This window comes from Prunus dulcis, chromosome 8 (genome assembly GCF_902201215.1).
Source record: "Prunus dulcis chromosome 8, ALMONDv2, whole genome shotgun sequence".
NCBI lineage: Eukaryota > Viridiplantae > Streptophyta > Magnoliopsida > Rosales > Rosaceae > Prunus > Prunus dulcis.
In genome coordinates, this window is record NC_047657.1 from 9,289,682 (window position 1) to 9,359,788 (window position 70,107).

Here is a 70,107-nt window from a genome sequence, read left to right on the forward strand (position 1 = left end):
AGCATTGGATCTATTCCTACATCTTTCACATTCTTCTCAAAGTTTACAGCTGCTACCCCAGTCTCTTGGTCCTAGCATGCACGTACCGATCCATGTTAAATGAAGCAAAAAAAGGGTGAGAAGCTGACTCACCCAAATGCCTTAAAGTTCATATAAGCAATTTACTAGCTAAGAATATTGGTAAATAAGTTGTGAGAATGTGCAACTTAAGAAGATTATGAATTTGCATAATTCCATATCCACACAAGCCACATGAACCAGTTGAAATGTATAAAGCTTTTAAAAGTTGCAAAATTCTCCTCAACATGGAAATGCAAATGTTGCAATGCAAAACAGTCACAAATTCTTCCCGACTTTATTAACTTGAAAACTATAAAAGTGTGAATATTAAGAGAGTCAGAGTGATGGATAATGTTTCACATTCTCAGAAAATCATTCTAATTACTATAACAAGCACATTCAAAAAAGATAGTCATCGCTCAAATACGAGATGAACTCTGCAGAAAGCAAGATAGACATAAAATGGCATTCTTTTTGTTTGCTTTTTGGAAAAGTTTGGAAGTTAGGCACACTCTCACCTGACCATTGGCAAGTTGTTTGTCATACTCAAGCTTTTTGGCCATTTTCTTTAGTCCTGCGACAAAAGTATGGACACTAGTAATATCTTCATCGGCAGTCTGTGCTCCTAGCTCATCCACAGCACTCCCAAGGGAAGATTGAGAATCATTTCTTGACAACCTTCTGTTGGAATCATAATGTAATAGAGGAACCTTCCTCCCAAAACTTTCTGGTCTCCCATGAAAGCTTTTCTCAAACCCATTAGGTGGGGTTCTCTCCAATTTATCTGGAGAAGATGAGCCAGTCATGAGATTTGCTCTACAACTCCAGCTCCTAGTTAACTTTAGGCTTCTAGAACTTGACATATTTGCTGAAATATCATGCGGAAATGATTCTTCAGGGTAAGGACTACCAAGAGAATCAATGGTCATTTGTACATCATGTAGTCTCTGCTCCAATGTGCCATATGCAAAACCATTTTGCAACTGAATCCCTTCTCCATCTGCATTCACTGGGGTAGATATCAATTCTTGACCTGTTACCCTTGTATCCCCAGATGTCAAAGCAGATGTTCCTTCATTGCCAATAGTAGATAAGGCAGGGGATCCAGAGTTCTTGTCCCAGCTTGGCTCTTCCATCTCAATACAGCGAACTTCTTTGCAGTAGTCATCAGTATTTTCTGCAGTTCCACCTGCAGTTTCCTCAGGACTGCTCTCCCTGTCTCTTTCATCAAAATGTGGATTGTTGAACTTTCTGACACCATTCGGATAATGAGAATCAACCACACCTGATGATACTGAATATTCATCATCCGAAACATCCCCTGCTTGCCATTTAGGATGATGATTGTCTGAAGCCTGAAAGAGAAAAAAAAATAAGCAAGAGTTAGAAGAAAAAGGGCATATATAACCTGTAATATAACTCCAAAATACATAGGCAAAATTATGTACTTGTCTTGAATCATTATCATTTCCAACCATCCGTAGTAAATCCTCCACCCGTGATTGAGCAAGATCGCGTTGCTTTTTCAGCTCTCTAATTTCCTTATCCATCTGCAAAAATGTGGCATGCCATGTCTTGGTTTAAATGCATTGGATTCGACGCTTTCTTAAATCAACCATGTTTACAGATTCCAAATATGAGCATAGATAAATATAAAGCCTAGAGCACACTTACATCTAGCTGATGACTACGTAGATGCAAGTGTGTTTTAGATACTAGGAACATGCAAATTTCCTTGAAACAGGCAATTTGGTACATTATAACTGATGATTTCCACTGCATCAAGGACTACTTGTGGACTTGGTTTTACCAAGTATGATTGGTAAAATTTGTCAGAATAGGCATGTGCAGTATTTCTCCTTGAAAGAAAACTTGGAGAAACATGTTCGTGTTTGTGAAACTTGGAAGCAAACTCAACACATCTCAAATGCTGTCTTCTTGACCTATCTTCTGACAGAATTTTCTCCCACATTAAAGTCTTAACTCATCTCATGTACTGCATTTTAAATAATGTCCTGTGATCTGTCACAGGTCTTAAGCAATATCTTCGTAGCTATGTACATATATTTAATTCCCGTTTATAGGTGCTATCCCTAATTGTAAACTACTTCAGAAAGTGACTCATTACCTTTTCTATCTGAACATCTTTCTTTCTAAGTAATGTTGTGTAGTCACAAGTTGAGGAAGGAAGGCCAGGTGTTTTCAACTCACTCTCCAATCTAGCCAGCTCTTTTTGTAAATGCTTAACCAGTGCCTTGTCTGACATTACTACATTGACCTGTGCTTTTGTAGTCACTTCTTTTGCACAACAAGCAAACAAAAGAGTGTTTCTAGTTTGCTCAACATGGCTTCGTGCAGGGCTCAAAGTGCAAATGATGGCAGTTCTAGCGTTACCACCCAAGCAAGGCTGCAGTATGCGTGTCAGCTTAGAATCTCTGTAATTGATGTGTCCATGTCTTCCTTTACTGTGTTGACCAATACAAGTAGATTTATAAATCATATAACATGGGTAAGTACGACAAAGGAGGAAACATAAATTGTTCAGAAGAGAGGTCGGTCAGTCAATGTTTGCAAAGTCAGAAATTATATGAGGTAAGTATATATCTTTTTTTTTCCTGGAAGTAAACAAAACACTAATTTTTTTTTCTTTTTCTATTATCAACGGGGGAGTGGGTAACAAAACAAATTAATTAATCATTACACTAACCACCTTCATTTACACTAGGAATACTTGTACTCAAATTTGTATCTTTAATGATAGCCAAGACAAAGGCATTGCTTTTGGAACCTTCAGGTCATTCATCATAACTACCCAAATTCAATAGTTTGTTAATTATCAGAAACATTACAGCCAAATCCAGGAAATTATGATTAGATTACCTAACATATCAGACCATTATTCTATAAACTTTTTTTTGGAGAAAAAAAAAAAAAAAAAAAGGTTAAAAAGACATTTTCAGTTTATTAAAAAATGACAGGAAAAAAAAAAACGCAGATAAAGATAAGGCATGTAATTGTAATTCAAAGGGTTTAGCCAGTTTTTGTGCCTAGTTGTTATTTCCCTCCAAGAAATCATATATTCCAGTGACAAGGTGGTTCTAAACAATGATATAGAAAAAAGCTATCGAACTTGAAACCAAAAAAATTTATTACACATATAGGTAGATAAACATCATAAAACAGCAAATATCCACAACAAGTAATAATTTACTAGACCATTGCCTGCCAAATCAACTTGGTATAGCGAATGACATAAAGAAAGGACGGACTAGGCAACCTTAGCTTGCGAATAACAGTCCCGAGAGTAAGTAAACTGCGATTAATGTGGCTGCCTTCTTTTAATCTCGTCCCAGCTGATAATGCCTGAGCTGCACGCTCACTTCCTGCCAAGTCCACAAAATTCTGCAACAAACCCATGACTTCTGAATGTATTATCAACATGATTTTGGGATTGGAAACCATTAAATTAATTTAACAGATAATTTTTATCTATTGAACCAAATATCCAATCTATAAATAATTAATATATATACCACGCTAGCTGCAAGGGTGGTCGAATTTCCCTTGCCTAAAAACTCACGAGCAGAACTTTCAATTGCCTACAAGTTAAAGTAGCGTTAAGTAGAAAAGTCTAAAGCACTGCATATAAAAATGAAAACCCTTATCAAATGAAATCCAGGAGGAAGGGCACACCAATCTAATAATTTGATGTGATCTAGAGCTTTTCTCGTTCAATGCAGTCTCCCCTATCTGTCTTTGAGCTGCAATAATACACTAAAATACTTAAAATACAACATTTTCTGGTAAAGGCAGTATTTTCTAAAATGATTTACCTTCGCAGATAGAAAGGAGCTCCTTTAAATGGCTCCAGTCCCTCAGAACTTCCTCTGTGATTTTCTCTATTATAGTCCCCCGCTGATGAGATCGGAAAAGTGTCAAAGCAAAACTCATATACACATGAAAGAAATTATTTTATAAAAAATAAAAAAATGCATCCACCTCAGGATCATCTAGCAGCCTAAGTGGAGTATTATCTGAACTTAGGAGGTCTCTAACAGCTTCATTGTATATCTCAATTGCTGAAAACTTTACAACAAAAGCTCGTTCCTCGTGCTGAAAGCAATAGCAATCCTTAGATTAGTGATGTCACCAATAAGATCTTTATATTATTAAGGTCTGCAAATAAAGAGTACAGTCAAGTAAAAAATTGCAAATAAATAACTGCATAAAATCACTACACATTTTTCTTACCCTGTGTATATAGTCAAATATTTCTGCTACTGTAAACTCTGTTATACCATCCATGGTGTACGTTTTCCCACTGCTTGTTTGACCATATGCAAAAATACTTGCTGAAAAGAAAATCTTGGTGTAAACTTTCAACTAGTTGCATAAAGTAAGGTATGAGGAAATAGTTAGGACCCAGATCTTTGTACTTACAGTTGATACCATTGACAACTGAAAGGGCAATTTGTTGGGCTCCTTCTTCGTAAACCTGCCTTGTAGAGCAATCACCCCGAAATACTCTGTCTATCACAAAAATACAAACAGAGATAAAGAGATAAAGTAGTTTAGATGTTACCTTAAATTTATGAACTGTGATAAAACTTGCATTCCCAGAAATTCAGCAGGCAAAGGCCACTGCTGGACATAATCATACTTAACAGGAATTACAGTGAGTAACATTGCATACAGATGTCCCGTTCTCAACAGATGAATATTTTCTTACCAAATGTATAGGCAGTTGGAAATGTAGACCCTTCCCGCAGTGTGTTTCGGTATAAGATGGTGGTGTCATTGATGCATTCCCAATCTGCTACTTCATTTGATGCAACCTCCTTCTCACTCAAGGGCCTTAACCTCACTAAAACTAGAATCTTCTCTTCGCGAGCACCTGCTCCTTGCATCTTCTCCCACTTCATTAGATCTTCCCCACCAATTGCCCCCATTATCTAACTTTTCCACCCAACGCTCTTCTCAACCCAACAACCAATTAATTGAAACTTTTAAAAAAAATTACATAAATCAAAAATCTCAAAGTGGAAACATAAGCTCAGTGTTCAAGTACTCCAACCAACTCTTGGTTTCCTAAAATGCAAGATGACTTAAATGTTAAAAGCAGGGTTGTTGCACTCGCCAAACATAAATTAGGCCTTTCATTACCACATTGTCTGCAACAAGAAGCTAATCATGGGTACTATCCAACCACCTCAGAAAAGCAAAAGAACATAAAAGAATACTAACTACAGGTCACATCAGCAACAAGAAGCTAAACCATGGGTTTAAGCATTTTAACCCAAGCATCTCGTTTAAAAATAAAATATATAAAGATTGTAAAGACAATAAAAACCCCAAATGCCAATCACGCCCCATATCTGCACCCACAAGCCAGTCAGTGGCTAAATCCAACCACCCCAGGAAGAAAACATTCACAAAGAAAGTTAATTATAATTAAAAGGTTTGTTAAAGCTTAATTCTTTGATTCTAAGCTTCAGTTCACTATATTAAAAAATGAAAAATGAAATCTCATTTGTTTTTTTTTTTTTTTTAATGCTTCATCTGACAACGACCAACATGAATGTCAAATCCAAAGTGGCGACCCACTACTATGCTTCAACAGCAAGTAACGGAATCTCACTTAAAAAATCTTCAATATGCAATCAAAACGTGCAAGCCTGCAGAGAATATGGTCCCCCAAAGTTCCAAACCTACCCAGATCATCATCATTTATTCGTTTTCACCTCTCAAAGTAAAGTTTCAAGCTTTTCACTGTACTTTTTTCTGTTTCTTTCACTAGCGCTAATATTTCTAACAAGTAGACAAAACCCAGATGAGATTTTACCTTCAAATTCTTTGTCGTTTTCACAAAACCGTTAGAGGCTCTCCGATTGGATGGGCAATATGTGGCTAGAAGCATACGGCGATCACACTTGCCGATGACTTGTCGTTTCAGTCTGAGCTCTGAAGCTTCTCTGCTACTCTGATTTGTGCTCTGCAACACCAAAAAACAACAAAAAGGAAACAAAAATTAACTAAGAATTAATGCATTAGACGTTGGCAGTAAAACCCAATTCCAACGGTTATTTATTTCAAAAAAAAAAATATATATATATATATATATATATATATATATAAAAACCCAGAACTACTAGTGCCACAAAAATCCGTGTGTTATTTTATTACACTTTCAAAAAATGCCCCTCGAAATCCGATTTATTTACCTTTCTCGAACACAAACAAAGCTCAACGCTTCGGATTTGGAGCTTCTCTGGGATCCAGAGGAGGAGGAGAAGGAGCCATTGAGATAGCTTCGAGAACTTGAAGCAAACTTGAAGCAAGATTTACTGACGAAGGAACTTTACTTCACTCGACGAATAAAGCGCAAAAGCAAAAAACAGAGAAAAAGAATGCGAGGAAGAAGAGAAAAAAGAAAAAGCTCAGAACCCGAAACGGAACGGAACGGCGTTGTAACGGAGGCCCGGGGAGCTCGATGTAATAGTAAAACTGGGGCGATTATATCCCACAGCCCACGATCTGAAGCTCTCTCTCTCTCTCTCTCTCTCACGCTCCCAAAAAGAGAGAGAGACGGTTGCTTTCGTTCTAAAACAGAGCCTCCCTGAACGTGGAGCGGGTGAAATTACGGTTTTGCCCTTGGCTTTTTCAAGCTGTGGGATGGCACGTGAAAAAGGGAAAGACGTTGGGGACTTGGGATGAATCAATGAGGGCTTCGGATGGGCAACACGTGGGGTTTTGTGATTCGGTGCCGTAGTTTCGGGTTCTGCGACTGTTCGATCGGAAGTTGATGACCGTCGGATGGTTCGGTTTTGGGTGGTTGTCGTCAACGATCGGAAATGGACGGTGGATTGCGGTAGAGTACTAAAAAGGTAAAAGGTAGGTCATTAGTGAAACTGAAAAAGAAGGAATCATGTTTCGGTTACCCAAATTGACCTAAAAAAGATAAATAAGTAATGAATGTTTGCCTTTAAATTTAACAATCATGGATCAACATGACTTACCAAAAAGAAATCCAAATCAACATGATTGCTTACCAAAGAAATCATAGGTTAACACCAAATAATTTGATAACTAATAGTTGGTAATAATTATCAAAAAACAAATAAATGCATTACATGTTTGTTTTTCTTTCTTCTTATAACAAAAAAATTGAAGTTAAGATGTCACTAGACCATATCGTTATTGACTATTAGATATTTGCCTTTTAAAAATACCTATGATCATTGTAGAAATCCAAACAACTCTAGCCCCCTTTTTCCTAAAAAACACTTTTAGAGCCTTTTTCACTTTGAAGGGGGAGGAAGCCATTGTTCTTCCTCTCTTCCTCATTTCACCTCTTCCCCCATTTTCAGAGACAAAAGGTTGTCCCTATTTGTCTTAGTTTTGTTATGATTTTCATCCAACCATTACAGGCGGCTGCGCTCAACGTCGGATCTTCACCTGCATTTCGGCGTTGGATCTCCACAACCATCTTTTTTGCAATTTCTTTATGTTTGGAATAAGTTGCAGAGACTCTTTGGGTTCTCTGTGTAGTTTTCACTTCTCCTTTTGTGAGAGTTTTTCATCTCTCCTTTGTGAGAGCTTTTTATTTCTCCTTGGTGAGAGTTTTATTTGTATTGTTATGGCTTGGTCTTTTCAAGCTTTATCTCTTTTTTATTATTCTAAGTTTGCAATATTAGTTGGGATGCCTATGCCAGAGTTTCTTCGATCTTGCCTGATCGTTAGTGGAGACATATCTGATTTTCTTAATTTTGATATTAGACCGCTCCGTTATTGTAATGGCCCTTTTGTGGCTAGTTTGTATTGGCCATTTGTGGCTAGTGGCTTTTTTGGCTGAATTATGAATGCAATCATATAATTTCTCCCAAAAAAAAAAAATTACCTATGATCATAACATACTCATGTATCCATGAGTGTGCTACTAGCAACATTCATTGACAACTCACTCTATATAGTCTAAATTACGAGATGGTTTAAGATTAATCTACAATAAAAATGTCACATACCATTTGTATGTAATGTGTTTAAGACTGAAAGAAAGAAAATGTAAAGTTGTCGGTAGACAAAATATTAGGGTCCCGACACAATCTGATAAACAACTTGAAACTCATACGACATAATATATGCACGTCAACTTATACGATAGAAAATATAAGTCAAATTCAGGTCAACCAGCTAAGACATGATTAATAAATGGGTGGGTTTCGGATCGTCCAGCCAATCCTTCAACCCATTTGTAACCCGTCAAATTTAGCCTATTTAATTTTGTTAGTTTAAATTTTCATAGGATTAAAATTGCCTTGTTTTACACTAAATTTGTCTTTTCGTATAATATACTCAATATCATTATAAATTTCTTAGAATATGTGAGTGACATTATTGATAAATGCTTAATAGATTAAATGAGTTTAAATAGACCAAATTGGTTTAACTATGCTAAATAAGTTACAATGGTTAAACATGACAAATGAGTTGGATGGGTTAATAGCTTAACCTAAATAATCCAACTCATTCATAAACATGTTATGTCGTGTTACCCGTTTAATAAACGAATAGTGTTTAAGTTGGAGCCAGTCCCGGCCCTGCCTAGAGACAGTCAGTGCGACTGCCCTGGGCCTATTATTCAAGGAGGCCCTAAATTTTTTTATTATACAAAGTGTTATATTATATTATTATAAATTGATTTAATATTTTTTCATAATTTTTAGGAATAGGATATTGAGATGAATCTGAAATTTTGGAACAAAGGATCCATGACGAGAGTTTTAAAAGAAATTCTTTGATATTGGCTTGACTTGCATTCTTGAAATTCCTTGACTCACTGGTATGGTATCCATAGTCGGACATTTGTTTTCATTATTTAGGAATATGGAAGACATTGCTCAAAGTCTAAAAATATTTTCGAATAAATATTTTCTCAAAAAACCTAATGCTTAGTTGATAAAACAAGCAATATACTAGTGTGTAGGGCACACTTTAGATTTTCACTCTGGATCTTTGAAAACTCAAGACCAACCCTAGTTTGAGCTTCTTAATACGAATTGTATCTGAATTGGAAATTTCCGACCCATGTAATACCTCGACATGACAATTCATTGTCACCCCTACAAAATATGCAATACAAGTAAAAGATGGCAACATAGTAACGTGGCAAATTGTTGTGTATAATTTCGAGCAAAAATCTCCACCAAGTAATGTACATGTATGCTTTTCTCTTATATTTTCCTTTCTTTATTTTGTTACAAAATAAAATTTGAAACAAAAAACATGTGTACTATGAAACGCTCAAAGTGAAGAACATGAGTAATATTTAACGTTTGAATATCTATATATATAAAGTAAAATGCAGAGAATGATGAAACATTCAAAATACCATAAAATGTCTTGGGTTAACATTAAGAATTGAAATTATTAATTAAATGGGGATAATATGGTAAATTCACTTTTTTTTATATTAAAAAAATGAAAACAAAAAACAAAATAAGATTATAGGTCCTACTTTTATGGAACATAACTACCCATGTTATCTTTTCTTAATTCTAAAAATAAAAGGAGTACTAATTGAAAAGCTATCGCTTCAACTGATGATCTCTTCTAACAAAGTGAAAAAAGATTACCACTTGACCAATTGATTAAGGGAAACGGTCATGCATGTGCCAAGGGGCTAGTATATCTATAAAGCAAAAGGCAGAGAATGGAGAAACATTCAAAATATCAGAAAATGCCATTGGTTAATTCAAACATTAAGAATTGAAATTATTAATTAAATGAGGATAATATGATAAATTCACTTTATATTTCAAAAAAATCAGATAATAGATCCTATTTTTATGGAACACAACTACCTATTATATTTTTTTAATTCTAACATAAATTTTAAATTTTAAATAAATAAATAAATAAAGCCTCTCGCAGATGCGGAGAGGCTAGTATATATAAAGCAAAAGACAGCGAATGGTGAAACATTTAAAATACTTCAAAATGCCCTTGATTAATGCAAATATTAAGAATTAAAGTTATTAATTAAATGAAGATAATATGATAAATTCACACTTTTTCATATTAAATAAAATAAAAAACAAAAACAAAATCAGATAATTTATTCTATTTTTATAGAACATAACTACCCGATTATTTTCATAAATAAAAATATACTTATTATCTTTTTTAATTCTAAAATAAAATAAAATTTTAAATTAAAAAAAAACCAATCGGCACGCTCTAAGTATAATGAATGGATCTGATTAACAACATGGATCACGGATCACCAAATTTTTGGCTGGCAGCGGATCTGACATTGAACAAGATGATGATTTTAAAAATAAAAAAAATAAAAAGGTTTTTGAGTGCTTGAGCCGGTTTGTCGGTTGACTAACTACCAAGTACCAACCTTACTGAAAAGATTGGGTGCGGGGCAACACTCACGTTTGTTCCAAAACATCATCATATATTAAAAATTCCTTCACTTGTTTATGCTACATGTATGCCTAACTCACTTGGCAATTGTTCTCTCAACCAACTTCCTCTATTTTTAACATTTAAGTTAACTAAGGGCATTTCAGGGATTTAAATGTTTCACCGTTTAGCTAATGGAGTCTAGCACAATGAAAAATGACATTGACTTACAGAATAGTGGTATCAAGTTTGAATCCCACAGCACCTTGATAGTGCGTGTGTGAGAAACCTCTCTTCTCTTATAATTTAAACCATCATTTGTATTAAAAAAAAAAAAGATATTTTATTGTTTAGATATTTCTCCTTATATAACTAGTCTCTTGACACGTGCGTGAGCGCATACCAATTAACCTTCTCTGCATATATAACATCTCAAGCGTCATCTTTATTTTTCTTCTTATTTTGCTGATGACTTCAAGCATTTTTCCTTTGGGAAAGCTGGGTCGTTAAAGACGTTCAACATCATCTAACAACAATATACTTATGATGTGAGCAATAAGATTTTTTTATGTCTTTTTCAAAACATTTCTGGTTGTTGAAGTAGGTCTTTTAAATAGATTGCGGATTCTATAATTCAATCCAATCCGATCAGAGGTTAGGATCCAATCTAATTTTAATTCAACTTACGTTGGGTTTGATTGAATTTTGAATAATCGGCTTTGTAACCTAAATTATCTAAATAAATATTGAAACATGAAACAAGTATAGTTAAATTTGTAATATCTGTAAAAGTAAAAATAAATAATTAAAAAACCAGCAAAAAAACATGAAACCAATTAGAGTGGATTAAAATTATCACAAGCAAATTTGTCATCGGATTGAATCATGATTGATAATTAATTATGAGATCCAATCCAATCGTCAAAGTCATAAAAATTGTTAAACACCCCTAAACAAGTAGAACACCCTCCTACTAAACCATTTATAATTATTTATGTTTTTTTATATGTACAAATGATAGTCTAAATTACAGAGAATGAGGGTTTTTCACACACACACACAAAACTAAGATGCCATGAAAGTTCAAGCTTGAAATCTCTAATCTATAAATCAAAGGCCCTTTTTCATTAAATTAGACCCCGTTGTCTAGTCATCTAGGTTTATCATTGTCTAATCTATAAGGTAAAATAGTTTTTGTTTTGTCTTTAACATTTTATCTCGATGGTAAAACCTTTTGTTCATGATCGGTAAAATACCCTAGTCGTCAATTCAGGCTCCCCACCACACTTGGTGGCATGATTTGAGGCATAACAAATGCTGACAAACGGCAAAATAAAATATGCAAAAGAAGTTAGGGTTGTTGATGGAGTCAAAGGCAAGGACAAGGGTTCCATTCGATTACAAGATTTTGCACGCCTATCCATCATTATATGGGACCATGACCACCGAAATTTCCAAGTGGAAATGTGTCTTGTACAATAATTACAAACGTGCGCAAAGATCTTAAGGTAAGTCAATAGCGAAAAGAGAAGGAGTTGTTAAACGAATCGTAAAACTAACTGAGTACATTCTGCTATTAAACTATATATTAATTATTAATTTATTCTAATATAAAATAATCAAAAAGAATATATTGAATTGTGAAATAGATGTGATTTTAATAGGTACACTCTACTCACTATATTCAACCCTAATCAAACATAAGCGAAAAAATCCTACTTTCAAAAACTTTAGTATCAAATATCTTCCTCTATTTGTCAAGGATTGTGCAACTCTCAGAGTCTCCAATCCTTGTAAATATCTCAAAATTTAACTTCAAGATCTTTAATTCCCACACCTTTAGTATTACATGTTTCGTATAGTTTGGATATCACTTCCAATGAATAAAAAAGTTTAATCTCAACTAAACTTCATGATATCTGAACAACTTCCAGTTGTCAAATTGTACACTCGATTATTATATCCCAAATTTGAAGCACATATTCTGGTGCTCACCAATAAGTGGACCGCATTATCTGTCCGCTTTTAGGTTGGGCAGTAAATGTCGAAGAAGAGTAATTACTCATTCTTGAAACCAGTTGCGGGTAACATGTGTTACTCAAACTCCAACTTATATCCTCTCAATGCATTTGAAGAGCAAAAAATCGCAGGGCCATGGGTCTTCAACCGCGAAGGTTTGAGGCAGCTTTATGGGTTGTGAACGTTGCAAATTTTTCTCCACGTTATTTAACCACTCTTGTTCTCCGCGTTATTTTTTTAAATTGATGTTCTTATTCAGCACGTCTTCCCCCTTATCGTGGACTGTTCTTTTATTTTTTATTTTTTTATATGATAGTGTTCGGCAGCCACTTCTCAAATGGGAGTAGGGTTTTTAATTACCAGATTTTTAGAGAATGGAATCATAGATATTTGATTTAGTTTTGTGTTTGTCTGATAGTGTTTGGCAACAAGGGTTTGGTAGTCTGATATTGTTCGATAGTCAAACTCTCGAATGGGTTTGGTGTTGTGTGATAAAATGTATTAAGGTGTATTAATGATATTTTTTGTAGTTAAATAAGGTGTACTTAATTAATTTTACATTTTAATTTAAATATTAGGATGTACTCAATTAATTTTAAGAATCTTTAACAACACCCAAAGAAAACTATGAATATAAAATTTCAACGAAAAAATATAGATATGAAGTTGTTTGTAGGGAAAAAAATTTATAATAATAGCAGTAATTATGGCACTAATAATGTACATGTTGTTTTTAATCAGTGGAGTAATATCAACATACATACATATTTAAAAAAAACTAAAATCGTTCAAGTTAAACAGTTTGACATGCTAATAAATTGTTTGGTAAATAAAATGTCATAAACGAAATATTTTAAATAAATTCTTTATGATAAAAGTGGAACAATACAAAGAACAATACGTTAATTAACGAAGGCGGAAGAGCTCAATCCACCGAGCTATATCCCACTCTCCACTCGGTAGTGTTAAACAGTCAGATTAATATAGTAGGACCTAAGCTGCAGGCACCCACATGTTACTTGGAGCATGACCAACCCACATGCTCTTGGATGCATACAACAGAACTGATGGCACCTTTTAGTTAGCAACCACCTCAAAGTTGCATGCATTAAGTTGTAACATAATGAGACCCTACATTTCTTACCCCTCAAGAAAGCATCTTTACCAAATCTCATGTTCTTTACACCATTCACAACCAGCTAGCAGCTGTGATTTGACTCTTTATGCGGCCTTTTCTCACTAAAAGGTTCAAGACAGAGAGAAAAAGTATGACACATTCTCAAAAAGAACATTGCTTTCAACTATTTGCGGACCATTACATATATATAAATGATAACAATCGTCCGCACTATATATTGTGTATTGATATTCGTAGTTAAGAGTGTTATCCCACATCGAAATAAAAGTCTTGCATTAAGGGTTTTTATTAATTTTGAGTTGAATGTTACATTTTAATATTTGGTACTCAAACACAACATAGTTTTGTGGATCACAAGAAAACACATCATTAGAAATATGGGTACCGGTGTCACTTAGTTAGTCCAAGTCAGTCCAATCCAATGTTTCGAAGTCCATCATAACCAGTTCAAGCTAGCCCACCAAAAGGGGCCATAGGAACTCTAAACATTTCCGAAATAATTGGACTGAAATAGGAAATTTAAAATCAAATGATGAGTGTGAAGAATGAAACAGATACTTTTTCATGTTCTTGGTCAGAATATTTGTCGCTTGGAAACCACGAAATAGGCACTTAAAAAAGGTACTTTTGGCTGAGGGAGGACTTAAACTTTGGATCCTGTCCTATCTATCTATATTCATCATTGTATTGTTTGTTTTTTCTTTTGTGTATGTTAATGATTAAATGAATATCTAATAATTTTAATAACAAGTACTATATGATCAAATCACTATTTTCACCAAATGACAACTATATTAGTCCAATTACGTTTATTTATAATTTTTATTTTTATTATTTAAAGAAGAACAAATGAGAATTGAACTCTTACCGTGAATGTGAGAATAAATACTTTGTGACTAGAGTTATAAGTCACAAAGACATCTTGTTCTTGCTTGGAGTTGAGATTATTCTTTTGCACACAGTACTTGAGAGAAGTGTGCAACAGAGAATAGAAAGTAGTTGTTGCAAATTTTTTTGTAAGGCATTGTCACAATGACAATAAAGCTTTTATTTATTTATTTTAAGAATTATTATATGATAGCTTAGATTAATCCATGAGCTTGTTTAATCAATTACAACGTCAACAACACAATCATCTTCAAACTAACCACTAATTAAAACGTGACAACCACTCTGTAGGACTTTTCTGATTTGGGTCATGCTAGAAACATCGATTTATTACACAAACTGATGTGACATATGGTTTAATTTGTTGACACGATGTAATTAATAAGTTAATGTCTCAAGCATTATTGTTTTGATTTTAAGTATTATAACATAATTGTGCGCCTTTGTCAATAAATATCATGATTGAGTATGTGATTTATAACTCAAACGGTTAAGAACATTTACTTATGTAGCTGAGGTTTTAATTTCAATACTCCTTCTCTCAATATCACTAGTATTTAAAATATTTTTAAAAAAACCAAGTAGAACTACGAAAGGAAATAAAATAGACTCTGAACGTAAAATAAACATGTACAGATTGATTCAAAAATTCCAATACCATAAGTGATGGGGTCATTTTTCAAGCACGAATAGAACGAACTACCAGAATAAAAGAGAAAGTGACCAAAGAGATTCTTCTAACATCTGCAGACCTGAATTTTTCTATCATATATGACGTAAAATTTGCATATAAGTATTCGAATAGAATTTTCACTGATTGCATTTCTCATGCCCATAAGGGAGCTGGTACCCCTCCAGCTATTGTTGGGCTTGGTGGAAAGGCAATTACTTGCTGAACCATCCATATTTCCAATAGAGCCCAAAAGTTCAATTTGTCCAGCTCTCAAATTTGATAGGCACAAAATGAAAGAGAGAAACCAAAAGGGAGCTTTTATTGATGTCCTTCAATTTTATATCCACACCCAAATAAATTCTAATGGCAAGGTTTTTTTTGGGGTGAAGAAACAGGGTTATTGCACAACAAAGAAATTAAATAATGGCTTGAGGTCTATAGATTCTAAGTAAATCTTCATTAATAAAAGACCTAATACTATCAAGAGGATCATAGAAGATTGACAGACCCAACTCAAGACATGAACCCAATTCAGCTTATAGCAACTTAATCCTTTTTCAAATTTAGTTGAGGGGTCCCTCAAATGAACCCTTGTAGGGCCACCTCGAATTGTATTTCAATGATCTGAACTGTCTAGTTTTTAGATATTACCTCAAAGATTATCTCTGCAAAAAATCACTTAAATATGAAACAATTTGACCACTCAATTAGATGGTTGTTATTATAGTCTTTTTTTGAAGCACCATGTTCATTTATTTTGTTCCTCCCAATTATATGCCTTAATGATTTTCAATTTGCATGATTTTTTTTACAAGAATGATCTATGAATGAAGATTTGAACATAGACAATTTGGATCATTGAAAAAATTCGTAAAGGGTGTCCCTCAAATAAAATTATTTGCAAAAAATCACTTGAATCATTTGAACACTCAATTGATGGTTGTAGTTTTATTATTTTCTTGAACTACTGGGATCGTTGATTTTGTTTATTATAATTAAAAGTTCTAATGATTTTCGATTTTACTAATTTTTTACAAAGATAATCTTTAAATGAAGACTTAAAAAAAATGGACGATTCAAATTGTTGAAATAAAATTTATATCGAATGTGTCCCTCAATAAAATTATTTAAAGGACGAGTTAACATGTCTGAGGTTTTGGCCCCGAGTCTGGTGTTGGGAGGTTGGAGTTAGGGTCGAAAATTCCACATAAAAATGTACTGTTTCTCAATATTATTGCATTGGGATTTAGCCCAACCCTAGACACATAACTATAGACCCTAGATGAAGGACTCATAATATGAGACCTGAGCCTCAAGATTTGGTATCAGACCCAAATTCGAGATCCCTGACTAGAAACTCAAGATCTTGGACTCCATGCATGGGACTAAAGAGTCGAATCCCGAACTCCAGAACTCAGATGTAAACGCTAATCATGATAAACTTGGGCAACGTCTTGATTTTGGGGTCCCTAATCATGGACTATGGATTTGGGACGTGAGAAATCTATGCTTAATTTAAAGGGTCTTTGAGTTGAGAGAGCATCTTGTCCACAATCATTGAGCGAGCGTTTTATTTTAATAATTTGAAAACAAAAGAGGAGCTTCTTGTTAACTGGATATGAGCTGGATATGAGCTGGAGAGTGGTCACGTGCTTCTCACATGAGAGTTAGTTAGGCTTGTTAGTTAGGCTACCTAGTAGAAGTTGTCAGCTATATAAACATCAAATTACACTTTGTTTTACTTCAGCTAGAATTGTAACAGAGTTTATAGAAATACAGATCTCTCTCTCTCTCTCTCTCTATCTTTCTCTCTTCAACTTTCTCTCTCAAATACCCAAAACCTAACTTTCTTTCCTTCATGGTTATCAATCCTGTGGTGGATCTGCGTGTATTGGGATCACCAGCCCAATCAGCATCACAAAATCCAGATAGGACCATGGAACCTGGAGAAAACGTGACACCAAACTGCAATGTGCCTTGCAAGTACCTGATAATACGTTTAACTAAGCTAAGGTGAACATCTGTAGGATTATGCATGAACTGACAGACTGTGTTGACAGCAAAAGCAATGTCTGGTCTTGTGAATGTCAAGTATTGCAAAGCACCTACAATGCTTCGAAAGAGTGTGGGATTTGGAAGTGGAGTACCTTCATCCTTTAAGACCTGATGGTGAGGTTTAGAAGGGGTGCTACAAGGCTTACATGTATCCATAGATGCCTTTTTGATGAGATCTCTAGCATATTTGGCTTGATTGACAAATATTTTCCCTCCTGAATGGTATTGCACCTCAAGACCAAGGAAATATTTGAGCTTTCCCAGATCTTTAAGCTCAAATACTTCACTAAGAGCTTGAATAACAGAAGTCACCAGTGAAGGATCAGAACCTGTGATGATTATATCATCAACATAGAGTAAGAGGATAACAACAGCAACTTCAGTTTTCTTCACAAACAGGCTGGGATCAGAGTGTGAAACTGAAAATCCCAAGGTAGGTAAATAGCCTGTGAATTTTGCATTCCATGCCCGAGGAGCTTGCTTCAGGCCGTAGAGAGATTTTTGAAGTTTGCACACATGATTAGGATATTGAGAATCGACAAAGCCTTGAGGTTGCTTCATGAACACTTCTTCTTGAAGCTCACCATGAAGAAAGGCATTTTTCACATCCAGCTGCCGTAATTCCCACTGAAAATTGACAGCTAGACCAAGAATGAGACGCACTGTTGTATGACGAACCACAGGACTGAAGGTTTCCTCATAATCTAAGCCATATTCTTGGCTGAATCCCTGAGCAACTAATCTGGCCTTATAGCGAGAGATAGTGCCATCTGCATTTTTTTTGATCTTAAAGATCCATTTACAGCCCACAATATTTGTATTTGGAGGAGAAGGAACAAGAGTCCAGGTTCCTTGTTGATCAAGAGCTTGAATTTCTTCAGTCATGGCTTGTTTCCATGCTGGATGACCAAGAGCCTGTTTAAAATGGGATGGTGTGTCTGGTTCTGAAATGGAAGTTAACTGTGTATGAAAGCTGGAAAATTCTGGAAATTGCTTGGATTGCACAATACCAGACTTGGACCGAGTTTGCATGGGGTGATTATTTATAGAGCTTGCAGGATGCACCTGCGCAGGAAGTGGTCCTGGATTGTCTATAAGTGATGCAGACTCAAGAGGAAGTAGAACTTCTAATTGTGCATCTGTGAAAGCTGGCAGCATTTGATTATCAAGAACAGGAGATCTGGAAATAGAAGAAGAATTGGGGAATGATGAAGAGGAATGAAGCACAGGTGCGGATGGAGATTTCTGAGGCATGGAAGCCAAAATAACAGCCACTGGTGGAGATTGAGAGGTAGAGGGTGACAGGGAGGACTGATTTTGATTTTGAGTCGAAACCTGGGTTGTCTTATATGGAAACACATCTTCATTGTGTATAACATGTCTAGAAATGAGAACTTTATGAGTTCTCAGATCATAACACAGGACTCCCTTATATCCCATGGAATACCCCAAGAAAATACATTGATAAGATCTGGGTTCAAGCTTGTGAGCAGTATAGGGACGCAGCAAAGGATACACTGCAGACCCAAAGATTTTGAGAGAGAGTAAATCTGGATGGCCACCAAACAACTTATAATATGGAGATAGCATATTAAGAACTCGACTTGGCATGCGATTGATTAGGAATGCTGCATGAGTCACAGCATAAAACCAAAATGGAAGAGATAACCCAGCTGTAGTTAATAGAGCAAGAGTAGTCTCAATAAGATGCCTATTCTTCCTCTCAGCCAATCCATTTTGCTGAGGAGTATAAGGACAAGAGAGCTGATGAAGAATGCCTTAGAAGCTAGAAAACTTTTGAACATGTGACTAATATATTCACCACCACCATCAGATTGCAAAAACTGAACTTGAGCTTGATAATGAGTCACAATATAGGCATGAAACTTTATGAAAACAGATGAAACTTCTGATTTATTGATCAAGGGAAATACCCACATGTAGCGTGTACAATCGTCTATAATGGTGAGAAAGTATCTATAACCACCTAGAGCTGCAACATTGGAAGGGCCCCAAACATCTGTATGCAGCTTAGTAAATGGTCTAAGACTAGTGGTAGAAGAGGAAGAAAATGGCAATTTGTGCATTTTTCCTTGTAAACAAGAGTCACACATCTCAGTTGTGGAATCAACAGACAAAGGAATATTAGAAACCTTTAACATGTGATGAAGAACATCATTGGAGGAATGGCCCAGACGAAGATGCCACAGCTTGGTTTTGACTTGTTGACCCAAGAGTGCATGAGGTCTTGAATTCCCTTGTGCTGCTGGAAGTAGAGACAAGGCTTTATTGTTGGCTGCATCTTTATTTGCTATGACAGAAATTGAAGAATGCAAGGGTGACTTGTGAATTTGTGAAGGTTGAGGATGAACTTGTGGAATGGGATAGAGCCCTTTGTCACTCTGACCTTTGTACAGAATCCTGTGGGTTTGCTTGTCCTGCACGTATATGTGATACTCATCAAAAATAACATTGCAGTTATTATCCTTGCATAGTTGATACACAGATAACAGATTGGCTGCAAGTTTAGGAACATGATACACTTTATTTAAGTGTAAAGTGCCTGGTAAGGCTGATAAAGTAGAATGACCAATATGGTCAATGCTCAGACCTTCCCCATTGCCTATAGTAATCTTGTCTTCAGAAGAGTAAGGGGCAGATGCTTGCAACTGATGCACATTGGGTGTCATGTGATGGGAAGCTCCACTATCTGCTATCCATAAGTCATTTGGAGTGTAGGACAGATTGGCTGTCATAGCTTGAATAGACTGTGGAAGAGGAGCACCTTGGTATGCAAAGTTGGCTCGATGATAACAGTTCAATGCGATGTGTCCTTTCTTGCCACAGATTTGACACTCAGGTACGGCAGCTGGATGTGAAAAATGCCTTTCTTCATGGTGAGCTTCAAGAAGAAGTGTTCATGAAGCAACCTCAAGGCTTTGTCGATTCTCAATATCCTAATCATGTGTGCAAACTTCAAAAATCTCTCTACGGCCTGAAGCAAGCTCCTCGGGCATGGAATGCAAAATTCACAGGCTATTTACCTACCTTGGGATTTTCAGTTTCACACTCTGATCCCAGCCTGTTTGTGAAGAAAACTGAAGTTGCTGTTGTTATCCTCTTACTCTATGTTGATGATATAATCATCACAGGTTCTGATCCTTCACTGGTGACTTCTGTTATTCAAGCTCTTAGTGAAGTATTTGAGCTTAAAGATCTGGGAAAGCTCAAATATTTCCTTGGTCTTGAGGTGCAATACCATTCAGGAGGGAAAATATTTGTCAATCAAGCCAAATATGCTAGAGATCTCATCAAAAAGGCATCTATGGATACATGTAAGCCTTGTAGCACCCCTTCTAAACCTCACCATCAGGTCTTAAAGGATGAAGGTACTCCACTTCCAAATCCCACACTCTTTCGAAGCATTGTAGGTGCTCTGCAATACTTGACATTCACAAGACCAGACATTGCTTTTGCTGTCAACACAGTCTGTCAGTTCATGCATAATCCTACAGATGTTCACCTTAGCTTAGTTAAACGTATTATCAGGTACTTGCAAGGCACATTGCAGTTTGGTGTCACGTTTTCTCCAGGTTCCATGGTCCTATCTGGATTTTGTGATGCTGATTGGGCTGGTGATCCCAATACACGCAGATCCACCACAGGATATGTTGTTTTCCTCGGTTCCAATCCGATTTCTTGGTCCTCCAAGAAGCAAGCTTCTGTTTCTCGCAGCTCTACGGAGGCAGAGTATCGAGCACTTGCTCACTGTGCTGCAGATATCTCATGGATACGACAAGTCTTGTGCGATTTGCATATGATAATTCCTGAAGCTCCTCTCCTACACAGCGACAACTTGTCTGCTCTAGCTCTCAGTGCAAACCCTGTTTTTCATTCTCGAATCAAACATCTGGATGTGGACTTTCACTTCATTAGAGAACGTGTTCAAAGTAAAGATCTCATCGTCCAATATGTTCCCACAGATGAACAGGTTGCTGATATATTGACAAAAGGCCTTCATAGTCCAATATTCCTCAAACATTGCTCCAATCTCAGCCTTGGCTCTTCCCCAGCTGAGCTTGAGGGGGGGTGTTAACAATATATGAGCTGGATATGAGCTGGAGAGTGGTCACGTGCTTCTCACATGAGAGTTAGTTAGGCTTGTTAGTTAGGCTACTTAGTAGAAGTTGTCAGCTATATAAACATCAGATTACGCTTTGTTTTACTTCAGCTAGAATTGTAACAGAGTTTATAGAAATACAGATCTCTCTCTCTCTCTCTATCTTTCTCTCTTCAACTTTCTCTCTCAAATACCCAAAACCTAACTTTCTTTCCTTCATGGTTATCACTTCTGGCCCAAATTTATTAGAGACTTAAAAAATAAGGTGGTGGGTCAATGGAGAAGGGAGATTAGTGGCTTAAAATGGATTGGAAGGAGCTTTCATTCTATGACCAGCTGTGAACAAGTGGCAATGCCACAATAACATGTAATGACAAAATTATGTGGATCCTTTTGGTCTTCTAGATACTGAGGGAAGAAATCGCATCCCTTGCCTCACCCCAAGCTCTCCACTCCCTGTCTACCCATCCTATCATTGTCGTGAAAATGGCATCTAACCATGGCCAGAGGAATGACATCTAATCCTTTGAGTTTGAATTCCCCTAATGATACATTAAATAGTTTAGAATATCTTTGTTATTAAAAAAAAGATGTTTAAAATAATGTTGATTATTTCCTTTCTTAAAGCTACAATATTTCGATCCTTACAGTTCTTGTTAGGGCTGGCTTCAAAGTAGTACAACTCGATCTTTGGCCAAAACTAACAACCAAGCCTCCATTATCGGCGAGCCATCCTCGCGGACTAACGTCAAATCATCCAAAGCTTCCATTGGCTTGGCTCGGTTTTGGTGAGATCCAAGTCGAGAGAAAGAGAGAAGAAATCAGTGCAACGAGAGAGAGAGAGAATTAGGTTCCTATAATTAATTTGAGAGAAACCTTTAAATATCTTGGTATATATTCAAGATGGATTAGGCAAGAATTAGGTTTATATTATGTACTGTTTTTTTTATAAAAAGAGGTAAGTTATCTTGAATGAAATGACATAGAAGTATACAAAAAGTGATTGATTTGTAAATAGAGGTTTGTAGAATTGCAAGCTCCTTGAAATATTATTTCGCCTCTTGTAGGAGTCTTGTAATTATACTGGCGTCTACTTCACCAAGAAAAGATATATTAGAAACGTGGTCAGACAATAAACGTAACAAGAAAAAAACTGAATGGTTGGGAAAATCCCAACAGAACCACATGTGTACTTGCATTAATTGATGCTTGAGGAACACCATCAACTGAAATTGAAGTGTAGCTACCAAAAGAGACATTTCCATAAATGGTAATGAAATTAAAAACCTGAAAGCACAGAGACCAAATCAAACGTCACAGGTAAAGACTCCAAAGTAGTACTGCCCACGTTCTGTATAAAAGGACCACTCCAAGACTAAAATTCTCCTCCCTTTGTCTTTGGCTTTGCCTGTATTTGAGGAAACCGAAAACGATGGCGTTTGGGAGTAGAACGGAGGAATGAGAAGGAGTGGGAGACAGAATGCGAACGCTTTGCGACGTGTGCGAGGGCGCTGCTGCCATCGTTTTCTGCGCAGCTGACGAGGCCGCTCTTTGCCGTTCCTGCGACGAAAAGGTTCTTCATCTGCAATTTTATTTATGCAAACATTGACTTACTATTTGACATTCATGGTTTTGGGGAATTTTGAATTTGGGTTTTGGGATTGGGTTGCTTTTTATGCTTCCAGTGATCTTAGCATAAAAATTTGCACGTTTTTGGAATTTGGGTTTTGCAAAGTATTTTTGTCTTGATTGCTTTACCATGTTTGAAAAGTAAAAAGCTATAGCAACTGCTTTGTTGCCTTGCTTCTATGATGTTGATTTCATCATTGTAAGCTGAATCACTTGTTGTTGTTGTTGTTGTTGGTTTATACTTAATCCATTGACTTCGTCCTCTTACTTGATGTAGTTGTCGCCTGCTCAAATTTCCCTTTTTGGCTGTGCTTAATTATGGTATATTGTTGCCAGAACCCAAAGATGGGGAAACTTAATTAGTTCACATAAATGATGAATTTTGAGATGTTGGTAAGAGTAGTGATTGTGGGATTCTATTGAATGTAGTGTGTTAGTTTCAAATATCATGAAACGTATACGTATTGAATAAAAGCTTTTAGCAGGCATATGGCACCATCTGCTCTTTGTATCTTATATAATTCACAAACTATAGTAGAAGCATTATTTTGTTCTTTTGTGTTGGAATCGCAGGTCCATATGTGTAATAAACTTGCCAGTAGACATATACGGGTTGGGCTAGCTAGCCCCAGTGACGTTCCTTGCTGTGATATTTGCGAAAATGCTCCTGGTATGCAAGACTTTTATGTTTCCAGTTTTTGTGAAAATATCAATGTTGAAATTATGTAGAAAGATTTTGAAGATTTCTCCTTCCTGTGGGCACATGTATGTGTAGCCTTCTTTTACTGTGAAGTAGATGGTAGTTCCCTTTGCCTGCAATGCGATATGATTGTACATGTTGGTGGTAAAAGAACCCATAGGAGGTATCTCCTTTTCAGGCAGAGAGTTGAGGTTTGTTCCTCTCTACTGGGGAGTTCTGGTTAAGGTTTATATCTGGTTTATAGACCTCCTGAGATTATTTCCTTTCTCTTGGGCATTTCTCTGTAGTTTCCAGGGGATAAGCCTGGCCGTTCAGAGGAACTAGGGCTTCAACCACTTGACCAAAAGGAAGTAAGAAAAGACCATATTCAGCCACCTAGTTTAAGTATAAGAGAGAATCAACAGAATTGCAGTGCCTCTCCAGTTGCAGTCCTAGACAACAATATTGTTGGTGACTACAAGATGGACAATAGATTGATTGATCTTAATACCAGGCCCCAAAGAATGAACGGGCAAGCTTCAACTAGCCCGGTATATATTTTTCCCATGTTGACCTCAGTATCTGGTTCTTTAATATTGTACTTTTTGTCTTTTTATGACATTCATTATTGGATTTCTGTTTGACTGTTGTGAACTGTGTTCTGATCCCTCAGTTATTTGAAATTTATAAACATTTTGGGTTATCAAAACAAGAATTTTCTTGCCATTATATTTTAGGAACAGGGTTTGGAAGTTCAAAATGGTGTGAATGATGAATCTGCAAGTGTTGTTCCTGTTGGGTCCTTCAAAAGATAGCCTGAAAAGTGACCAAGGTGCCTTTTACATATCTCCTTATCCTCGTCCATCTGTTTTGTATTTTCTCAATTTTCTAGTATGAAGTTGTCATTGTTACTTATAGCTCAGGAAGGTATTCTAGCATTGAGTTTGATTTTTTGAAATTCAGACCTAAAAACAAAGAATTGTTCGGATCATTTGTGTATTGACAAGCGCACATAAAATACATGGCAATTTTCAATAGTTTTTGCTTTCAAAATGCTAAAAAATGTATGGAACCTTTTTCTCAAATTGGGTCACTGCCAAAGGTCGATTTCTTACAAAGGGAAAAAAAAAGTTTACAAGTAAAATCTTTGGTCCACCAGCCCCAGCACCCACTACCCACTACATGTGACTAGATGCTATTTAGAAATAAGGCCATTTTAGAGACTTTCAACCAAAAAAACAAAAAAACAAAACAAAACAAGGCCAGTTTTAGAGACTTAATACTATTATGCTCTATATTTCCATTTGATATCATACCTCCTTGACATGAAGATACTGTCAATTTTAATATCATAAGAAAGTATTTGTATGAATTTTAAAGAACTTTATACAACCTTTTGCAATTATTATCATTATAATACCTTTTCCACTTCCCCAATTATTTATTATATGATAATGCATGGGCAAAATTGGATCCTTACTAACATTTAATTACTAAATAGAAAGCACATTTCCTTTCACCTTTAATTTTTTTTTATAACCATAATTTTACTTTGAATGCACAAAAAGAAAGCATATATATAAATGGGGGATATTTTAAACAAGAAGGGGTTATCTTACATAATGAACTTCAGTTAATAAATTAAAGTAATGTAATGGAGTGGTTAAGGTAGTCTTTGCTCTAGGTATCCCCATCCATTTATGCCAACACCCACCATATTAGCTCTTGACCTACTTTAATTGCTAGCAGAAAACAATAGTACTTAGGCTTAAAAATCCATTTTTGGGCAATTTAAACGGTTGTTTTTCTCCTAGAACTTGGATGATATGTCGGAAACGAAAAGGATGGTTGTTTTTCTTAACAGTTGCTATTTACTGAAGAGAGTAAAAGGCTACATCCTCTTTGTTTCAGGAAAAACTTAGAGGCTTTCTCCCCTTTTATGAAAAATTGGATATGGTTAATGTGCCTTTTAATGTTGGAAAACAACCAGGTTTCGGCATTGCTGTTTGGTTATTTGTGGGATTCTAGCTCTGGTATTGGTAACAAGTTTTTGCTTTTAATTGGTATGTGGATACGTGGAACTTCTGAGGTTGTGAGAACCACTCTGCATGGCTTATAAAAACTTGAGTAGAGACCTTTTCAAGGAGAATAAAACATTTTGGTCTTAAAAGTTGAGTTAGTCCTCCTAAATAACCGAATGCTAGTCTGGTGGCAGATCTTAAGAGATTTTTGTTTGGTATTTTTTCTTAATTCCAACTATGTTGAGCGACTCATGGTGTGTCTTTAAAACCAAACTGAATGTGAGCTGTCATCTTCTCCCTCCAATTTGTAAACTACCCTTTCTATCTTTAAAGTTTTGGTGGAAATAAACAGGTGGAAATTGTATTGGCTTTCCTGTTATACTATTGCCACGACCAAACAAAATATATGTCACGGATTAGAGTTTTGGGGAAGTAGGGAAATTAATGTCTTATGATGCGATTATCCGGAATATGTAACTCTACTTGTTTTGATATCGGTTGCGTGTGGACATAAACAACTTCTTTTAAGAATGAAGTCAAGATGTCGCTGTATTTTTATGCTGCCAGCCTATTTGTATTTTTGATGGTTTTATGTATTCATTAATCTAACGTGATTTTCTTTTTCTTTGTCAACAAAATTGTCTGAAAAATTTACGAACCCTTCTCTGCTTCTACTTTGTGACTGCAGATGTTCTGGACAATTACTGTTTCATGATGCTTGTCAACTCAAGTACTTGTAACCTTCTTCGTACATTTCTTTCGTTTTCTTTGGTTCAGGATCAGTCTGTCACATTCCTTGTGCAAAGTAGATTAGATGAAGAAAGTATCTACTTTTGTGTCAAAACATTGTTTCTAGTTTGAAAGAGAGAAATGAAAGTTGTTATTACTATAGTTTTCCCAAAGTGTTTGTAATCAAATTTGAATATCGTTGTTGACATTGGTCTTACTTGCCCTTATATGACATTTTGAACAAATCTTAGAAAAGCAAATGTGAATTTGAGCAAAAGCTTGTACCTAAATAGTAGCATTAGAATCATAGTAGGCTACTTAACTATGCCTAATTCTGTAGTTTAATGCTCCCCCAAAAACTCATATGAATTGTTTTTTGATGGTCTTGGAGTCTCCCAGCCCCTGTATGTCTTTGAATTCAATCCCAAAGAAAATGTAAAATGCAAACACTTCTACTGTGAGCATCAAAGTACTCTATCTTTAAGTGTTTTAATCACGATAGGTCTAATTAATCAGGATTAGTTGCTTAACGGAGTGTTTATACACGCACAAAAGGCAGTCCAAGGAGGTCCTTAGTTGAAGGCTTAGCATAATGAGAATCGCGTCATTGGGATTTCTTTACGATGCGGTCTGATGATTCGAACCGTATTGGTTAAGTGAATTTAAGTGGGAGAGTAATAGCTAAAGAAAAGAAAAGCTAGCAATTATATGGCCATGAACAAAACAGCTATGCACTACATAAGATCAAGCGGGCGCTGAAAGTTGCTTTTTATTCGGGGTTGAGGTTAATTTATGAACCGAAAATGCAAATTTCAGGCATTAAAGAATCTGATTTATAACTACCGGCTAACTCATCATCAAGAAGCTTATTAACTTGCTAAAAAGTACATGGAATGTTCATCAACAAAAATAGTCTTCATGGCTATAAATCATTACACACATTTAAGAGAACCTAGTCTCATTCCTCCATCAACATCAACACCATCAGCTGCCTTTTGTTCTTCATCATTTATAGCTTTGGTACAGATGACTTAGTACACGTATCCCTTGACGAACAACTCTTTCTTTGCCTCCTCTGACTCTCCCTCTCCGGTGTACTTGCCAAGCTGTGCAAGTGAGTTGGCCTTGGCACGAAGGAGCAGAGCATCCTGAGCTGCCTTCACGTTCTCCTGCCTGCCTCCCCATGTCTTCAGGCAGGTGTTTTGGAGAGCTCTGGCATAGGAGAATGACACATGCCATGGGTTTGTTGATTGGTTCATTGCGTTCAAGTTCAGGGTTGCCTCAAGCTCAGATTGTCCACCGGACAAAAACTGCTCAACAAGACAATTCCGTCAAGATCAGTACATGATATCTTGTCATCATAGAAATAATAAATCAGTGTTAAGTTTTTAGAAAATCTTTATGATACTTGCCATGATCCCGGGGACGGCTGGGGGGATTCTCCTGTGGAGGAGCTTGAGGGTGTAGTCTGCAACCTGTTGAGGGGTGGCTCTTTCCTTGGCCTCAGCACCAGGAGTAACCATGCTTGGCTTGAGGAGGATACCCTCAAACAAGACATTGTTCTCAGCAAGGTAGAAGAAAACCTCGGCCCAAACCTTCAGGGCGACTTCAAAAGTCCTGTCAATGGTGTGTTCACCATCAAGCAAAATCTCTGGCTCTACAATTGGGACCAAACCATTGTCCTAAACAATCAAGAAGCAAAACCCTTATCAGAAACACATCCTAACTAGACAGAAAACACCAACCCGGTTGTCTAATTAGCAATTTGATACTTGTCAATAAATTTTGAAAGCAAAACTTTCCAAGTAGCAAAACTACTATTGACTGATGACCAGTTAAAAAATACAAATATTGTCTGCATAGACATTAGCTCTCTTACTTGGGCAATAGAAGCGTAGCGGGCAAGACCCCATGCTGCTTCCTTCACTGCAAGAGCTGATGGCCCGTTGGGAATGCTCACAACAGTACGCCTAGTTCATTAAAGTTGGAAAATATGTTAAAATTCTGTTTTCATCAGTTCACCTTATTATGATATGACCTAAATTTTTGCCAGATTAACATGGGGATTTTAGATTTGATCCATACCATTTGGCGAAACGAGCTCCCTGTTGGTAGTAGGCAGCTGTGCGAGAGGCAAGACCATCAAGACCTTGGCACCATGACTCATCGTTGGAACCAGCTAGGGGCACCAGACCCTGTTGTTATCATGATAAAAACGTGCAGCTACAATAAGATTTATGCCCTATGTTTTCTTCAAAGTATGCTTGAAGCTCCTTAGGTATGTATGTATTTTCATTTCAGTGGCTTACCTTGTCGACTTTGATCCCGGGGACGATGCCTTGCTCAACGAGCACATCAACGATCTTCTTACCATCGATGGTGGATTGGTAGAGAGTCTCCTCAAAAAGAATGGCACCAGAGACGTACTGGCCAAGGGCAGGGGCTGATACAAGGAGTGTACGGTAGGCTTGGCGGTTAGCCTCGGTGTTCTCTAACCCAATTGAGGCAAGACGCTTGCCACAGGTTGCATTTGATTCATCCATGGCCAAGATACCACGGCCTGGGGATGCAACAGTTTTCTACACCCAAACCGAACCAATCATCATCAGTATTCAAACCTCAACAAGCTATGCAAGTTTAAGGATACTATTTTCTCTACTAACATTACAACATGTTATCAATAGTTCAAACTGACAGTTTAGTTTTGGCAAACTAACATTTCCCATAAGATTTTTAGATTTTGTTGGGGCTAAGAGACTATACTTAGATAAGAGCAGAGCAAGACAAAAAGGCATATGCATATACTTTCTGGAGAGCATAATTTATAATAATGTACAAATCATATGGCAAATAAAATGTTGTGAAACTTACAGCGGTCTTAACAAGCTCATCAGCGTAGGAACTGGCACGAATGGTGAGACCAGATGGGGTGGTGGGGAGGCATCTCACCACTGAAGAGGCTGAGGGCTGACGGAGAGTCTGGCCTTTCACCCACTCAGATTTGTCGAGGACTGGAGAAGACTTGAGGAGAGAAGCAGAAGCCATTGTTAGCTGCGAGAGTAGCAGCCTAGTGAAGAGCAGTTAATATTATCTTATCTCCTCTGGCAAAGCTCTCGCTCTTTGCCACACATGGGCTCACTCTCTGTATTTATAATTGTCTTGTGTATAACAAAGATGTCTAATTTGAGGCTGTTGTGCGAGGACCAATACTGCTTCGCCATGTGGATGATAACTTGCTGACTTGGCCGGCTGCATACGTGGTTCAGACATGAGGGTTTTTGCCCACCTTGTAAAAATAGGCCGAAATATTGTCTTGGAAAACTTATGATATTTATTTTTCTTCTGTTTAGTAAAAAGACAAATGCATGACGCTCACATTGTGAAGAGTCCAAAATGGAAAGTAAATACGCGGTTGTTATGATCTCTCTTGCTTGTTTTTTCCATACTTACTGACAAATGGCTATGGTTTATTAGTAAAGTTTTGATGTTGGCCAAAAACCACATGGACGACCGATAGCATTACACGTCAGCTACTCCACATGATGGGGGTCATGATTTTCCTTGCCAGTCTAAAGGCCCTAACCAACTAGCAGATGCATGGTTGGTGGTGCACAATGGCAGTGGCAATGAGTGGTTTTGCTGATTTGCACAAACAGCATCATCTAGCTCTTGCCTCTCCATGACATATTTTGGTAAGATGTTGAAGTAGAGTCAACAAATAAATCAATCATCCTCTAACATGGGAACTAGACTGATGGAAGAAAAGAATTATTTGGGCATCAGGTAACCCATAAATTATGAAACACTGTGAAGACAAAACCAGAGTTTCCAAAACTGCAATCCTTAAAACTTCCCCGGTCTTAAACCGTCATCCATGTTTCAGTGAAAATTTGAGACAACAAGAAGCCAATACTCAACAGCAGAACAATGATAACGGCAAATTAAACTTCTGGTATATATATATATATATAATATGAATATGTTATCTGGAAATTTGAACCAAAGACAGGTCTGCAATCCCAGCAATTAGAGCATCAACCGAATCTACTTTCAAATTTTTCCACACATCAGAATCGTCGAAAGTTGGTGGGAGCGGTTGAAGTGAACTTTCTTCAAGGGCCTTTTCCAACTGCCTAACAAGATCATCTTCCTCTGCTGGAACATCCAAATCCCAAACCCTGAAAATATCCTCAGTTGAAGGCTCTATCTCAGATACTGTAGAAACAACATTGGCTGCTAACTCAAGGTTTCCAGTCACTCCAAGGTCATCATCACGGTAACCTGGCAAGAATGGATTTCCCGTAAAAGTTGATGACTGCAAATTATTAGCATCCTCATCGGTGGGCATATCATCATCTCCACTCTCTGCGTCTTCATTAATGGGAAGCAGACTCCTTTGGGTTCTTCTTTGGAAGCGTTCTGTATCCGCCCCCTCACCGGAAGGAAGTGCATAATAGCTGAGTGGTTCAGGCTGAGAATTAAGGATTTCTAGCAGGGCACCTTTCAGAGAAGACCAGTCATCATCCAAAATATCAGATTCACTAATCAGACAGGAATCAACCCAAGCACTATCTTCTGGAGAAAGTACCTCTCCTTTCTGAACAGAATCTACAATAAGAGAAGGAATAGTGCTTTCCATCACCTCATCTCCAACATCCATGGCTACAAATTTGTGGGAAACAGTAAGTAGAAATAAGTACAAGTAACACCTAATTGTTGCAAATGCAAAACAATTTATGCTGACATGTGAATGTGAATATATTCCGTCAGTATACAGGTTTATATACATGTTCACATGCAAATTTTCATGTACCTGCTCAATTCTGACATGAAAGTTTAGAGCCAAAAAAAACACCCAAACAGAAAAAGATAAAAGCTCCTCGTAAAAAATGCCGAATGATAACAAAAACCTAGTTTCCAATCATTTTGGACCAAAGTCAGTATGTTGGTTCAACATCATCTGAAACAACCTTTCATGCTATACCCAAGCATGGTTTCATTCATGATATTCAAATATTCATGTAATAAACAAAAGAAAATACAGTATAATCAGACATAAAAGTTCATACTGATGGAAGAAACAAAGCCAACAGATGATATAAACAGCTAATTAACAATGCATAAGATAGAATCGTAGCACTCAGGGTGACTGAACCAAATCTGTTACGTTAGAATTGAAGACATATATGTTTCTTCTGCGAGGAATTATTTTGAATATAAGTGCAACTTCCTAGAAGGCAAACAAACCAAGCAAGAAGCGGAGTAATGGATGAGGAATGGACTTTTCTACATACAAGCTAATTTTCCCGAGAATTCAACCTTGCAGTAAAAACACCTCACACTAACAATTTGTTTGTGTTTTGCAAGAATGTCCAACTTTATCAGTGAAACACATTGATAACCCAAAAGATAAATGTAATCTACTCAATAATCAAACCTCAATAATTACCTTCAAGAACAAAACCTTCATTTTGCCTCATAAGTATAAAGCTCTATGTTGAAACAAAGGGAGACAAAGGTTTTCAAGCATTTCGATAAAACTACTCATTCTTGTCAAAACGCCAAAACAAAAATGATCCAAGCAAACCATTCACATATAATCATACGCAAAAACATATATATGAATATATTACTACAAAGTCCCCATCTAGTCAGGTATCCCTCAAACAACTTATTTGAGGGACAACTTGTGGGTCCACTCCGTCTAGTATTTCAATGATCCGATCCGTCTAAACTTTAAGTCTTCATTAAGAGATCATCTTTAAAAAAAATAGACAAATTATAAACCATTAAAACATCTAATTGTGATGAAGTAAATACACGAACAAGGAGCTTTCAACAAACACTAAAATGACTATCATTTGATCAACTGGTTAAATGATTTTTGATTTAGGTGATCATGTAAATGAAGATTTAACAAATATATGGTTTGCATCGTTGAACTACAATGCAGAGCGGGCCTAAAAGAGTGTCCCTCGAATAAGGTCTGAGGGATACTCAATTGAAACTCCCTCTATCACTATATACCCTTTTCTGCTTTGTATATATTTAGCTTCTGTGTTCTGCTCTGCACTAAGTTAACACAGATTTCAAATTAAACAATTTTGGGTTTTCATTGCCAGATGTATATGTAAACAGAAAATAAAAAATCATAATGTAAACACAAACAAAAACAGAACTCGCTCATGTTAAGATCATACAAACTGTCAAGGAACAAACTTTAACGCAAGTCTAAGCCCTAAGGGAGGGAATTCCAGGAATTCGAAATTAATTATCAAAGAAGACAACGAAAATTGTAGGAGCGTACCTTGTGCCATTGAAAACCCTAACTTGAGAAGCTGTGATGAACAGGAGGAAGACAAAGATGAAACCTTTGGAAGGCAGACGCTGAAGAAACGAATAAGTCCGGCGTTTAGTGCTTATCAAGGTTTTTATTTCATATGAAAAGCGAACAAGGTAAATACAAAATTATGTGATTGTATTTTGTATTTTCGGACAACTAAATAAAAATGCAGTTATTGTATTTAAACTATAAAAAAAATACTGAAAGGAACCAAAGAAAAACAAAGTTGAGTTAACTTGATAAGTGTCAAGACCCTGTTTGTTTTGAGGAGAAACTCATCTTCAATTTCAAGGAGTCAAGAACATATTACATATGCTTAACACCTGGGCTTCATTTTGTGCCGCCTTTCAATTCCGGAAAAATTTGGAGTTTGTGTTAAAATAGTTATTTTCACAGCTTTTATTTCGGGATAACTCCTTCCTCCTCATATAGTGTCTTTTTATTGTCCTTATGGTTCCCTCTTTGTTATCCTTATAACATATTTTTGTTGGGGCAAATTTCCCAAAGAGTAAAGAACTAGTTCTGCCCTTGTGTTGGGGCAAATTTTGACTCTTCCCAATCTAACTAAAATAACGCTAAGGAAGATCCCAAGTTCCATTTTCCTCTCCCCTATATCGTTTGTATGCCCCAAAAAAAAAACAAAAACAAAAACAAAGAAACAACGCAGCCTGAAAGTCATCCAAATCCAAAACTACTTTTCTTGCTGGGTCAGGCCCAAATTGCAAGCCCACGTTACTTACAAACCCTCTCCTTTTGTTTTTTGGTTACAAAAACCCTCTCCTTCATTGAACAACAAACACACACAACAACAACAACCAAAAAAAAAAAAAAAACGAAACCCTTCTCTTTCTTTCCCTGCTGAGGTTTTAGGTCCATATTCCATAACCAAACAGAGATGGGGGAGAACAAAAGCAAAGATGGTGGCAAAACGAGAAGCGAAAGCGAGCACTGTGCCTCCACTATCTTCGCCTCTAACTTGCCCTACTCTTTCATCAACTCTCAGGTACTTTCTCTTTCTCACACCCCATTTTGCTCCTGTCTTTCGTTTCTTTACTGAAATAGAATAGTTGAATAGTTGCATTACAATCTGTTTATATGATTGCTGTTCTATTTGTTCTTTAAGTTGAAATTTTCTGTGCTGCTTTAGCTTTAGTAATGAAGGCTTTGTTTTTCTTTTAAACCTCAGCTGGAGGAGACATTCAACGACGTCGGACCAATTAGGCGGTTCAAAATACAAAGGTAGCTTTAGGATCATAAAAGGCTTCAAACTACTTAGAGATGTTATGAGGAAAGTGAAAGCTTCTAATTGACAAGTTCTTTACCTTGATCTCAATAGTCTTAATCTAGACTATTTGACAAACTGTATTATCTTTTGGATTTTGAATAATTGTATTGAATTATATTATTGTCATGGCTATACAATTTCAGTTGGTTATATATATTTATTTTAGACTTGTAGTTAGTGACTCTTAGGTAGAGGCTTCGTTTGTTGGAACTTAGTGAAGATGGGGATTTTGGCCAATTTGTTTATGCATCTTTCTATGGTTGTAAGAACCCCAGCTAAACATAAGAATAGAAATGCAGAACCCCAACATAACTTGTTGGTTTTTGTAGGGACGAGACATGATAGCAGGTCAAGGTCTAATGGTTTTATGGGGCTGTGGGTAAAACATAAAACAAATTTGTCATCTCTTTGTAAGATGGAGGTGTTGTTGTCAACATTAGGTAGAAACTGTAGAGGTTTCATTTGAAAGCTTGGAAGCAAAATACTGAATTTTTTTTGTTGTTTAGAGAAATGAGAGAAGCAGAGTAGCTGAAGATCCTAATCTTGTATTTTTTGTTGTTTAGAAAAATGAGGGTTTAAATAAGCAAGAGAGAGGTACGTGAAGCTAAACATATGTCAGAATAGTTCCCAAGATCATCGCACTCTCCCATTGATTTTAAGAAAATTAAAGTCATTTGTCAAAATTTGAAAGCTTTTAATTTTTTTAAATTGTATTTGAAAGCTTTTAATTTAAAGGTGAACTAGTTTGACACTGTTCTCTAACTGCATTTGAACATAGACAATAAGCTGTTTTGGGAGCATTCAAAACACAAGTGAAATCCACCATAAAAGCTGGCCACCCTTGCCATGTAGTTAGGTGTCTAAGTGTTTGAAAGGAACATTTTGAATATTTCACCCTATTTTTCTTGGGCCAGATCAGTGAGTGCATGAGTCTGGTTAAGAATGTAAAGACCTGAGCTCAGTTCTATTGATTTTTAATGCTTCATATATATTGTCAGTATATATTATACAGTATATGAGGTCTTATAACGTTGAATTATTACCGTTTTAGGGAACTCAAGCAAATTTCGTCCTGGCTATCAAACAGGCCACGATAGACCTTGAATCCAAACCAGACCTCAAAAGAACCTCACACATTTTTCTAAGAAGTGACTGCAGTCAAGCCTGATTTCCACCTTAGCTTGTTGAAATTTTTGAGATCAAAGTTCATCTTGAATTTGGCTGTGATTGTTGACTATAATGGCTGATGGATTGAACTACTTTCATTACACATGTCATGCAGGAGTGTTTGCAAGCAATTGTCAGCCAAAAGGCTCAAAACAAACAATGGTTTGTGTTCCTCAAGAAGTACCCCACTGTGAGTTCTCCGGTTCGAGGAACTAACAAGGTGGAAGGTCTGTAGGTGGAGGCAAGACAGAGTGATCTGAGTCTTTCCCATTTTCCACTATGAATGCAGTCTTCAAACCCCAACAGGTATGGAGCACCAAATGACAGTGCATGAACCAGACACCTAAGATACCATTAAAAAATATTTATAAAAAAAAGAAGAGAGATTATTCTGGCTTAATTAGTAACTTTGAAGTTTAATGTAGCATGCTATTTGGTGAGTTTGATGTGTTTACCTGGATTATCAGCCCTGAACCTCATGGCAACCCAACCACCGGCAGGAACTCCAATTGTGTTTCTTTCGGGAGGATCCATCAAATTATACTTTGCCGGGTCCTTTTTGGGGTCAAAGTTCCCAACTCCGGTCCCAACAACAAAGAAATTGTAACCATGAAGGTCGAAAGGATGGGACTCCACTGTGAGAAGATTGGTGTCTTGTACCACCAACTCAACTGTTGAATTGAAGGCAAGTTTGCTAAGCCGGGTGCCTTGTTTAGTGCCAACTGCCAAGGTTGGCAGTGATTGGTGCACCAGTGTAATTGAAAGGTGTTGGAGGGCGGTCTGGGAAATCTGTGGTAAATACTCCCTTGGTGTTGAAATAATGATCTTGAAGCAGCCCAATTTGGGGCATCACAAATGTGATATTGTTTAAAGAAGCAGTGAGCTGTGTTCCATTCAGGCAAGTGGTGCATTGGTTGATTCCCAACCCGATCGTGTAAAAGAGATGTCGATCAACTTTAAGAGGTACACTGGCCTGGAACTGTGCTGTGTTTAGACTTCTTAGCTTGGCATTGAAGCTCAATGCAAAAGCTGTGTTATTGAGTGCCGGAAGTTGGGGAAGAACTGGCTGCACAGTATTTGGGATGCCTTTGTACTGCAGTATTCCAGTGGCAGTTTTGTTGTCAATGGAAACCGGTGCGTCCATGAATGGCCTAGCAGCCATGAAATATCTTCCGGGCACTTGGTTGGCTTGAACGAGAACATTCGTGGTCTGGCCTGGTGCTATTAGTATTGCTTGAGATGTGAATGGTTTGGTGTAGACTGCATCAATTTCTACCACTGTCAAATTGTGACCAGCAATGGCAAAGAATAGCTCATCATTGAGTGCAGCATTGATGATTCGTAGCAGATACGTCTTTCCCTGTTCAACCTCCAATGCATAGGTATCTGAGATAGCAAAAACAAAAAGGGATGAGAATGCAAAGTCTCATTTTTCATGTCCAAATGGCAGTGCCATAAAACAAAAGTAGTCTCAGAACATCTAGTGTCATAGATGGAAAAGTTCTCGCATACAATGAGTATATACAACGTAGCTCTCACAATTACTAGTTGCACGTCCACCATGTGCATTGTATAAACTCATTGTAGGCAAGAACTTTTCTACAGAAGGCAGTGGCTTACGTTTTTCAGAACATGGAAAGAGAGGCCCTGGCTTCCCATTGATGGTGTGTGCATCTGACATATTTGGTGGCAATCCCAGTTTGTTTCCTTGTTTAACAACCTCATCGACGTCGTTATTCCACCATTCTCCTACACCTTTCACAAGAAACAATACAATCATTTTCTGCATAAACTCTAAAAAAATTCTGTATATAGTTACAAATCTCATAGTTGCACTAACTCACCTAAGACAATATTAGCCTCCTTGTATGGCTGAGGAAATGGAAAACCAGTCCCTTGTTTAGGCAAGATGACAATTGCTCCATACACAGTGGCTCGTAGCCAGAAAATATGTGCATGCCACCATAGAGTTCCTCTTTGCCCTGTTATAGTAATATTGTAGGTGTAACTTTGCCCTGTCTTAATAAGACATTGAAGAGTTCCTAACAATGTTAAGCTTTTTTCTATGGATAGCATTGCAAAATGCATTACCTTGTTGTTGGGCCTGGCCCAAAAGCTAATGCCTTAAATTGCAGCCACAGTGATAATGGGTCGAAATCAATTGAAAAGAAATGGCGATGGACTCTCATTTGATTTCTGTGGTTGCTATTGACCTAATTGAAAAAAAAACAAAAACAAAAAGGGGTGATCTTGAATTGTTGATCTAAATCGAGATGCAACACTAATTAAATTATTAATTGAATCCTGCAGAAAACTTTGAGCTAGACAAAAATAAATAAATTTTATTTGCTTGGAGGTTTTTCATAAGACAATGTTCTTGACCCAAACCATCTTCCACCATGAACCCCCTACCCAACCAGGAGCCACACATATTTTTATAATTTTGCAGAATGGGACAAAATTCGGGCACATTGTCAATTTGTCACTTTATTTTGTTAAACATAAATAAATAAACACAAACAAGAAAAATGACTATTTATGAGAATGGCATGAATACGAACCTACCGTACAGTACAGAGCCGGATGTTATGGGACCAATTAATATTATTGGTGGCAATTAAAATCACAAACAAACTATCTTTTGGTTGCACTTTAAATCTTGGTAGGTCACAAATAATGCAATCAATGGCTCAAGAAAATGTTGGTCTTCTACTATTAGTGCTAGAGACTTCAATAATATTAAGTTTAGCTCTTAGTAGGTGCAATTTTTTTTTCGTTGACTTAAATGTGTTTCTATTGAGTTGAGAGTTCTCATGGATGTTATGTGTCTAAAGTGATTAGGTAGCGTAATAAGAATATGACAGAGCTTCGATTGAGGAGTTATTTGAGGGGCAGTTTTGTAGGGTCCATTTCACATTGTATTTCAAAGATCTTAACGTGCTATCTTTTAGGTATTACTAAAAAATCATATGTGCAAAAAATCACTTGAATTTGAAACCATTTAACTATTCAATTAAGTGGTTGTTATTTTAGTGTTTTGTTAAAGTTTGCCCATTTTGTTGGTCACAATTAGATGTCTTAATGGTTTTCAATTTGCATAATTGTCTGCAAGGATAATTTATGAATGAGAAGACTTGAAATAAGGATGTTTCAGATTGTTGAAATAAGAGTTGTAGTTGATCTCACAAAGTGTCCCCCCTCAAATGAGATTTTTGAGGAATTTTTCAATAGAAGGAGACTGTATATAAACACATAAATGTTATAAATTATCGAACTCATAGATGCAACAAATAAAATAAGGAAGAAACCTCGACCATGATGTAACCCTAATATTCGATAAAATAAGCCACAAAGTCAAATTATGAAATATCGATTAATGCAAATAATTTGTTTGTTGTTAATGAGCCTAAAAACCCTAATCATTCCCTCACAAAGGAACAAGACCCGTGTTGTTCACGAGAGACATGGGAGTTTTCAGTTTTCATGTGTTCATCTACAAAGCATCGGAGTCCAGACAAACCTTTTTCATTAATTTATTGAATCAATCAATACCAAGAAAAACAAAATAAAGAGAAAAATAAATGAATTAAATTCCAGGCAACATTATTTGGCCTCATGAGTATTCTTTTTGTGGACTCTAACTTCACGTGCTGTACATACTTTTTCTTCTTTTTTCTTGTTTGATTTTCGATTTCCACATGGGGGATTACATGGTTTGTCTAATTAGTTTGGGACATGGGGGATTCATTGATCTGACATATATGAGAAATGGGAGAAATTATTTGTTCCAGAGTGAAAAATTTATTGGAATAGAGTGAAAAGATTGTATTTTATTCTTCTTCTTTTTTTTTTTTTTGGGGAGAAATAAAAACCATATATATTGAATTTTACATAACAAACCTTTCTTTATTCTCTGTAAAATGTCACACGAAATTTTTGTGACTGAAAACCTATGACAGTATAATTCAAATTCCAAAGACTAAGTAACAAGCCTCTTCTCTCTTTGCTGTCAAGATGAGAGACATCTTTGTTCTTTCCCTATTTGTCAAATCCTGATATGGGTTATTTACAAAAACAAAAAAATGACCTGTTCTTGACCAAGTATCAATGTGTGCTAATTAGGATCGGGATTAGCCACAAAGTATGCCAAAACACCAACAAATGGTGCATTGATGTAAGTGGTTGGCTCAGATTTCCTAAAATCCGCACGATCATCGTTATAAACATCATCTTCTCCAGGACCTCCCACAAGGGCACCCACAAGCACATTAGGGTTAGGGCTTGAGGAGTTGAAGTAGACCGAGCCTTCCTTGCAAGCAATGGGTTGGGGATGGTCCTTGATTGATGGCAATGAAGAGCCACGATGATGAATGCGTTGTGGGAAATGGTCACCATAACCAACCATGTATGACATCCCCATTGGATTATCTCCCAAAATGTAATCAACTTGTTTTTTGGCAATCTGGCGTAGGGTTGTGGGACTGACATTTATGTTGCCACAGTTCAGAGATTGCGAAGTTCGCGAAAGGTAATGCGCGTACACGAGTAGTAGGAATGAGATGGAAGTTACATGCTGTAAATTGCTGCCGCCCGGCTTGTAGATGAGGCCGCCGGGAGTGTACTCGATGTGGGAGGACGATGAGTCCGGGATTAATGTGCACATGAAGCTATCAGCTGATGCTTTGTAGGATTCAAGAGTGTACATGTTGCCTTCTAGGACTTCCTGAAAAAGGGAAAAAAAAAACTTGGGTTTATTTTTTGTTTTTGATACATTTATGTCCTGTTTATCTGCTTATATTTTCTGCGTTGATATTGTACTTATATCTTAAAATGTCACGTTTGTTTGACGATATATATAAAATCAGAACTCATTATAGATATTATATGTGTTGGGAAAAATATAAACTGACCTTGGATATTAGAACATTTAGGCCAGCATGCTTGTTGTCCCACCCAAATTCGTTTATATTCTCCTCGGCACCAAGAGTTTTGCCATTGTTTTGTATGTAATCGAAAAAACCACTATCCTGAGTGACCCTACTCAACCATGCTGCTCCCCATAGCAACTCGTCCTGTCAAACATATCACCAAAATTAATATACAAATAAATACATGTGAGACATACGTAATATTTTCAACATAAATATAATATTTTTAAAATATTTAAAATAATACAAAAAGTCATGTGATTTTGACTTTGAAATTACTTGGTAACCATCAAAATCACAATAAAATGGGCAGACACCATCTCTAACATCAGGATTGTCACTGTAAGCTCCTCTGTAAGTGTCAGCTAGCTCAAACGCCTTCTTGGCATTTCGTAACAATGTGTCTGAGTAGCCGGGATCGGAGGATTTGAATGCCATTGATGAAGCTGCCAGAGCTGCGGCCGTCTCTCCGGCGACATCAGAAGCCGGATTGGGCGAGTCCACGGCATAAACAGTCCTGGCTGTGTCCATATCTTCTGGCCTTTCCCAGCAATTATGGTCTATAATTGGGTTCCCAACCTATTATTTCATGAAAAACATAGTTACACCCTCCAAAATTTGGCAAACTTTCCTTGTCATTTGCACCACAAACCCTATTTGCATTGGTTGATTATTTGGGACGCATTTTGGACTCAGCTGAGGACAAATTTTGTCATGAGCATAAAGCTTGATGAAGACAATTGATTGTCCCATGCAAACTCACGGGCTTTATGAAAAAGTGGTATGTAGACATAGCCCACCGCCCACTCACAGATGATAATTACTCAAGAAAATATAATTGATTCCCCCTTCCTTTATCTTTTGTTATTTTAGACACATACACTTTTATTGGAATTAAAGTTTTTTCTTGGTGGGTAAGTAAGTATTGAAATCAAAGTTTGACGTTGACAAAACTACAACAGTGAAAAATAAAATTACAACCATGTTACTCTTTTAGAGTGTATGACGACTCACGTGATGAGATAGATAAAAATAAAACGGTATATAAAACATGTTACATGAAAGTTTTGCTTCGGAATGTGACCATTTGACGGACAAAGGGATTAATGTGTCAGCTTGTTCTAGTAAATAAACAAACAAAGGAGTAAGTGAAAATGTATGTCATTCAACCTTAATAGTAACCTGCGTGTGAAGCAACAAAACAAAATAGAGACACGCACGCTTGTGGATGGGAGGGAAGTTATCTTGATCCACATTTCATGAATTTTGAGAAACTCAAGGACTGAGATTCTCTTATAAATTTTTTCACAGGCAGTTGCACGCAATTTAAGGGAATCAAAATAGACTGGGCCACAGGACTAGGTGACAAACCAATTGAGCCACCCAGACCCAATGGACTACAAAACTCTACACTCCTCCACCCATCTAAATATAAAATAATTATATATACGCTAAAATTTATGTGTGAAACTATAATTTGCAATGAATTCTAACACTTATATTTGGTCACATATTTGTGCATAGGGTAAATAAGGAGTGTAAATCACTAGCTTATATTTTTATATATTAAAAGTTTAACAAAGACGTATTAACTGGTCCACCCACTTTCCCCACTTTCCCTCCTACCCAAAAACCCACCACCACAACCACAGCCATTAATTTTTACCTTACCTGCACAAAGATCCTGTTAGGCTGAGACAGAGTCTTGAGCAAGTAATCCGTGGCCCAGCGGATTGCCACAAGCGTATTCCTCAGCTCATTGGGAGGCATGGAATCTCCAAACTCAATCACACTCCAAGCCAGCATTGTGGTGGTGAAGGCCATTGGGAACCCAAACTTCACATTGTCCCCAGCATCATAGTAGCCGCCAGTCAAGTCTGTGTTGTAAGTCCACCCATCACTTAAGGCCGAGTTGGCGCGCCATGATTGGCGCTGGTCCTGGGGCAAAAACCCTGACCTCTGCCCCTCAAAGAAGAGGATGGCCTTGGACAATGCCTCTTGGTAGTCATGGTGGCTTGATGATGCAAAATTGGGGAGGCTGATTAGGGCTAGGGCAAAGATGGAAGCAAGGAAATGAGGGAAGGAGAGGGTTTTTTTCATGGTGTTTTGAAATGGGTTGGTTTTGTGGTTTTAGCAAGTTTTTGATGATGAGTTTTGGTTTTGAAATTTTGGGTTGGTTTGGTTTTGGGTGGTGGTTTTATTTATATGGGGCAAATGAAGGTGTCACGGGGAAGAAAGGTGAGGAGATTGGAGGGAAGGAGGAGGGAGAGGGAGTCGTGTGAGCGCCGACAGGTGAGTGTGGAGGGAGTGTCAGTGAGACTCACATGCCTTGCACAAAAATGGAATAGTGTTATGTTATGTGAGTGCGCAATACTTCTCACATATGAATGTGATGCGTTTGTGGTGGGGACAATTTTCTAAATAGAAAAGTGAGTGCATTGGGTTTTTTATATTCGTTTTTTCTTTTATAAATCTTTTTGAGTTTGGGTTGGAATTGATATTAAGGAATGTGGATTCCTCTAATAAATTGATCAAACAAACTACGCTTGTGTGTGCTTAAAAAAAAAATACATTTGAATTTACTTGATATTGGTGATTTATTTGTATGTGCGTCTTCATAATTTATTGTAAATCCTTACATATAATGAAGAAGAATGCCGTATGAATTTTCTCATTGTTCTAAACTATCTTTGAATTTTAAGTTATTGAATCTTGGTGAATGCTTAGAGAAGCATTTGGATCGTGCATTTATATTTTTTGATAATGCTTATGATCAAAATTATGCCCTTCGAGGCTTATGCATTTGGATTTTTCTCATTTGATCATAAGCATAATGCTAATACATAAAATATAAATACACGCAACTAAATTGGTCATTTGATCATTTGCATTTGGATTTGGGCCTAGGATGTTTGAGGTCAGTTTTACATCCAATGTGAATGCATCAACTAAATTGTAGATTGCAAGGCCCTTGTTCCAATCAAACCTAACAAGGCATAAGCATATAATCGGATATAGCGATGAACTTGTTACACAGTGTCGGAGTTTATAGTTCTAGTGGCTAAGAATATTGATTTCGACAGTCAATGTTAGAGTTCGAAGCCTTCCCTTTCTAGTCGTAGGATAACCTTATTTCACATTCACAGTTTAATTTACTTGTCTTGAACTCTTAAAATTACAATTCTCTTTATAACATGGAGTACCCATACAGAATGATTCTTATCTCCTTGTGCAAGGCAGCCAAGAGAACAGAGGGCGGTGCTTACACTCAATATTTTGCCTTTTTAGGAAAACTATTGCTTTGTTTGTGGAATATAATTTGCTTGAAATGGGACGTAAGAATTAGGGGCAGTTTAAAAGAAAGTGCTTTGGGAATTGGATTCTTCTCACACTTTTGGTACATCCTCCTGAAGCTGTCAAACATAAGCTAGACCGCAAGGATTTTCCTTTGAGTTTCTTTTAGACTTGTTCTGAGTAAAGTCTCTGTTACATTATATCTTATTTTTCATCCATTTTTCTTTTGAAAACATTCAATAAAATCTTCGCTTCTTTAGACCCTAAAAATAAAAAAAATAAAAACCTAAAAAAAAGAAGAAAAATAAATATATACTCAAATTAAGCAACTGCAAGTGTGTATCACGTGTATTGTGAGCATCCGTTTTTCTTATAATAAACACACACTTGAAGAACTTCAAGTGTGTTCCATGAATCAAAATCTTATATCAAATTAAGAAAGGCATCATTATTGTTGGCTTTCATCATAAGAGACTTCGTGGAATGGAAGCATATGGGTGTTGGGTGAAATTCTGTTCAAATATTACTAGAGGAAATTTCCTTGACAAAAATAGAAGTAAATACGTACTATAAATAAATAAAAAGTTATCTCCTCTAAGTTTCATATTGGATTGATCAATGCTCTGCTAAACCAAAAAAAATAAAAATAAATAAATAAATAAAAAATAATCATTTTATGTCAGATATTTGGTGGGAGCAGCCTTGCCGCCATTTGATGACAGATGAACCCAACTCTGAGGCAATGTGTATTGTAAGCCCACTACAACATCTATCAATTTACAAAATTTACAATTATGATACGAGTAAAGTGGGGTGCACAGATCATGCATTCATGATAAGTTAAAATATTCCATCTCCAACAACTTCTTTAACAACTTTGGAATTCTAAAATAGATGAGCCATATCAGAAAAACTCTCTTCAACAGCCTATTAGATAATTCTTGAGAAAATTAATATTTATTAATATATGTATTTTATATATAGAAAATATTGTTGATGAGGGAGCTCTTATTCGAGGAATATTGTTGTAGGATCACTTTGAACTTTATAAATATGAACCATATATTTCTTAGGTATTCACTCAATTATCATATCAGAGAGTAATCACTTGAATTTGAAACTTTTTAGTCATTTAATGAAATGATTGTCATTTTAGTTTTTTCTTGAACACCGTACTTGTTTATTTTGTAGGTATCAATTAGATGTCTTCACAGTTTTTAAATTGTCTACTTTTTATAAAAATAATTTTTCAATGAAGAACTAAGAAATAGATTGTTTAGAAATGTGAATCATTAAGGTAAAATGCATAAGAAATGTCATAACATATGTTTCAAATAAATTTATTTGAGAAATTGCGAGAGAACTCGTTTCTCTCTTCTTTTTATTTTTCTCATTTTGGTTTTGCAAGTGGAATTTGTATGGTGGTCTAATTAATTGCATGCATGAGAGAGAGGGTGTGAAGTTCTTTTTTTCTTCAAGTGCATTAGGTAATAGTTTGTGAGTTGTCAAAGCTAAATGGGTAGGAAACTGAATAGCTTTTAGGACTAACCACATTTTATTCCATTGAGGTTTAGGGTGAGATCAAAATACACTCTAAAGTTTCAATTTCATCAATTTGATACCCAATGTTTTTAAATTTGACCAAATTATGACTTCTATCAACTTCACCGTTAGATTGTTTGTTAAATTGGTGACGTGGCAAGTGTGGTACCCACTTTGATGATGATGTGTAAAAAAACTATAAAATATTTGTTAAAATATTATAAAATTAAATTTGTTTAAAAAATAAAAACCCAACATCAACAATTTTTCGCCGACCCAGTCTCTCATTCTCTCCTTCTTTTCCTATCTCTCCGGTCGCTGACTCACCCCATATCTCTTCTCTCTTTGAGCCTACAACCAAAGGCGGACCTAAGGCTAGGCTGGAGTGGGCTCCAACCTAGGGGAACATTTATGAAATATTAAACATGGTCTTATTATTATAGGTTTATTCCTACTCAAATAAATATTAGCTCATTGCACCAAATAAATATAGCCCACACATGCATTGTTTTTCTTTTTTTAATAAATTAATAATAGCTCAGTCCTCTATTTAAAATAAGCCCACTCTTGAAGCATATAGGAAATAATAAACGTCAATCCAATCCAAACCTATATAAATTTGATTAGAAGCAGAACTCACGCTAAGGCTCTATCAACTTGAGCTATTCTAATCGTACTGATATTGGGCTACGCCCACATAGAGCAAACATCAAAAAATTTCTTCTAGCCACCCAAAACGCCATATTTGAACCTTGAGAACCTAGAGGAAATAGCTCTCCTCCTCTAAAAATTGTACCAACCTATCTTGAGTGGGTTCTTCAATCTTGGTAAGTTTATATATATATATATATTCAATTCCAATTTTAATTGTTGTTGTTAAGTTTTTATGATTTAGGGTTTGAGTGAAAACTTTTGGAGATTGTTGATATATGTTTTATTTTTGCAACTTGAATTATTAATTAGCATATATGATTTTTAATGTCTAGTATTTTTGGGGAATCAACTTATTGTATCTTGTTGATAAAGCAAAAAATGCATCTAATAGAGAGCAAATGACCATTTTTTTAAGATTTGTTGATAAGGATAGTTTTGTACGAGAACTTTTTTTGAGATTGTTTGGTATTTATTTATATTTTGTACTTTTTTGTGTTATATTTGCTCGTATTGTGGCTTTGTTTGATTTATAAAATTTTATTTACATTTTGTTTCAAGAGAAAAAAGTCTTATAATATATCTCCTCTATAAAAAAAAAAATTTAGCCTACCCCTACAAAAATTCCTGAATCCGCCATTGCCCACAACAATTGTGTTCTTCGTCTTCTTCACCTTCACGAACCTCTGTAACTCCCAACAACCCACTACCGAAGACTACCTCCAGCTCCCATTTCTCCACAAGCAACCCTTCTCTTCCCCTTCACAAGCCCTCTCCTACAACACCTACCACATCTCCCTCCTCCACGCTCGCCGCCACAATATCAAAACCCCCTGTCGTTTCCAGCACCTCCACAGACTCTGGCCAGTACTTTGTTGATCTCTTCCTCAGAACCCCACCATAGAGCCTCTTTCTTGTCGCAGATATGGGCAGTGGTCTAGTGTGGCTCACCTGCACCAACTGCTCCAATCATGACCCTAGTTCGAATTTCCTCGCCAATCACTCCCAACACAGCTCAAGTATTTAAAACCGCACCCGGCTCCAGAGCCTGTGTCGTTATGAGTACTCCTACTCCGACAGGTCCTCAACAGCAGGGTTTTTCTCCAAAGAAACAACGACATTGAAAACTAGCTTCGAGAGACAAACCCAACTGACAAACCAGTAGATATGGGGGTGGGTAAGCAATGGGAGAGAGAGGCAAAGAGGGAGAGAGAGGCCGACGTTGAATAAGAGCATTTTCCTGTAGCTTTGGTCTTGAGAAAAAACGGCTAGAAACTTGAGCCCTCATATTTTACATATTTTGTCTCGTGACAAAATTGGTAGAAATTTGAGCCCTTACATTTTTGCAGATTTGGTCTCAAGACAAAACTGGCAGAAATTTGAATTAGCGTGGACTCTTGGGTCAGATGATTAAATATCAGATTAAACTTATCCTTTTACCGCTTATCTAGATGTCTTTAAATAGCCAACGCTATTAAAGAAGTGTTTGGGCCTACATGTGGCACACCCAGTCCGAATATCAAAAGCCCATGCCAAAAATACACACTCAGCCAAACACTGAAAACCCATAATAAACTAAGCAATCACAGGACCCAAGCATATTGGGCTTTGCATCGAAGTTGAATTCAAGAGCCCAAATCCACGAAGGCCCAGCCCAGTATCTGTCACTTGGGCCTTTTAAAAGAAAAAAAGGGGAAAAAAAAAGAAAAAAGTAATCAGTCCATAGCTCTAGAAAAATTAAAAGGGGTTGGCATGATTAAAAAAGAAGAAGTACAAAAGAAAACAGACCCACGTGAATCTTTTTTTTTTTTTACTTAGGAAAGTCAGCAATTTCAATTGGGTTGATAAGGAGTTGACAAAGGCAGGCGAAAAGAAGGGACGTCTTTGAATCTCTGCCACCATAAGATCAAATCCCTTTTATATATTCAAAGATATTGCTTCTACCCCATAGAAGGCACCATCTTTCAAGGGATATGTAGATTGTGTTTTCTAAAAAAAGATAAGCAGAAAACAGGGAGTTGTTCAAAACTGGAAAATCAAACTAACCATCACAGTTCGAGCTCTCACAGGGGCAGTTGGAATTAAAAAGGGGTTAGGTTCTCTTTCAAAAAATAGAGAAGTGATTGTCTTAAGAATTGACTATTGAAGGCTTATTTGCCAGAACCGATAAAACCCCCTTTCTTTGCATTTAAAAAGAAAGATCTTTTGAGAAATTTTGCCGTCCATTATTAAAAGAAATAAACCCCACTCCAAAGTATTTCTTATAAATATAGGAGAAGGTGAACAGGGCAGAAGACGGACAAAAAAAAAAAAAAAAACAATCAATCAAACAACCAAAAATCAGTTGAAAGACAAAAACTCAAAATGATCACTTGATCTCTGAGAACCTTCAAACAAACTAAAGCAACCAAAAGCTCATTTGAGCCACAAAAGAAGCCAGCTACAAATAAGAACTTCCAGTTCATACCTAGAGAAATAAGTCATTCAAAAAGAGATTTCTCTCGTTATGAATTTGGTTCAGCAGAAACCAAAACAAGCAGAGTTCAGGTTTTTACAAATATGAAAACCTCAACAAATTTGTGGAGAGCCCTGGTCAAGAAGAACATGCATCACAGTGCAGTCCCAGCTCAGTAATCCTTGAATCCAGCCACTTCTACTCCCTTCAGACTGAAGAGGCTGCAATTCTGTCTGTTCAAAAAGCCTTCCAGGGTTTGAAATAGATTAAAGCTCTGCCGAACTCAAACGTTGGTTTCGATTTATAGCTGAAACTCGACGGTTGAAGTTGCTGACAGTCCAGTCCAGCATAGGCATACCCAGTTCAGCCCGGATCAGACACTTCTGTCCAGGCAGAAATGGAAGTCCAGCCTTCTTTTTGTCTTTCTAGAGTTGATTTTTTACTGTAGAGTTTTGTAAAAGTCAGTTCCACCTGAAAACAATCTATTTTCTCATTATCCATTCTGGCAAGAACTATCAACATTGTACTGTGAAAAATTATGAAGTCTTCACCAGTCTGAGGCAGGAAAAGAACTTACTTGGAGATATTCTTCACCCAAATTCACAGTTGTTTATTTAGAAATCAGTAACTTGGGGCGCAAGTCATCTATTTTTAAGAAGTCTACTAGGATTTTTATTGCTAGCAGTGGCACGCTCGCACACTAAAGAAAGTTGACTTGTTGACCAGTCAATGGTTTTTAAGGCAATAAAAAATTTTACCCTTCCATCACAGGATCAAACACAAAATGGGTCTATTTGAGATAGATAGAACAAATATAGTTTGCCAGAGTTCAAAATCCAAGTGCCTGGCTGTTGAATTATTGATAGTTGTATCTTAGGGACGGACACTTGAAGAACTACAAGGCACGAGTGTAGGGCCTAAATTCTGTCTGTGGACATTGCATTTGCAAGCCTCTATCAATTAGTTTACTTTGTTTTCTTATTTTATATTTGCATTATAATTTTGTTCATTTATATAATTTGATTCATATTACACTTCTTTTGGAATAATTTTTTAAACTGATTGTTCTCTAACAATCACAAATAGAATTTTAATGGAACAAGCAAGCGGTGTGAACTTTGAAAAATCCTCTCATACCGAGAAGCTAGAAAAGTTCAAAGAGGGAGACTTCAAACGATGGCAACATAAAATGTTATTTTATCTAACAACATTAAATCTGGCGCACATTGTGACTAGAGATGCTCCTAAGGCAGAGGGAGATGATATACTTGTAGAAAAACTTAGTGCAATAGATGCTTGGAAGCATAGCGAGTATCTATGTAGAAATTATATCTTGAATGCTCTTGATGATACATTGTATGATGTGTATGCAGTGTGTAAACTGCCAAAAGAACTTTGGGAATCGTTGGAAAGAAAATATAAAACTGAAGGCTTAGGTTATAAGAAATTTGTTGTAGGTAAATTCTTGGACTCCAAAATGGTAGATTCCAAAGCGGTTGTCACTCAAGCAGAGGATCTTCATAAAATTATACATGATATAATTGCAAAAGGCATGAAGATCAATGATCATTTCAAGTTGCAGCAATCATTGAAAAACTATCACCTCTTTGGTAAGATTTCAAATACTATCTCAAACATAAGAGAAAGTGTTAGCGAGATTCTAGCTTAATTATGATATTTATTTCCTAGTTTATTAGGACTATATTTCTTTCATTTTGTACAGGTTTTTGTGTAATTAGGATTTTATCATGTTTTCTACTTGAGTTACATCCTTGTACTATAAATACCTTCGTTTGGAGAATGAAATACAACCTGATACATGTTCTACCCATATTGTTTGACTTGGCATCAGAGCCAACTTTTTTAATGACCTGTGTGTTGTGCCCACCCGTGTTTTCGCTCCATATTTTTTTCTCTACCTATGCCGTGTGTACCCTCTTGGGTTTGTGTGTTGTGTTGTAGTGTTCGTGCCTCTATTGTGTTCATGCCACTCATGTCTTCGTGCATCTGTCATATTTGTGCCTTTGCTGCATTCCGCTGTGTACTATGCTGTGTTCGTGCATTTACCATATTTGTGCCTCTGCCGTGTTTCATTGTATACTTTACCGCGATCTGTTGAGTTTCTGTTGCAATCATGGTTGATAACTCCATTGTTGGTGTTGTTGCTGCTGCCTCTGTAAATTTGTGTGTTTCTGACTCTATTCCAAGTACTGGCTTCAATACTTGGATAATTGACAATGGAGCTTTTGATCATATGACTTATGATGCTAAATTTTTTGATGACTTGTCTAGTAACACTCGTGACCCATATATAACTTGTGCTAATGGCTTGCCTTCTCCAATTACTAGCGAGGGCACAATCTTTCTCACTCCTACTCTGTCCTTGTCTCGTGCGCTACTAGTTCCCAATATCCATTGTAACTTGTTATCTGTTTGTCGATTACTTGATACACTTAATGCTTCTGCTACTTTCTATCCTACGCATTGCTCTTTTCAGGATCTCAAGACTCACGAGACGATTGGGCATGGTAAACGGATATGGGGGTTATATTATTTGACATTGCCTTCTACACCAGTTCGTGATCGTGTCGTTAATACTGTTCAAAGTTGTAGTGCCAAAGACAAACAATAAATTTGGTTATGGCATCGTCGCTTGGGACACCCGTCATTTGGCTACCTTAAGTGTCTGTTTCCATCTTTATTTTGCTCTTGTAATGAGTCCAGTTTTAAGTGTGAGACATATATTTTGGCCAAAAGCCATCGCACTGTGTTTCCTTCCTGAGAGCAGTATCTTCAAACACGTCATTCTCCAATTCAAGTCCAAGATTCTCCACTCCAAGACTCTCCAATTCACATACCCAAATTTAATCATACCATACTTTATTTGGAGACCTTTGCTCCAGTGGCAAAGCTCAATACTGTGCGTGTACTATTGTCCCTGTCTGCTAACCACGACTGTCCCTTATTGCAATTCAATGGTCAAAAATGCATGTCTACATGGTGACCTCAAAGAGGAGATTTAGATAGATGTCCCTCCTGGTATTCCTGTAACCTCTAAGGAGGGTGTTGTGTGTAAGCTGCAGAAATCTTTATATGGATTGAAGTAGTCTCCAAGAGGGTGGTTTGGGAGATTTGCAGCATCTATGAAGAAATTTGGATATGTGCAGAATAACTCAGACCATACTTTGTTTCTAAAGCGTCATAAAAATAAATTGACAACTTTAATTATTTATATTGATGATATGATTATGACTGGAGATGATAAGGCAGAAATGCAAAATCTTCATAAGTATCTGGCTTCCGAGTTTGAGATGAAGTCATTGGGTGATTTGAAGTACTTTCATGGGATTGAAATTGTCAGATCTAAACATGGTATCTTTCTGTCTCAAAGAAAGTATATTTTTGATTTACTTGCAGAGACTGGAATGTTGGATTGTAAGATGCCCTTAGTGAACAGAATCATAAGTTGGGGTTGTATCCTGATTAAGTCCCTACAGATAAAGAGCGTTATCAATGACTTGTACGGAAATTGATTTATTTATCTCATACACGTCTTGATATTGCATATACAGTGAATGTAGTGAGTCAGTTTATGCATTATTCTAGTGAAAATCATATGGGTGCTGTGATGCGCATTTTGAGGTATCTGAAAGTAAATCCTAAAAATGGGTTAATGTTTTGCAAGTATGGTCACACAGATATGGAAGGGTATACGGATGCTGATTGGGCTGGTTCAGTCACTGATAGATGTTCTACGTTTGGGTATTTCACATTTATTGGTGGTAATCTTGTTACTTGGAGGACTAAAAAGCAAAAAGTAGTGTCTAGGTCTAGTCATGAGGCCGAGTACCGTGGGATGGCTCAAGGTATGTGCGAGTTACTATGGTTGAGAAGATTGTTCAGAGATCTTGAGCTTGGACCCTAGAAACCCATGAATTTGTATTGTGATAATAAAGTTGCAATTGCAATTGCGCATAACCTTGTGCAACATGATCGTAAAAAGCACGTGGAGGTTGATCGACATTTTGTTAAAGAGAAGTTGGATGCTGAAATTATTTATTTTCTGTTTATATCATCCGAGTATCAACTAGCAGATGTTCTTACGAAAGCTATGTCTACTACGGTCTTTCTCAACTCGCTTGACAAGTTGGATATGCGTGACATCTTTGCTCCAACTTGAGAGGGAGTGTTAGCGAGATCCTAGCTTAATTAGGATATTTATTTCCTAGTTTATTATGACTATTTTTCTTTCCTTTTTGTACAGATATTGTGTAATTAGGATTTTATCTTGTTTCCTTGTTTGACCCTACTAGGGTTACATCATTGTACTATAAATACTTCTTTTTAGAGAATGAAATACAACTTGAAAAATATTCTACCCATATTGTTTGACTTAGGTTATGTGCATAGAGTAACTTAGAAAAATACAATGGAGGATCTAGTTGTAAGGTTGAGAATGGAGGAAGATAACAGAAACAGTGAGAAGGGTAGAGTGGTTTTAATGGAAGCCAAAGCAAACATTATGGAAGGCAATTCTTTGAAGCCGAAAGGAAACTCTCAGAAGTCTAAGAAGTTTAACAAGAATTTTCATAGAGTAAAAGGCAAAGACTTTAAACGAATCAAAGGAAGTTGATGGGTCTGTGGTAAAGCTGGACACAAGGCACATGCATGTAGTCATAGAAGGGACTAGGAATCTTGCAAACTTCAACCCTAACAACAGAAACCAGAATCAGACCAATGTCACTGAAGATATGCTTACTGCTGTAGGGATTGAAACCAATGTGGTTTCATATACTAGTGACTGGTGGATTGACACATGAGCATTCAGACACATATGTGGAAATAGAAACTAGTTTTCTACTTGCCAATAGGTTGAAGATGCAGAAAAATTGTTCATGGGAAATGCTTATGAGTCTGCTTTAGTTGGAAGGGGGAATGTGGTTATGAAATTTACTTATGGAAGGAATTAATTCTCCTTAATGTGCTGCATATTCTAGAAATTAGGAAAAACTTAGTTTCTTGACCAATCTTGAGCAAAAATGGATTCAAACTTGTATTTGAGTCAGAAAAATTTGTTCTAACCGAAGAGGGAATGTTTGTTGGGAAGGGATATATTGTTGAAGGATTGTTCAAACTCAATGTACTTGTTAATTCATTCAATAATAATATAAATAAGGCTTCTGCTTACTTTGTTAATGATTCTAACCTTTGGCATGTTCGATTAGGACATATGAATTGTAGGTCATTGTGCAGAATGGTTGACTTAAGTTTGATTCCTAATTGTGATATAAGTGTTGGTGTTAAGTGTGAAATATGCATTGAATCTAAGTTTGCTAGTCAAACATTCAAATATGCACATGGAAGGTCTAATGAAGTGCTTGGTTTAATTCATAGCGACTTATGTGGTTTTAGATAAACTCCTACAAGTGGAGATAAAAATTATTACATGACATTCATAGATGATTGCAGTAAGTTTTGCTATGTGTATTTACTTCACAGCAAAGATGAAGCTTTGAATGTGTTTAAGACATATAACGATAAGGTTGAGAATCAGCTCAACAAGAAAATAAAGATTTTAAGACTAGATAGAGGAGGAGAGTACGAAGATTCTATTTTTTCTGAATTTTGTACTTTTCTTGGCATTATTCACAAAACAATCGCTCCTTATAAAATGGAAGAACTGTACATTCAATAATATGATAAATGCCATGCTAAATAGCTCAGGGCTTCCACACAATTTTTAGGGTGAAGCCTTACTTATTGCCTATATAATCCTAAATAGAATTCCACACAAGAAGACTGATAAGTCTCCTTATGAAATTTGGAAAGGAAGACTGCCAACTTAGAAAATATTGAAAGAGTAGGGTTGCTTGGCTAAAGTTCAAATTCCTTTACCTAAGAGAACTAAACTCTAACCTAAAACGATTGGTTGTGTTTTCATTGGTTGCACAAAATAGTGCAGCATCTAGATTTTTGGTAATTACATCCGAAATTGCAGATATTCATATTAACATCATATTAAAATCTGTGAATGCATAATTCTTTGAGGAAATCTTTCCATATAGGAAAGAAAAATTTAGTTCTATGAATAAAAGAACTATTGATGATCTTTTGAAAGAAAAATATGATAGTTCATCTAATCCTTCTACAAGTGAGGCAAAACCTAGAAGTTGTAAGAAATCAAATGCTCCTATGGATTATGGACCAGATTTCATGACTTACATAGCAGAGGTTGAACCACAAATATATAAGGAAGCTATGTCCAGTCCAGAAGCTCCGTTATGGAAAGAAGCAGTCAATAATGAAGTTAAATCCATTATGCAAGACAACACTTGGAAATTGGTTGATTTGTCACATGGAAATAAACCAATTTGATATAAATGGATATTCAAAAAGAAATAGAAGCATGATGGTACAATTTACTATTATAAATGTTTAGAAGCTAAAGTTTATCGTCAAAAGGATAGATTGGATTATTTTGATGCATATGCTCCAGTAAGTGAATAAATTCTATTCAAATGTTGATTGCCATAGCTGCAGTTTATAATATGAAAATATAAAATGAATGTAAAAACTGTATTTCTCAATGGTTACATGAGGAAATCTACATGGAACAACCCGAGAGGTTTGTTGTGAAAGGTCAGGAAAACAAGGTATGCAGGCATGTCAAATCCTTATATGGATTGAAACAAGCTCCTAAGCAATGATAGGAAAAATTTGACCATGTTATGTTGACACATAATTGTAAAATAAATGAGCGTGACAAATGCGTCTATGTTGAAACTCATAATAATGGATGTGTTATAATGTGCCAATATATAGATGACATGCTCATAATAGGGAGAAACAATGTGTTGAGGCCTAACAAATCCACGGTTGGGCCCGAATATATTCCCAGCCCAATGCGATACTTTACCGATAAGAAACCCGATTTGGGTACTCGAAAATTTTTCATACACGCTTGCACAAGCCACGACCACATGCCACACCAAATAAATATGACATCCGGCACACTAAGAATTGAAATGGGCCTATAAAAGGCACCGACTTTACAAGCCCATGCTAGTTACCTCGCCAAGCATCATGTCCTTTTACAAAAATGATAAAATTAAAGCACGCCAATCGACATGTCATGCAAAGTAGGAAATCATTATTTCACACCCAACCACGCTACAAGCTTAAATGGGTCCAAGCCACACAAATGCTTGGGACTTGCTTGAGTGGGTTGTGGTATGGATGGTAATGAGCCTTCATGAGGCCCATTGATGAGCCGAGAAATGGAAGTTTTGGGCCGCTTGGGAGCCCTAAAACTCAAGTCCATTTCTTGAGCTCAAATATATGGGTAAGCATAAAAGAGAGAAAAAAGGAGCCCAATACCCTAGGAAATTAGCCCATCACCATAAATAAAATAGCCCATCATTTAAGCCCACTCCCTTAGTAGGCTAACCAAACACTTTAGCAAAAACCCAAGCAGCCAAGAAAATATTCATAGTCTCCACCACTTAGCTGGAAAAGTGAACCACGATGAAAGCCAAAGTGTTATGTCAGTGAGCTGCTGGGAGGCTCCAACACATGGCTAAGAACGAACGCCAAGGTGGAACACGCAAATAACCAGGAGATATTAGCGCGTGTAGGTTGCTATGAGCTAAGGCCTCTTCAAACCACTGTACATACCAATTTCTTTCCCCCCATCAGATCTAGCCATGGAAGAGAGGAGAAAAGAAGGAAGAAAGATGGCTGAAAATGGGATTCCCTCACTGGAACAGCTGCGAGAAAAGCCTAAAGCTCCCCAAACCCTGTTTTTGTGCAATTGAGCAGAGAGAATTTCACCAAATAGGATGAGTCAAAGGAAGAGAAGAGAAAGGAGAGGAAATACTTGGTTAAATTGGATAGAAACCATTGGGGTTTCTTCAGAAGAAAGAGCTTCCAGCGCCTATAAAAAGAGGCATTTCCTACCCATCATCTCAACCTACATCTAGAGAGCAAGCTTCATCTCTCATCTCTGAAACTTTGCAATTTCGAGCCCCATTCCTCCATCTCCTCCCATTTCTCTTTTGGTAAGTCATTCCAGAGCTTGACAGAGCCTTTGTCAAGGTGCTAGAAAATTACCCAAAACACCCAATACTTCACCATTAGCTACAACACACATTCAGATAGCAAGCTTCATCTCTCACCCTGAAATCTCTGCAATTTCGAGCCTTATTCCTTCATCTCCTCCCATTTTCTCTTACGTTAAAACATTTCAAAGCCTGACAGAGTTTTCATCAAGCTGCCGGAAACTACTTAACATACCTATTATACCCTCATCTCTCTCTTTCTTCAACAAACCCTCTTAGAATCCATTCCCCCTTTTCTTAAAACCAATGTTTCTCATAGGAATTCACAACCCTATTTCTGTTTATGCTAAACTCATGATTGCTCTGCTTCCATGCCAAGCTAAGAATCTACCTGTAAGCAACTGTTAGTTTTGCTGGTGAAGGTAACCAAGGTGCTTCCTAAAGCTCAGCTACCCTTTCTAAGCATTCTTGGGGCCTAATTCTTGAACTCAGACCCATGGGCAATTTTGTCTCATTTGGTTATTTACGGCAGCCCAGGCCCGCAGTAGCTGCCGGAACGAAAAAGCCCCTACATAATGATATAATTAATTCAACCAAGAAAATGTTGAATTCAAATTTGGATATGAAAGACTTTGGTCTTACTGATGTGATTCTTGGAATAAGAATTAAGCGAAATGCCGAAGGTTATATTCTTGTCCAGTCTCATTATGTGGAGGCAACACTTAGAAAGTTTGGTCATTTTGATAAAAACCTGATGTTATCCCATTTGATGCAAATGGTAAATAAATAAAAAAATGTTGGTGAAGCTATATCACAATGTCAATACGCACAAGTGATTGGAATTAATGTACATAATGAATTGTACAAGACCTGATATAGATTATTCAGTAAGCAAGTTAAGTAGGTATACAAGCAATCTAGTACATGATCATTGGGAAGCTTTAGTCAGAGTACTAAAGTTTTTAAAATACACGTTAGATTATGGATTGCATTAAACAAAATATCCTCCAATACTAGAAGGGTATAGTAATGCTAACTAGATATTCGACAGTACTGAAACAAACCACAAGTGGATATGTTTTCATATTAGGATGAGCTGCAATATCTGGGAAATTTTCCAAACAAACATGTATTGCCCGATCAACTATGGAATCAGAATTTTAGCTTCAGGGATGCAGCAGAAGTTGAGTGGCTAAGAAACTTTTGGGAAGATATTTCGTTGTGGCCTAAGCCTGTAACAACTATATGCATACATTGTGATAGTTTAGCAGGACAATGAAGGGCAAAAGAGAATTTAGCACATCCTTTCACAAAAGGATTACCAAAAGAGCAAGTAAAGTATAAATCGAGGGGAATAAGGCTAATGTCAATACTATAAATGAACTAGCCTAGCGGAAACCTAACCTAGTTGATTGGAGATCCCATGGTCTAGGTTCAATAGGCAAACTGGTTAGGCATGGTTCAAGGATGTGAACACACTATATGCCTCATTCCTATGATGGAAGAAATGTGTTATTTGCGGAAGTTGTTGATCCTTATGTTTAATGATACTGATATCTTGGTAACAAGAGGAATATAACTGACTATTCTTAATTAGTCTCACTATATGAGAGTAAATATGAGGTCGCATTTATGAGAATTATATAGCCAAATTCTCTAAAGCTCTCATGAATCTAGGATCTTGGTCAAGACTAAAATGAACACAAACTTATGAACATGTGTTTGTTAAGATGAGAATTGTGTGAGACTTATTGTCTTGGTTTATTGCTAGGGTGAACAATTTAAGATTACATATTCACTACGTCATCTTGTAAACCTGATAAGCTTTCACTTCGGTAGGTCAAGTCCAAAAGACACCTATCCCGATGCAATTTCGTCTGATTTTCTCTCTTATATGTGTGCACTTATTTTTTATTCAAATAGAAAACTAACACTATGCCAAAATTTGCCTTAGGCAACAGAGGCCTAACTGAGGTATTCAGCACAGTGGCCTTTAAGTAGCAATAGAGAACCTTCAATGCGTATTCCATTTACAGCATTAGTTTGGACAAAAGTAGAATCAAATTATCACTATATTTATTCCTTTTTCTACTTATTCTTCCAAGTGCAGGATAACCCCGATGTTTATGAGGCTTCCACGTAAGTTATGGGCGTTGGCTTACGATGCCTAAAGCATCAAGGGCGTTAGTTGTAACATAAGCTTTTGCTATCATATTACAACAATATACTTGAAAGTATTGATGCGGTAAGTGATATATCTTATCCATTTTGATGTAAGTGCTGATATAGATTGTAGATATAGGCATCATTTTTTACTAGATTTCATGTTGTCGTTTTATCTATTCAACATCTTTTTTTTTTTTAAATTAGTCATTTTCTTGATTGATTCAATTAAATACAGCAATATATATTTCATTTATCAGCCTTGGCATTTGAGTACAAAATAGAAATAAAGGATAGGCTAGCACACCAAATAAAAGTTAAAAAAGTAACACTTTATTAAAATTATCATAATTAATTCTTTTTTTGTTGTTGAGAAATTCTATGATTGCATTCATAATTCAGCCAAAAAAGCCACTAGCCACAAAGGGCCAATACAAAATAGCCACAAAAGGGCCATTATAATAACGGAGCGGTCTAATATCAAAATTAAGACAATCTGGTGTGTCTCCACTAACGATCAAGTAGGATCGAAGAAACTTTGGCATAGGCATCCCAACTAAGATTACAAACTTAGAATAATAAAAAAGAGATAAAGCTTGAAAAAACCAAGGCATAACAATACAAATAAAACTCTCACAAAGAAGAAATGAAAAGCTCTCACAAAGTAGAGATGAAAAACTCTCACAAAATGAGAGTTGAAAACTACACAGAGAACCCAAAAGGTCTCTGCAACTTATTCCAAACATAAAGAAATTGCAAAAAAGATGGTGGTGGAGATTCGACGCCGAATGCAGGTGAAGATCAGACGCTAAGCCGTAGCCGCCTATAATGGTTGGATGAAAATCATAACAAAACTAAGACAAATAGGGAAAACCCTTTGTCTCTGAAAATTGGGGAAGAGGTGAAAGGAGGAAGAGAAGAGGGGAGAGGGGGGAAGAACAATGGCTTCCTCCCCCCTCAAAGTGGAAAAGGCTCTAAGAGTGTTTTTTGGGAGAAAGGGGGCTAGGGTTTTTAACAAACCTAATTAATGAACTTTAATTAATTCTAAATACAAACTTCATAATTAATTCCTTAGTCCTACATTGGTTTAGCACAAGAAGTTGACACACTTTATAAACTTTAGTGCCTTTCTAATATTAAAATGGATTAGACTTGGGTTGGCTACGATTAGGCTGAAATTAAATAATAACATTTTTTAATCACTATTTGATAGAGAAAAAGCGAATACAGTTAGCCAGAGTTTAGTTGTATATTGGGACAGACGCTTGAAGAACTACAAGGCACGAGTGTAAGGGCAAAATTCTGTCTATGGACATTGCATTTTCAAGCCTTTATCAGTCAATTTACTTCGTTTGCTTATTTTATATTTGCAGTATAATTTTGTTCATTTATAATTTTATTCATATTACACTTCTTTTGGAATAATTTAAGTTGTATTTAAATTTTGTTATCAAATATTCTTTAGTTCCATACTGATTGTTTTCTAACAATAACTATTCTTAAACACTTGAGCTACAAGCTTTTTGGGTTTTTTTTTTTAATAAGCACAAAAGAATTAAAACACAAAACCCCGAAGGCAACCCACAGTTAAAGAATCCCTAGAGACAGCTCTAGCCACCGAAGAAGGAAGATTCAGCAACCAAATGTGGCGTGATAGGGTAGAGTGTCCAAGTGCTGAAAGGGAATCCACCACAAAGTTTGCCTCTCGGAAAACATGCTTGAAGGAGATGGCTTGAAAGCCTTACATACGAACCTACTAAAAGGATAAATTACGTACAAACCTTCTGAAAGGATAGATTACTCGATGGTACGAGTGAATTTCATTGATTACAAAAAATACACAGGGGGGGACATAATGAGCCCCTCAAAATGGATCTAGTACAACCTTAAATAAAAACAACATTAAACGGAAAGAAAAAACCCGTTAGTTTTTTAAATACAAGTGATAGTTTAAAGGGGGAGGAGGTTTTTCACACATATACCAATAAATAATATATTCATAATGATGTTGAGATAGTAATAAAAAAACATACAAGCAGTTAATAAATAATTTTGTGAATAAAAGATTAAGCAAAATTAAAGAGTGGTAAATGATTTTAGTGGTGTGAAAATTTTAAAGAAATAGGTGGGTTTTATAAGGAAAATTGAATAGTACAAAACTGTAGAAAAAGAAAGAAAATTGAAGTTGGTATTAATTTTCAAAAAGTTGCCATTGGTATTAATTGCACTAATAGTAGATATAGCAGCTGCGTTGAAGAGGGTGAAGCAGTTCTTGAGTGGAGGTGTGTGGGGTGCGCTTGGATGAACTGGAGTATTAATGTTGGGCTATAAAAAATCGAATCACTTAAACTATAGCCCAAATTAGCATGTGCATAAGTCCGTCTCTATCCAGAAACAACATGGTTAGCAGGTTGCACAGAGCCGTCGAAGTTGAGCTTGTACAAGTAGCACTGCGGCGGCGGCAGCTTCCATTGGTCATAGTGAAATAAAAAACAATATTGGTATGATAATGTGGTAAAGTTAGCGCAACTTTTTTTAAATTGAAAAAAAAAAAAAAAAAAAAACGAGGGGGACCAGGCCAAATCAGTTACTACACAACCAGAGCAATTTCGGGCCCAAAAGGAAGAATGGGCTTCTAGGTATCACATAAAATTGAAAATTCAGTCGAGCCACAATCGAAAAATCGCCATCGACGCTCAGCGGTTGCGCGTCTACGAATCGCAGTCTCAGAGGCTGAGAGCGCGCTCTCTCTCTCTCTCTCTGTCCGCAATTTTTTTTTGACTTCGTCGTGCTATAGAAGTCACAGTAGCACCACCCGTCTGTATAGCTATTTGGCTCAGGTTTGTTCTTCTTCTTCTTCATTGCACTTTCCCTTTCCTACCATTTCTAGGGTTAGGGCTAATCTTGGTGTATGTATACGTCGAATTTAAAAACACCGGAGTGTATTGTTTGGGTTTCAGGTTTGTTTTTGTTGATTTGAATTTGGGTTTCAGGTTTGTTTTTGTTCACTTGAATTTGGGTTTCTTTCTGCTATGGATTTTCTCTGTAATTTTGAATCTGGGTGGTAAGTGGTTTGATTTTAAGGGTTTTATGGTTTTCTGTGTGAGTGTACTGATCATTGACGCCAAATTGATATAGTGCTACGATAGCAAGGGTGTACTTCAAGAATTTGGCTCAAGCCTTATATTGTTGACGTTATACCCATGTTAAACGAACATTATGTAAATTCACATACATGTACGTGCACTTTCGAGAGAGTGCCAATCGAATATGCATACTCGTAGAAAGTGGGAATTTTTGGACCTAACAGTAGATGGGTTGGCCAAGAGTTGGGCTAGGTTATGGGAAATCTTAAGAACAATAACCGCAAATAATTTTTTTTTGTAGATAGCATGGTGAACTCATTCATGTGATTCATTCAGAAGTTATACTAACGAAGTACCAATATCCTTCCCTTCTTGCCCTCACCCGCAACTTCTTCAGTGAAATCTGCCCTTTTTCAGACAAGCATGTTTTGTACAACTAGCAAATGTTCGTATTATCAAAAGGCACTGTTTCCTATTCATTCATTTCGGGAGTTATCCTTTAAAAATATTACTTTTTGGGAATTATCTTTTCAAAAAGTTAAGGTTTGGGGAATAAAGTAAGACTGCGCCTTCCCGATTTGCCTCTGCTACTTTCAATTTTGTTTTTGCTTCCATTATCTTTTTCCATTTGGTTCATTGGTGGAAGATGTGATTCAATTTTCTCCTATCATATCATAGTTTCTTCAGACGCTTCTGATTCCATACATCACCGTGATTTTGTATTGTTGCAAGAGCAGATTAGATCATGCTTGAAGCACCAGAATGTGTTTGGGGACAACTGCAGAAAGACTTTTTTTTAAAATTGAAGGATTTTATGGGTAGTGGATGGGAGGGGTGGTTGCAACTTACAAGTAGGTTGAATGAGGAGCTTTTCTTCTTGAAAATGGATGGATAGATTGAACATGCAATATCATTTATTGATGGTGTGTTTAGGAGCCCCTGGATCTTTAGTTTTGTGTTTAAGAAAAGTTTGTGGTCTTCCAGGGGCTTTAAACATCCAAAGCTAGTTTTTGGTTTTGTTTGAAACTTCCATAAACTCTCTGAGGTCTCCAAGTTTAATGTTGATTTCTATTTTCAACAAGGTCTAGATTATGTTTTCTGATTAGTAGAGGGTGATATTTGTAATGGCTGCAGATTTTTACAATGGAAAGATGTCACCAGCTAGCTGGTTGTCCTTTTGATTTTCTTCAACAACTAAATTCTCCTATATTATATCTATGATACTCATATAATTGTGAGAGTGTCCTCCCTATTCCAACCTGCAACTTGAAATGCTCCTATTTGCCAATGAGTAACCAGTCCCAATATTTTTCATGCTCTCCTGCTAGTTTAACCAACTATTTAATGATCAATCTGTTTAGATGGTTTCATGAAGTTGGAGTTTAGGTAAAGTCTTTCTGTTGATGTGAGCTCGAGTTTTAGTGGGAATCCCTGATTGTTTGCAACGGATGCTTGACTTTCTTTTGAAGGATGTGATTGAGAAATTGGGTATTTAGTATAAGGTTCTGGGCTGGTGGTCATTAAATTCTTGTGAGATGGATTGCTTGTTGAAAATTTTGTGTACTTTGTTGGGATATGGTGTTTTCTGGTATGAAGGGAAAGTAGTTGGTTTGGTTTTGACTCATGGATATGATCTTGGGTGTGGTTGTAATATGGGTGTGGTTGTGATGTGGACAGGGAGGAGGCAGCAGCTGTGTGGTGTTGGTTGTGGTGGTGTTTCAAGTCAGTGGAGCTAGGTCTTAATAAGAATTAATTTAACATGAGTTCAGACAGCAGGAGCCGAAGCAGGAGCAGGAGCAGGAGCCCTACGGATCGTAAGATCCGTTCTGATCGCTTTTCCTACCGCGATGCACCTTACAGGAGAGATGGAGGACGTCGGGGTTTCAGGTTTAATGGCTTTTGACTATTATTTTATTTCTTCTCGTCTTTGTAAAATGTGGGTTGATAAGGAGAAAGTAATCTGTCAACATGTCGTCGTTGGAGATGTTCTGGAATCTTACTATCAACCGTTTCTGTTGAGTAAGACCTCTACTTGAATATACCTCAGAAGACCTTTTGAAGTTGATATTTCTTAATTTTGGCTCTGGTTAATAATGTGCTTTGCTTTGTTGTACATTTGTTTAGATCTTTGTAAGTTTTCGAATACAAATGTGAATCCTATTGTTTGTTTAACGATGTAATTAAGTATCCATCATCTTGGTTGTAGAGGTAGCTTTGTTTCTGTCAGTGGTGCACAAAGGCTGTACACCTTTTACTTTTGCATTGTCAGATACATTTGGCTCAGTACATGTATTAACTCCCTCAACTTTTTGCATTTTTTGGGTATTTTTTTAAAACTTCAGAGTGCTTTAGTTTCACGCTCTGAATGTTTTGGTTTTGCTTGTTTCTTTATGTGATTATGGGTCTGATTCTTCTTAATGATAAGTTAAAATTAAGGACTGGTTTGAAATTGGGAATGCCATTAGTTTTTGCTCAGAAACTAATCTATTGCAATTTTTTTTTTTCCAGCCGAGACAATCTGTGCAAGAACTGCAAACGTCCAGGCCATTATGCTAGAGAATGCCCTAATGTTGCAATTTGTCACAATTGTGGTCTTCCTGGGTACGGAAACTTTTTTTGCCTTGCAATTGGACATCATAATGTTCCATTATTTGCTTCTCCGCATTCATTATAATCATTTTATTTGTTTGTTCTTTTGACCTTTTGTTTTCTGGGAGAGGGTTTGAAGAGGTTGGGGTTCCAGACTTTCTAGAGAGTTGAAATCTATGAGAAATTAAATATGCTAGTTAATGCTAGAAGTCCAAACATACAAATCCTGAGTATGTAATTTTGCTTTACTGCATCTTACATCCCTCTACTGTCTCTACCTGAACCATTTTGCAGCCAGACATTTGCTACTGTCTCTGCTACCAAGCGATCTATTTCAATCATAGTTTTACTGATAATTCAGAAACTGAAGTTTCTTCCCCCATTTTCTGTTAAGAAATTATTATCACCATCATAATTTTAATAATAATCCTTTCACGTGTTTAGTTATAACAGCATCTTCTCCTCCACCATTTCAATGATTATACCACTATTGCCACCATTCAGTTTCACTGGTAAATCACATAAACCTTAACAGTGCAGGATTGCCGTAATGACACCCACTATCTTTGTTATAATTTTGACATTAACACAGCTACCACTTCATGCCTCAACACCGCCCCACCATCCCACAGCTACTGTCTTCCTTTGTCAACTTATCTTCACTGTTACCACTTCAGTTTCTGCCCTCTGCCACTAATATGCTAATGCATGTTTACCTTATACCACTTTAGACAATTACTAGCCACCAACACTATCACTTTCATATCCCTTTCTCCTGTAACTGTGTGCCAATAGTATGACCATAAAGGTTTTAAGAAAATACCTACAGTTCGAGAGAAATATGCATGGTCCCCAGCAACAAGGCTTTGATGCATGACAATTTGTCAAATTTCTCATATTTTCTGGAGCCACCTCGGTCTCCATGCTCTTAGGACTGCTTTAATATTCAACCATTATTTCTGTGAGACTATGGTGATGGGAAAAAGTTATTATTTTGGAGATCTTCAGGTTTTAGACATATTAAGACAATTCAGAATGTTCTCTTTTCCATTTTAAAGCAAAGTAGCAGTACCTTGTGGTGAAAGCGGTGGGTGAATTAATTGTTTCATTGCTTCAATAAGGTTGCATGGTTTCTTATCTCGCAGTAATAATGATCTGCCTCACGCAGATGTCTTCTTCTTTAATTTTTTTTTAAAGTGAAAAAATGATGCTACATGTTTAACGGAGCTATTGATTGTTACTGACATAGTTGTACTTGTGCCATTTAATGTTCTACTAGGCACATTGCTTCAGAGTGCACTACAAAGTCGCTATGTTGGAATTGCCGGGAACCTGGTCACATGGCCAGTAACTGCCCAAATGAAGGCATCTGCCACACCTGTGGTAAGGCTGGACATCGCGCTAGAGATTGCACAGCTCCCCCAATGCCACCTGGGGACTTGAGGTTGTGCAACAACTGCTACAAGCAGGGTCATATTGCAGCTGACTGCACAAATGATAAAGCATGTAACAACTGTAGAAAGACAGGTCACCTAGCACGTGATTGCCCGAATGAACCCATCTGCAACTTATGCAATGTATCTGGGCATGTGGCAAGACAGTGCCCCCGAGCCAATGTATTGGGAGAGCAGCGTGGAGGTGGAGGTGGAGGTGGAGGAGGTGGAATGCGCGGCGGCGGTTACCGTGACATTGTATGTAGGAACTGCCAACAACTTGGGCATATGAGCAGGGATTGTATGGGCCCCTTGATGATCTGTCACAACTGTGGGGGACGAGGACACCTGGCATACGAGTGCCCTTCTGGCAGATTTATGGATCGCTACCCCAGGAGGTACTGATAAATGGCAGATGATGTTACGGAATTTACCTTTTATATCAAGCAAGCAGTTCTGATTTTAGGCTTTAGATTGAAGGTTGAAACTTCAGACTATTGAGGAGTTGAATTGGGACTTTATTTTGGTAGGATGTGTTTCTGTTAATGTGGAGTACCTATTTTGCATTAGAACAAAATTGATGATGACTTAGTATGATTATGTATTGAATTTTTGGCAATTACTGAAAAATAAAACAGTATGTAATTGGGTTGCCCGAGGATGTGATGTCTGCTGATTTTTGTTTCCCTTCTTGCTTTTCACATCATGTATGATTCAGAAGCTTGTGAACTCTTAGAGCACTTCCAGCAGTTTGCCCTTTGCCATGACGAGGGGGCCGCTAGGGCAGCTACTATTTACCTATTCACGTGAATAGTAGCTGCCTTTTTCATAAGCAATGTGTTTCCACCACTTGCCATGGCAAAGGTCAAATATTATTCATTTTTTTCACAAATTTTTTTACCTAAACAATTAATTTGGATAATATTTTCAGGTAAGATTTTTGGGTTCCTACGTGTCAATACTATTCATATCTCATAATTGGATAAAATTTTCGGTTTGAAATTTCAGATAAATTTCAAAATTCAAAATTCAGATAAATTTCAAAATTTAAAAGTCAGATACATTTCAAAATTCAAACATCAGATAAATTTCAAATTTAAGATGAATTTCAAAATTCAAAATTCAGATAAATTTCAAAATTCATATGAATTTCAAATTTCAGATAAGATTTGAACTCTCTAAAATTGTGCAGTGTGTCATCTCTATCTGCCTAAATTTTTCTATAAAACCATAGGCTCAGCTCATACCTCTCACACTAGATCTTCTCTATATTTTCATTTCTCAAATTTTAGAATTCATACTCCATTCTCAATGGCAGAAATGAATGAGGTCTTGGAGAGGCAAGAGCGAGAAAGTAGAGAAAGAATGCGTAGACGAGTTGCAGGCAAAAGGGTGCAGAGAGAACTAGATCAACAAATTGTCAAGTAGTGGCTTTGCTTGATGTAGATAACCAAAGCCGCCGTGGTTCACAAGAAGGCCGTGGCCGGGATGTGAACAGACATAGATATTCTCGGGGTAAGAATCTTCTGGAAGATTATTTTATTCCAACTTCTTTGTACTCTTATGTTCATTTTCGAGCGTGATATAGAATGTAATCCCATTTGTTCAATAAAGTCATGCATGATATTTGCAATTATGATGAATAGTTTGTTCAAAAGAAAAATGTTGTTGGAAATTTAGGACTTCTTCCTGAGCAAAAGTTCACAGCTTTTATACGAATGTTGGCGTATGGGTCATCTGCTGATTAGGTGGATGAGATTGCCCGGATGAGGAAGTCCGCTGCTTTGGAAAGCTTGGTGAGATTTTGTGATGCAGTCGAAACTCTATACATCAGGGACTACCTGCGCAGACCTACGCCCAGGGACCTGCAACGACTTCTACAATAAGCTGAAGCTCGAGGATTTCCAGGAATGATTGGTAGCATCGACTGCATGCACTGGCAATGGAAGAATTGCCTAATTGCTTGGCAAAGAGATTATGGAAATAGGAAAGGGTAAAAAAGTATCATCCTTGAAGCCGTTGCTGGATTAGATACATGGGTTTGGCATGCCTTTTTCGTGTTGTCGGATCTCAAAACGACTTGAACGTCCTGAGTCAATCCCTAGTGTTCAATGATGTTTTGAGAGGTGAAGCCCCGAATATCACCTATGAAATCAATAATTTCGTCTACCATAACGGGTATGATCTGGCTTACGGCATCTATCCGAGGTGGACCACATTTGTGAAATCAATTCTGCATCCCCGATCCCAGAAGCAAAAATTATTTGCTGCCTATCAAGATGGTTACAGAAAAGATGTGGATATGTGCTTTGGTATCTGTTGAGACCCAAAAAAAAAATTCATGATTGGGCCCAAATAAATTACCAGCCCGAAACGCCATTTTATTAAGAAAATGCATAAAAAAGAGGTACTCGAAAACTTGCCACATGCGAATTGAAATTCATGCGCCATGCTAATTCACCATGCTAGCTCCACAAGCCCATGCCAAAATTAAACATCAAGGATGATAAAAAAAATTAAAGCACGCCAAGCGACATGCCATGCCAAGCATGAAATCGTTGTTTCACACCCAAACACACTACAAGCCTAAGTGGGCCCAAGCCACTCAAAATGCCCGGGGCTTGCTTGAGTGGGTTGTGGTATGGATGGTAATAGGTCGTCATGAGGCCCATTGATGGGACGAGAAATGGAGGTTCCGGGTTGCTTGGGAGCCTCGGGACCCAAGCCCATTTCTTAGGCCCAAATATATGGGTGAGCAAAAAGGGGAAAATAACTCAACCAAAATTAGCCTAGTCAAAGGATAGCCCAACCAAAAGCCCAATGTTTAAATAGCCCACTTATTTAATGAAGTACCTTAGCCCATACAAAATTTCACAATAAGCCACAAAAGCCTCAGCCCTTTGCTAGAAAAATAGAAGCCACGTAGAAGAGGTCTGCAGGATCACTAAACAGAGCTGCTGGAAAGTGCCAGCACATGGGAATGGATCAAGTTCCAAAACAAAACACCAGAGAGACCAAGGGATATTAGCATGTAAGTTGTCAGGAAGAGGAGTACCCTTTCAAACCAGCATATACACCCAGTTGTTTTCCTTTATCAGTGCTGGCCCAGGAAAGAGAAGGGAAAGAAGAAGAAAAGTAGCCAAGAGTGGAGCTTCCTACTGAAGCAGCCGCGGGAAAGGGGGTCTTGAGCTCCAAAACTCCTGATTTTGTGCAAATAGATAAGGGGAAATCTCACCCAGATAGGAAAGTCAAGAGAGGAGAGGAAAAAGGATGGAAAGGCTTGCCAAGATTGGGAAGAAACCATCAGGGTTTCTTGGGAAAGGATAGTTTCCCGCAGCTATAAAAAGAGGTCCCCTCCACCTAGCAAAAACCAACCCAGGCTGAGAGAGCAAGCTTCCTCTCTTACTAGCAAAATCCAGTAACCTTATTCACCCTTCTTCTTCATTCTGCTTTGCTTGACAGATTATTTTCAGAATCTGTCAAGCTGCCGGAAGAAGCGATGTTCATCTTTTACCTCCTTTCAGCCAAGATCACCCTGCAAATCTGGTTTCCCTCATTTTAAACACTCACATTTCTCCTTAAGAAGCCTTATTTTCCTCTTTGGTGCTCAACTCATGCTGACCCTGCTCCCATGCCACAAGCTCTTCATGCTAAGCCAAAATCTTATTTGAAAGCAAGCACAAAACACCTGTAAGCAGCCCTCATTTTCATTGGTGAAGGTAACCAGAACACTTCCTAAGGTTTTGCTGCCCTTCCGAAGTGCTTTTGGGGCTTAATTTTCGAACTCCAGCACAGGGGGCAATTTTAGTGATTTCTCTTTTCTGGCAGCCCAGCCCATTTACAGCTGCCGGGAGAAAACAGACCCCCACAGTATCCTCCAAGCCTGGTGGGCTATTATAAGGGGTGAGGCCCGTAATGATGACATGCATCATCGTCCATAACATGATTGTGGAGGATGAGTGTGATTACGATGCTGCAGACGTGTACGAACCGGATCCCATGAACACGGTATTGACAAGAATTTATGAAAAACCCATGGGGCCAAATGGAGAACCAGTGCAGCATGAATTGTTGGTTAGGGACAGTTGTTTCATGACCCGTATGATTGATCAATATACGGAGATGCAATCGTTTTATATTCATGAACGACGTCAAGTTGACTTGATGGAGCATTTATGGGCGATGAAAGGCAATGACTGTGAATGAAGTGAAGTGAAGATGTTTTTTTAATTTATTATGTTTATGTTTTATTTTTAGTTATGCTTTGTTTTTTTTTTAATGCTTTGGTTGTGGTTTGTTTATTTTTTATGCTTTGGTTGTGGTTTGTGTTTTTTTGAATGCTTTGGTTGTGGTTTGTTTTTTATGTATGGAATGTTTTGAATAAAAAGGTATTTTATTGAATGCTTTCTTTTTTCACTCAAAGAAAACCAATTATACTAATGAAATAAAATACATGAATTACAACTAATTCTTAAAACAAAACATTAAAATACAATGAAATAAAAGGCAAGCAAACTAACTTAATGGTTTTGATCATTTAACCAATCCGTGTTGCTAGGTCCATTGTCACGAAAAAGTTTCGTTTCATAACATCCCTTCATTCTAGCTTCCAAAATTGTTTTGTTTCAGGGGACATATGGCTTATATCCATGGCCATGGTTTTCTGATCCTTCCCCTCAATATTTTCTTGGCG

General features: G+C 36.9%; 7 protein-coding genes, 1 long non-coding RNA gene and 1 pseudogene across 10 annotated transcripts in view; 4 read left to right on the forward strand and 5 right to left on the reverse strand.

Annotated features, from left to right (window-relative positions):
- LOC117638422 (kinesin-like protein KIN-7E) overlaps positions 1–6,641 on the reverse strand; it is a 10,444-nt gene extending 3,803 nt beyond the window's left edge. The window contains exons 1-14 of the mRNA XM_034373554.1: positions 6,282–6,641; positions 5,903–6,052; positions 4,790–5,033; positions 4,501–4,590; positions 4,312–4,412; positions 4,060–4,173; positions 3,894–3,975; positions 3,754–3,821; positions 3,594–3,659; positions 3,338–3,462; positions 2,189–2,525; positions 1,509–1,610; positions 579–1,415; positions 1–71 (exon numbers count right to left, since the gene is read on the reverse strand). The exon at positions 1–71 is cut by the window's left edge and continues 270 nt beyond it. Of these exons, the coding sequence (XP_034229445.1) occupies positions 1–71; positions 579–1,415; positions 1,509–1,610; positions 2,189–2,525; positions 3,338–3,462; positions 3,594–3,659; positions 3,754–3,821; positions 3,894–3,975; positions 4,060–4,173; positions 4,312–4,412; positions 4,501–4,590; positions 4,790–5,009 (2,213 nt within the window). The 5' untranslated portion in view covers positions 5,010–5,033; positions 5,903–6,052; positions 6,282–6,641. The remainder of the gene's footprint in view (positions 72–578; positions 1,416–1,508; positions 1,611–2,188; positions 2,526–3,337; positions 3,463–3,593; positions 3,660–3,753; positions 3,822–3,893; positions 3,976–4,059; positions 4,174–4,311; positions 4,413–4,500; positions 4,591–4,789; positions 5,034–5,902; positions 6,053–6,281) is intronic.
- Positions 6,642–20,064: 13,423 nt separating this feature from the next.
- Positions 20,065–21,339, forward strand: LOC117638423 (uncharacterized mitochondrial protein AtMg00810-like). The gene has a single exon (XM_034373555.1). The coding sequence runs from the start codon at positions 20,065–20,067 to the stop codon at positions 21,337–21,339; it is 1,275 nt and encodes a 424-aa protein (XP_034229446.1).
- A 1,426-nt stretch (positions 21,340–22,765) lies between these two features.
- Positions 22,766–26,672, forward strand: LOC117637725 (B-box zinc finger protein 19-like). Of its 2 annotated transcripts, none has more exons than XM_034372706.1 (6): positions 22,766–22,936; positions 23,566–23,662; positions 23,768–23,883; positions 23,980–24,222; positions 24,409–24,503; positions 26,381–26,672. In XM_034372706.1, the coding sequence occupies exons 1-5, from the start codon at positions 22,844–22,846 to the stop codon at positions 24,484–24,486; spliced, it is 627 nt and encodes a 208-aa protein (XP_034228597.1). In that variant the 5' UTR covers positions 22,766–22,843; the 3' UTR covers positions 24,487–24,503; positions 26,381–26,672. The 2 variants fall into 2 exon arrangements, with proteins under 2 accessions (XP_034228597.1, XP_034228598.1); XM_034372707.1 differs by having other exon boundaries at positions 24,415–24,503.
- A 581-nt stretch (positions 26,673–27,253) lies between these two features.
- LOC117636924 (fructose-bisphosphate aldolase 1, chloroplastic) lies at positions 27,254–29,566 on the reverse strand. The gene is made up of 6 exons (XM_034371652.1): positions 29,293–29,566; positions 28,731–29,000; positions 28,507–28,616; positions 28,301–28,391; positions 27,834–28,103; positions 27,254–27,731 (listed from the first exon to the last, which is right to left on the reverse strand). The coding sequence occupies exons 1-6, from the start codon at positions 29,464–29,466 to the stop codon at positions 27,453–27,455; spliced, it is 1,194 nt and encodes a 397-aa protein (XP_034227543.1). The 5' UTR covers positions 29,467–29,566; the 3' UTR covers positions 27,254–27,452.
- Positions 29,567–30,180: 614 nt separating this feature from the next.
- Positions 30,181–33,098, reverse strand: LOC117636925. 2 transcript variants are annotated; one of them, XM_034371653.1, is made up of 3 exons: positions 33,001–33,098; positions 32,729–32,808; positions 30,181–31,083 (listed from the first exon to the last, which is right to left on the reverse strand). In XM_034371653.1, exons 2-3 carry the CDS (start codon positions 32,736–32,738, stop codon positions 30,404–30,406), a joined length of 690 nt encoding a protein of 229 aa, XP_034227544.1. In that variant the 5' UTR covers positions 32,739–32,808; positions 33,001–33,098; the 3' UTR covers positions 30,181–30,403. The 2 variants fall into 2 exon arrangements, with proteins under 2 accessions (XP_034227544.1, XP_034227545.1); XM_034371654.1 differs by having other exon boundaries at positions 33,075–33,093.
- A 472-nt stretch (positions 33,099–33,570) lies between these two features.
- Positions 33,571–34,203, forward strand: LOC117637043. Its single transcript, XR_004587135.1, has 2 exons — positions 33,571–33,767; positions 33,951–34,203. It is a non-coding gene; the product is annotated as an uncharacterized LOC117637043 (long non-coding RNA).
- An 835-nt stretch (positions 34,204–35,038) lies between these two features.
- LOC117638424 lies at positions 35,039–37,304 on the reverse strand (annotated as a pseudogene).
- A 1,797-nt stretch (positions 37,305–39,101) lies between these two features.
- On the reverse strand, positions 39,102–42,597 carry LOC117637041 (endoglucanase 24-like). The gene is made up of 4 exons (XM_034371792.1): positions 41,816–42,597; positions 40,424–40,723; positions 40,127–40,288; positions 39,102–39,939 (listed from the first exon to the last, which is right to left on the reverse strand). Exons 1-4 carry the CDS (start codon positions 42,242–42,244, stop codon positions 39,331–39,333), a joined length of 1,500 nt encoding a protein of 499 aa, XP_034227683.1. The 5' UTR covers positions 42,245–42,597; the 3' UTR covers positions 39,102–39,330.
- An 18,306-nt stretch (positions 42,598–60,903) lies between these two features.
- Positions 60,904–66,075, forward strand: LOC117637583 (zinc finger protein GIS2). Its single transcript, XM_034372514.1, has 4 exons — positions 60,904–61,146; positions 63,070–63,279; positions 63,901–63,993; positions 65,261–66,075. Exons 2-4 carry the CDS (start codon positions 63,152–63,154, stop codon positions 65,817–65,819), a joined length of 780 nt encoding a protein of 259 aa, XP_034228405.1. The 5' UTR covers positions 60,904–61,146; positions 63,070–63,151; the 3' UTR covers positions 65,820–66,075.
- The last annotated feature ends 4,032 nt before the right edge of the window (positions 66,076–70,107 follow it).

Bases quoted from the DNA above. Each gene is read 5' to 3' on its own strand.
- LOC117637583 (XM_034372514.1), top strand. From the start codon at position 63,152: ATGAGTTCAGACAGCAGGAGCCGAAGCAGGAGCAGGAGCAGGAGCCCT. The intron at 63,280-63,900 runs GTTTAATGGCTT...TTTTTTTTCCAG, and splicing joins GGAGGACGTCGGGGTTTCAG to CCGAGACAATCTGTGCAAGA. The intron at 63,994-65,260 runs GTACGGAAACTT...ATGTTCTACTAG, and splicing joins CACAATTGTGGTCTTCCTGG to GCACATTGCTTCAGAGTGCA.
- LOC117636924 (XM_034371652.1), bottom strand. From the start codon at position 29,466: ATGGCTTCTGCTTCTCTCCTCAAGTCTTCTCCAGTCCTCGACAAATCT. The intron at 29,001-29,292 runs GTAAGTTTCACA...GTTTGGGTGTAG, and splicing joins ATGAGCTTGTTAAGACCGCT to AAAACTGTTGCATCCCCAGG. The intron at 28,392-28,506 runs GTATGGATCAAA...TTAATGAACTAG, and splicing joins GGAGCTCGTTTCGCCAAATG to GCGTACTGTTGTGAGCATTC.
- LOC117637725 (XM_034372706.1), top strand. From the start codon at position 22,844: ATGCGAACGCTTTGCGACGTGTGCGAGGGCGCTGCTGCCATCGTTTTC. The intron at 23,663-23,767 runs GTATGCAAGACT...ATGTATGTGTAG, and splicing joins TATTTGCGAAAATGCTCCTG to CCTTCTTTTACTGTGAAGTA. The intron at 23,884-23,979 runs GTTTGTTCCTCT...ATTTCTCTGTAG, and splicing joins TTTTCAGGCAGAGAGTTGAG to TTTCCAGGGGATAAGCCTGG.
- LOC117638423 (XM_034373555.1), top strand. From the start codon at position 20,065: ATGCGATGTGTCCTTTCTTGCCACAGATTTGACACTCAGGTACGGCAG.
- LOC117637041 (XM_034371792.1), bottom strand. From the start codon at position 42,244: ATGAAAAAAACCCTCTCCTTCCCTCATTTCCTTGCTTCCATCTTTGCC. The intron at 40,724-41,815 runs GTAAGGTAAAAA...ATGAAATAATAG, and splicing joins CTAACAGGATCTTTGTGCAG to GTTGGGAACCCAATTATAGA. The intron at 40,289-40,423 runs GTAATTTCAAAG...TATGTTTGACAG, and splicing joins GTGATTTTGATGGTTACCAA to GACGAGTTGCTATGGGGAGC.